The sequence below is a fragment of the Artibeus jamaicensis genome, unplaced genomic scaffold, assembly GCF_021234435.1.
Source record: "Artibeus jamaicensis isolate MK-2021 breed Jamaican fruit bat unplaced genomic scaffold, CSHL_Jam_final contig_867, whole genome shotgun sequence".
Classification (NCBI taxonomy): domain Eukaryota; kingdom Metazoa; phylum Chordata; class Mammalia; order Chiroptera; family Phyllostomidae; genus Artibeus; species Artibeus jamaicensis.
Window position 1 is genome coordinate 3901116 of NW_026521995.1, and position 72089 is coordinate 3973204.

Here is a 72089-nt window from a genome sequence, read left to right on the forward strand (position 1 = left end):
GTCATTCACTGTGAAAGGACTTTAAAGGTGAAAATCATCAATGGAGTTTTATTTCATTTTAAATCTCTGCTCTTTTTCCTTGTGTTTTTGATGTGCTACTCAGTTAATGAAAGAATTTGTCTTATGAAATAAGTCCAAAGTAATTACTAAAGCAAGCAAAGTGTTGCCAGATATATTCTTCAGAGTATTTGGACAAAACTAAGTTTGATTTCTAATCAACCTTGGTTCTAGAAAGACTGTGCAGTGTGTCTATAACCTAGGGTTCTTTTTTCTCATTGAGATTTTATTTCTTCTAAATAAAAAGAGCATACATGAAAACATTAGAATGTTTATTGGTTGTGAAAAGTCTCTTTATGTACCATCAAACCCTGCACGTTTGAACCATTACATCTTACAACTATTTAAAATGAATTTTGATACTTTTCCTCTTTGAATAGTGCCTGTAGTAGTAGAAATATAGATTACTGCTTTTGCCAATTGTAGAATTGGAGCAAGTTAAGGTGGCTGTTTTAGTTATAAAATATAAGAATCATGTTTTACAGCATATTAGAATACCAGGCCACTCTTAGGTTGTTTAAGAGGTCTTTTGAAATAAGCTAATAAAAGTTCCAAGTAAATTATTTTTAAACTGCTTAGCTAAATAAAATAAACTTCTCTGAAGCAGATATTTTTATAAGTAAAGTGGTGGTAAAGTTTAAAATAATACCTTGTAATATATTACATGTAACCTATAGTAAAACAGTGAACACTGACAAATCAGTAGGTATGTATATTTTCAGAAGAGTAGTATAAAGTAGTTTGCATAACACTTTAAATATGCATCTGTATGAAGCTGATTTGCAAGTTGAGTCAATTTAATGGGTTCAGAACTCAAGAAAATAAGTAATATATGTTGACAGAAAATTATCATAAATTACATGTGTCTGGGGCAGGGTTAAAATCTTCAGATTAATTCACTCATAGCCCTTCAATTTGCTATGAGAATGAAAAGCCTGTGGTAAGCATTTATGATGTATTTAAAACACATGTGGTAGGTAAATGTATCATGATTCTCTTACAAAAACTACTGTTCAATAGGATAAAGATAATTACTGGAGCAACTTCAAAAGACCTAATGAATTATACTATTTAAACTTGCTGCATTTTGTCAATATAAAAGAAGTCATCATTATAAATATATGATAAATCAAAGCACTGACTTTTTTTAAAAAGATAGGGATAGAGGTTTTTCACATATGTTAAAGTGGAAAATATTCTAGGGAAGTATAAAAATTCTAAAAATGTAGCCTCTAACAATATGTCCTAAAAACAAGATTATTCAGAATTTTGTGTTCTAAACCACTGTTCCTACATGAACATTTATTTATTTTGTTATATAAGCATTGGTACATACATAGAAAATAATATAGTGAGGGCTGTGCCTCATTGTTTTCTTAGGAAAAACTGGATGATTAGGAAAAAAATAAAACCCAAGCTATCAATCATCCTGTAAGAATGGGGCTTAGAAATGGCAAATGGTGTGGGTTGAATTTAAATGTTACATGTTAAATGTTTTTGAAAGGTTATTTAAATATTTTTAAATTTCACTTTACATTTTAATGTTTCTTTATAGCCTTTGTTCCTATGACTAGAACCTTTTCCTATACTTCTTTGCCTAATTAATTTATACTCATTCTTTATGGCTCTGTTTAGATATTGATTTTTCAGGGAAAACTTCCTTGGGCCCTCATAGTAGGTTAAGCCTCCTGATTTATGCTTTTCTTGCTTCTAATATTTCTCTTTCATAACACTTATTCTAGTTGCAATGATTTAGTTCCTGTTTTCTCCATGGTGAATTCCATGCCTAGCATAATGCTTAACATAAAATAGATATTTAACATGTTTAAATAGAATGAAGAAATAATTATTTTTGTGTTTTCACATCTCTTAAAAATCAGGTTTTTGTAACAGCTGAGGTAGGTAGAGTAGTGATATTCTACAGTGTGGATACTTAAGCCCAACAAGGTTGAATAATTACCCTCATCACAAAGTGAATTAGTGGCCAAAGTGAGACTAAGACGTGTTTCTTAATTGCTGCTGACCTTGTGCTCTTTCTGCTTGTAGGAATTAATAAACTATTTCTAAATGGTTCTAGGAATTTCTAATAAACCTCAGTGTTAACTGTTAAAACAAGTTGTTTGTTTAGGCCTTTGGATACCAAGGCTGTCTAGTAATTGTGTGTATAATTGCTTTTTGAGGTTTCCTTGAGAATCATTATGGGAACTTGAGTGGAGGCCAGATGCAGAGGACTAACTTTAATAAATACCTGGAGGTTTGAGGGAAAAGGAGTCGTATTAGGGTTAAACTGGCCTCAGAGCTCTAGAGGACTTTCTGGCTTCCTGTAGCTTCTAAGGAAAAGCCATATCAAACCAGAATCTCGTTTAAAGCACCTAAGGAAAAGTGTGTACTCCACTGGGAACTGAGACCCAACAGAGTACTTCAGAGTTGTTGGACTGAGACCCTGCTGGGATCAGGGAAGGTGCACAGGAGACTTCATCAGAGCCCGTGGCCCTGTGATTGATTGCCTTTTCTCCTGGGCTTTTTGATAACTCGTGAGGTAGAGCACAATGAAGGGGGAGGCACTTGATAAATGTTGGTTACTTGAATGTATACTTAATATTTCCCTTTGTTTCTGATTTAACCATACTTTATATGAAGGATTTTTCTCCCATGTTTTTTGGGTGCAGAACTTTGGGATTTCTATTGAAGTAGATGTACTAACGCTAGGAGAAATCCAGGGCCACACCTTGAGAAAAAATTTGGCCCGGCCTTGCAGCGCATGGGCTGGCCCATCAGAACACAAGTCAGGCTTACCTAATTTTCAACGTGAATAATGATTTGGTTTTGCTATTTGCCCCCATGCTCTCTATCATTAGGGTAGCTTATTTAAAAGATTTGTTATTATTTAAGTTCTGTTAAAAGTCTAGGTTAAATCAATAACATTTGTTTTTGTGTGTATGTGTGCATGTGTCTCCTAAGGAAGTGATTTCTACTTTTCCATATATTCTGTCTCTGTGTCAAGTCAGAATCACTATTAAATTATGTAATTTACTAGATTATATTAGTTTTCCACAGAAATGTCTTTGTAGACTTAGTCTAATAATATGCCTTCTATTTAATTTTAAAATCAAGGGCTTATTTTAAAAATAGACAATTTTCCATAGCTTCTTTAAATCTGCCATTTAAGATATTGTCAATTTTGTTATTAAATGTTTTTAATATAAAGATACATACACTCTTTTATTTAACTGTCTTAACTATTATATGTCAAACTAACCCCTGGTATGGAATTTTCCAAAAAGAAATGCTCCTACTTTATTTTATTTCATGAAGCATTTCCCTTTTTACTTTTGCTAACATGAAACTCTGTGTTTTGTTTAGACCTCAACTGAAGCAACTATCCCTAACCTATATTTCTAATAAAATTGTCAATCCATGTCTTCACTACATGGCTCTTAATGATTATCCTTGTATACATGTATTTTAGAGTAAATTATCTATAAAGAATTTAGGTAGAGTATGAATAAAATAAAAATTAATTCTATCTGAAGATATATTTTTGAACTAACTACCTTCCAAAATTTTCCTCTTCAAATATCACTCATGAAAGCTCTTGGAGCAGACAGTCCTTTCAGAACTGTCCTCTATATTCATTTTCACTATTTGTTCATTCATCATTCAATAAACATTTATTGAGTGTCCATGTGCCAGATGATTGCTTAGATGGTGATCATACAAAAATAGAAAGCCCTTAAGGGGCTTATTTGCTAATGGAGAGATATATAAATAAATAAAATACTGCTTGATAAGTGTCTAAAGATAGACATATGGAGCACATATGGAAGGTACTTAACTCAGGCTTTGGGAGTGAAGGGTGCTGTTTATAGGAGATTTCTAGGAGGAATTCCTAGGAGTTAGCCAGATGAAGGAGGGAAGGAGAAACTGCATTCAGGAAGAGGGAAATTATGTGGAAAGGCACAGAGACAAGAAAAAATGTGGTATATACTTGATAGAAAAGACAATGTTTAGGTATAGCTGGAGCTTCTTGGGGGTAATAAAACAAAGGAGAGAAAAGTCATTGTCTAGAGAGGAAATAAACCTAATTATGAAGAACCTCTTCTGATGTTTGGATTTATCCCGAAATTGATAGTCATTGAAGAGTTTTAATTAGAGGAACATTGGGATCCATTTTGTGTTTTAGAAAATGATTTTCCCAGTAGAGAACAAATTAGAAGGGATTAAAAAAGGATCAAGAAGACCAGGTATCCATTTTTGCTGTAGCACTCACACTGGATACGAGATATGCAAGACTTACAACTTAGTAGAAGGGGTGGGTAAGGAGAGATGAATTTAAGATGAGTCACAGGCTTTTGGTTGTATAGGCACATTGACATCATTCATTAATAAAGAAAGAGGGTACAAAAGGCAGAGGCAATGGTGATTTCACTTTAACAGTGTTGAGGTGGTAGTGTGTCTGAGATAGCTATATGGCAGTGACTATGTTAAACTATTTGGATATATAGGGCTCTGGAGCTTAGGAAGGGTACCTTAGCTGGGAATAAAGGTTTAGAGATGTGCAACTTACATATTTATTTGAAAATTATAGTAAAAGATTATTTTTACATTTCTTTATGTAATTATAAACATGTAAGTTTCAATCATTTTATCTAAAGTATACATAAACTGAACTTGCCATAACTTGTATCTTCTACATGCTCATTCAATTCAAATCTCACATATATAGACAGTGATGGCTGTGACATAGTGGAGAGTCAGACATACTGGAAAAAATTAATGGAATTTCAATTTAATAAAGTAATAATGACAGCTACAGTAATGTTGGTGTAGAATAATGTCAATCCAGCAGGTTTACCCTTTGTTATGCATTCTAAACCTGGCAATAGGCCAGTTTTAATTGGTAAGTGGTACATGCTATATATCATTAAATTAGTAAATAAATGTATACCCTGCTTCCTTGCCCTCTTAGAAGAGTTGCTAGCTTGTTCAGTGAGTCAGTGGTCTCAGGCCCATATTCCTCTCACCTCTCCCTACCCAAAGGTGACATATCAGATGTGGTAGCCCTTCACTCATAAACAATTGAGTTAATAGTGAACCACCAAACAAAATTCAGAAGATACTAACTATAGTATTAACTATAATGAGAATAATTTTAAAGGAGAAAACAGATGATTTTTTATAATAATGTAAATAGACTATACATATATTTTGTGATTCATTCTGAACCTTTAAATAAATTACAAGACTCTTTGTGTATTGTAAGGGATATAACATCTAAACACATAACTGAGAGATTACTGGTCAACACGTAGGCATAGGTAGACATGCTTCACATCCTCGTACAGCCATAAGAAGGATCACAACTAACTTCAAAACAAAAAACACCCAGAACTACCAGAAAATCGAACTGTATGGAAGTCCTACAAGCAAGAATTTAAAGAGGCCATATGCATCCAGATGGGTAGGAAGGGCAGAGAATGGGGAGCAAGGGTGGAGAGCATATGGTATGGTGGTGGCAAGGTGGCAGTGGTGGCTGGAGAAATGGGTGGTCCCATATTCACATGTGGTGGATAAAAATTGAGAAGGGAATGAGTGATTCTAGCCCCAGGCCAGACTGTGCAGCCCAGGGTTCCAGTGCCAGAAAATTAAAGCCTTATAACTTATAGCTGTAAAACCAGTGGGGGGTTGGGGTGGTGGAAGAAACTGAAGCTCTCACAGGAAAGTCTGTTTAAAGGGCCCAAATAGTCTTAGAACTTATGCAAACCCACCCACTCTGGGAACCAATGCCAGGGTGGCAGCTAGAGGGGCACCACTCACATTCGGGAATTAGGTGCATGATTAGAAACAGGGAAAGTGCCAAGCAAGCCTCTAGCATCCAGGCTGGGGCATTGTTTCCTTTCTAACTCCTCCCCAACATACAGAGCCATGAAGTGGTGAAGGGGCTCCACCCAGTACAACTTAACAGGTGTGCTAAGACAGGGAGTCAAAGCAGCTCTAACACACAGAAACAAACACAGGGAGGCCGCCAAATTGAGGAAACAAAGAAATATGGTCCAAATGAAAGAACAGGATAAAACCCCAGAAAAAGTTCTAAGCAAAATGTAAATAGGCAACTTATCAGATGCAGAATTCAAAACACTGGTGATAAGGATGCTCAGGGAACTCAATGAATACAGCAAAAGCATAAGGGAAGAAATAAAGGCTACACTGAGTTAAATAAAGAAGTTAAAATAAAGGGAACCAAGAGTGGAGGGGATGAAACTTAGGATTACATCAACAATTTGGAACATAAGGAAGAAATAAACAGTCAGCTAGAACAGACCAGAAGAAATAAGAATTAAAAAAAAGAGGTGAGTATAGGAAGACTCTGGGTCATCTCCAAAAAGGGCCAACATCTGAAACAGACATGCTAGAAGGAGAAGAGGAAGAGCAACAAATTGAAAACTTATTTGAAAAAATGATGAAAGAAAACTTCCCTAATTTGGTGAAGGAAATAGACTAACAAGTCCAGGAAGCACAGAGAATCCCAAACAAGTTGTACCCAAAGAGGACCACATCAGGAAACATCATATTTAAAATACCAAAGGTTAAAGATAAAGAGAGCATCTTAAAAGCAGCAGTTGAAAAGCAAATAGAAACTTACAAAAGAGTTCCCATAAGTCTGTCAGCTGATTTCGCTAAAGAAACTGCAGGCTAGTAGGGACTGGCAAGGAGTATTCAAAGGGATAAAAAGCAAGGACCTATAACCAATACTAGTCTACCCAGGAAAGCTATCATGTAGAATTCAAGGGCAGAAAAAGTGCTTCCCAGGCAAGGTAAAGTTAAAGTAGTTCATCATCACCAAGCCCTTATTATATGAAGTATTAAAGGGATTAATACAAGAAAAAGAAGAGGATCAAAACTATGAACACTAAAATGACAATAAACTCACAATTGTCAACAACTGAATCTAAAAAACAAAAACAGAAAATAAGCAAACAGCTAGAACAGGAATAAAATCATAGATATGGAGATCACTTGGAGGGTTATCAGTGGGCAGGAATAAGGGAAAGAATGGGGGAAAGGTACAGAGATTAAGTATAACTGGTAGGTAATAAATAGATGGGGATATTAGGAATAGTATAGGAAATGGAAAAGCGAAAGAACTTATATGCATGACATATGGATATGAACTAAGGGAAAGAGATTGCTGGGGGAAGGCAGGTACCGGGTGGAGGAGGGGAAGGGGGAAAAATTGGGACAACTGTAACAGCATAATCAATCAAATATACTTAAAAAATAAAATCATAATTGACTGAATAGTTATGAGTGTGAAAGAGCATTTTACAGAAAACAAAACAACTAGACAAAAACAAAACAAAATTTATGATTTTTAAAAAGATTTTATTTATTTATTTTTAGACAGAGAGGATGGGAGGGAGAAAGAAAGAGAGGGAAACATTAATGTGTGGTTCACTTGAGTGCACTTCCTGCGAGGGACCTGGCCTGAAACCCAGGCATGTGCCCTGACCAGGAATTGAACTGGTGACCCTTTGGTTCACAGGCTGGTGCTCAATCAACTGAGCCACATCAGCCAGAGCAAATTTATAATTTCTTAATAAAGTGCTGGAACAGTGGCCTGAAGTACATAAAACTATAGAAGCTGGGAGAAACTAAATCAGGTCCTGAAAATTCTTACTCTTACAAAAAAGCAAGGGAGGAACACTTAAATATTTTCAAATAAGATATGACCAGTGAAGGAAAATGAGAACAAGTCCTAAAATTATCAGTGTCATGAAACTTGCTTCAGTAAAAGTATAACCATATAAATGTAATGTCTTATTAAAGAAATAAAAAATTAAATCTATTAAAGTTGATGAGTGTAATTGGTTAAACTCTTTGATAGGAGAACATATAGTGCTTAGAGTAGTAAAATCAATGTGAGTTGTGGTTTCTGGAGCCAAGAGCACAAGTTTTTCAAGAAGAGTTAGTTGTTCAATGTCTGGCACAAATAATGCCCCTTTTTAGTCACAAAATCTTTTATTACAAAATCATAAGCATGTAATTATGCAACAGAACACATTTTAGGTGAAATGTTTAAATTGCTGTCCATATCGTGTCAGACATTCATGTATCCTACCAGCCACTCAAGCAAGCTTTACTTCGCCAGAACCTTTATATTCAGAACTGTGCTAGGCACTTTGAGAAACAGAAGAGAAGTATAAAACATAATCTCCGCTCTAGAGATGTTTATTATTTTACTATGGAGATAGGACATTTTTCATATAAAACAAACCAGACAACCACATAACATGCTTTATCAACAATGGCTGCTGTGCTTTGCACAACTTTGAGGGTACCATTTATGTCATAATCTATATGAGTGGCATCCCCTGGATTTGTGCAGTACACAGCCTGCTCAGCCAGACTTTATGGACCTGGAAATTACTCAGTTTTCATTTTCATTTGTTTCCCTGAGTGTAAGTAATGTAAATAATAAAGCTTCCCATGGCTTCCCATTTCACCAGAATAACACCACAGAATCTTAATTTGGCCTATTGCTAAATCTGATCCAGCCCCAACCAAACTCTCTAGCTTTATCTCTTTCCACGTCACTCCTCCACTAGACAGTTCAGGCTGACTGAAGTTATCTCGGATTCTTCAACAATCTGCCACAATCATGCATCCCTTGTCCAAACCAGAAACCTGAAAGTATCACATTCCATCTTCTTCACATTAATCATTTTGCCTCCTAAGTATCTCCTTAGACCTTTAACTTTTCTCTTTCAATTTTGCTATTGCTGTTCACCTGGTGTTGGTTCCTACAGCAGTTTCCTAAGTGGTCTTCCTGTATTCAGACTTATCTATTTTCACCTTTTCCCACATGTGTAATCAGAGTGTACTTTGCAAAGTACAAATTTGATTGTGTCACATTACTGACATTAATGGTCAGATACAATTTAAAATACTTGCCCTGGCTGGTGTGGCTCAGTGGATTGGGTGCCGGCCTGCAAACCCAACAGTCACTGGTTTGATTCGCCATTGTGGGGTATGCCTGGGTTGCGGGCCAGCTCCCCAGTAGGGGGTGTGCGAGAGGCAACCACACATTGATGTTTCTTTCTCTTTCTCCTCTGTCCCCTGTCTCTCAAAAAATACATTGTAAACATCTTAAAAAAACCAAAATGCTTAAAAATACTTTATTGGACCCTTCAGGATTTTTGTTTCTGTCAATTTCTTAGCCTTCTTTCTTGAACATTCTCTCTCCCCTCTTGCACTTTAGTCATACTGCATTCTCAGTTTTGTCAATATATCAAACTGTTTTTGGTTCTGAACTACATAGTTCCTTTTCATTGAAGTACCCTCCAATCTATTTACCTCTCTACTCCAATTTGTTAGCAGTCAATCTGCTCAGAAGCCTTCAGATATAAATTTAGATGTTACTTCTCCTGAGTTGCCTTTTCTGTGTTCTTTAAAGCCTGAGTTAGATGTTCTACTGTATGTTTGTAGAGCATACTCTACTTCTCATTTAGTTGCATACATCATAATGTGTTACATTTGTTTATCTCTCACAGTGTCTTTATAAGTTTCTTGAGGCCAAAGACAACTGTGTTTCAGCACCTGTCTACTCTCTCTCTCCATATATATATGCATAATATATTAATGCACACATATAACATGTATATGCATATATATTTTTCAATTATAGTTTACATTTGATATTATTATGTATTAGTTTCCAATGTACAGCATAGTGCTTAAAAGATCAGATACTTTACACTGTGCTCCTCCTGATATTTCAAGTACCCACCTGGCCCCATACATAGTTATTATAATATTATTGACAATATTCCCTATGCTGTAATTTACATCCCCATGATTATTCTGTAGCTATCAATTGTACTTCTTAATTCCTTCACTTTTTCCACCCATCCCCTCAACCGCCTCCCCTCTGTCAACTGAAACTCTGTTTTTTGGGTCCATGAGTCTTTTTATTTTTTTATTTTGTTCTTAGATTCCCCATATAAGCGAAATCATGATATTTGTCTTTGTCTGTCTGACTTATTTCCCTTAGCTTAATACCCTCCAGCTCCATTCACGCTATCACAAAAGGTAATATTTCATTCATTTTCATGACTGAATAGTATTCCATTGTGTCTATGTACCACAGCTTTTTTACCCACCTGCCTATTGATGGGCATGTGTGTTCCTTCCATAGTTTTGCTATTGCAAATAATGCTGCAATGAACATAGAGATACATATATTCTTTCAAATTAGTGTTTTGGTTTTCTTTGGATATATTCCCAAAAGTGGAATCACTGGGTCGTAAGGCAATTTCATTTTTACTTTTTCGAGGAACTTCCACACTAATCAACATTTTCCCCAGCAGTGCATGAGGGTACCATTTTCTCCACATCCTTGACAACACCTGTTGTTTATTGTTTTATTGATGATAGAATTCTGACAGGTGTGATGTGTTATCTCATTGTGGTTTTGATTTACATTTCTCTGGTGATTAGTAATAGTGAGCAACTTTTCATATTTCTATTGGCCATCAGTATGTCTTCTTTGGACAAATATCTATTCAGGTCTTCTGCCTACTTTTTAATTAGATTGTTTGTTTTTCTGGGGTTGTGTTGTCTGAGTTCTTTATAAATTTTGGATATTAACCCTTATCAGATATATGGTTGGCAAGTATTTCTTCCACTCAGAAGATTGTCTTGATTTTGTTGATGGTTCCACTTGCTGTGCAGAAACTTTTTAGTTTGATGTAGTCCCATTTGTTTATTTCCCTTGCCCAAGAAGATATGTCAGAAAAAATATTGCTCAGAGAAATGTCAGAGATTTTACTGCCTATGTTTTCTTTCAGGAATTTATGGTTATAGGTCTTACATTTAAGTCTATAATCTATTTTGAGTTTATTCTTGATATAGTGTCATAAGGTGGTCTAGTTTCTTTTTCTGCATGTATCTGTCCATTTTTCCCACCACCATTTATTAAATAGACTTTCGTTGCTCAATTTTATGTTCTTGCTTCCTTTGTCATAAATTAACTGAACATATAGTCATGAAATTATTTCTGAACTCTCTGTTCTGTTTCATTGATACATGTGAGTTTTTATGCCAGTACCATGTTGTTTTGATTACTATAGCCTTGTAGTATAGTTTGATATTAGGTAATATGATACCCCCTACTGTGTTCTTTTCTCAAGATTTCTGTTGCTATTTGGAGTCTCTTGTGTTTTCATACAAATTTTTGGATTATTTATTCTAGTTCTGTGAAATATGGCAATGGTATTTTGATAGGAATTGTGTTGAATGATAACTGATACGTCTTGAATGAATTACTCATTCCATGGTAATTTCTAAAATATGTGGTAGAAAAGGCTCAATTTATGAGCCCATAATCTTAAATTTTTCTTCATCAGAATAGAAGGTATTAATTAATATACCCCAATAACAACAAAATGATGAAAAAAACCTAAGTGCTTATTAGTGAATGAATGGATCAAAAACCTATGGAACATTTACACAATGGAATACTATGCAGCAGAAAGAAAGAAGGAGCTCCTACTCTTTGTAACAGCATGAATTGCTCTGGAGAGCATTATGCTAAGTGAAATAAGCCAGGTGGTAAAAGACAAATACCATGTGATCTCACCTATAAGAGGAACCTTATCAACAAAACAACCAAGCAAGCAAAATATAAACAGAGAGTTTGAAATTAAGAACAAACTGACAGTAACCATAGGGGAGGTGAAAGGGGATAATGGGGGGTGGGAAGGGAGGAAGAGATTTCAGAACAATTACAAAGGACACATGGACAAAGCCTAACAGGGATAGGATCAAGGGTGGGAAGTGGGGATGGCTGGAATTGGCGGTGGGGGTGGGGCATGGTGGGCAGAAAATGGAGACAATTGTACTTGAACAACAATTAAATTAAAAAAAAAGAAAGAAAACCATAATAAATATCACTGAAGTGCATATTCTAAAATTCAAACAGTTAACAGCTAATGATAGAGGTAAAACTACCTTTAAAAAGCTCTTTATGTATTAAGCTATGCATAATTATTTCCATTATAACAAATAACACTATAACAAGACTACTGCTATTGATTTCTACTCAAGTAGCAAATTAGTCTGTCAAAATAGACTTAGTATTTTGTCTAGTTGAATATTATAACTGCATTCAGATACCTTATGCCTGCTTCAGGAAATGGTAAAGATGGGGTTTTCAATAAAAATACACAAGTATTTTAAATACTTAAATGCAAATGTGTTAGTAATATCCATATTAGTAACCATTGTCAACTAAACATTTTAATTATTTTTTTAATTTTAAAGATTTTATTTATTTATCTTTAGAGGGGAAGGGAAGGAGAGAGAGAGAGAAATATCAATGTATGGTTGCCTCTTGTGGATCCTCTGCTGGGAACTGGCCTGCAACCCAGTTATGTGCCCTGACTGGGAATCGAACTGCGATTGTCTGGTTCACAAGCCACACTCAATCCACTGAGCTACACCAGCTAGGGCTAACATTTTAATTATTTTGATACAAATAATACAAAATATGTTTGTTTACTATAATCAAATTAGAAATAAAATGTCAGAGAAATAAAAGTGATTCCTTAGTGCATCTACTAAATTGGATTTTGTGGGTAAAGTTTTTATAAAAATATATTTTAATATTTCAGTTTAGTTTGAAATCAAGAACTATGTGTGCATTTTTAAGTTCTACATTTTTATGTATATTAAACTTGATAAAATGGAAAAAATCAAAATGTTGCAGGATTTTTTTTTGTATATAACAGCTGTTGAGCTTTATTATATTAATGTTATCTTTACAAAGGTTTTGGTCTATTTTAACTTTTTGTTATGTAAGTGTTCAACTCACTTTGAGTTTTGTCTCTTTTATCTGTTTTATCCTTGTAGCATTTCTACAGGAAAGCAGCTGCCTTTGTATTACAAGTAGTTGGTAAACATTCTCCTTAACTAGCTCAGGCAATAGTTGATTGTGAAACTCTGAATATGCTAGTGATATGCCTGGAAGATTTTTACCCTGGAGTCAAAGAGGCTGCAGCTTGGGCACTTGGATGTATAGCAAGACATAATGCAGGTATTGGAGCATGTTTTAAAATAGGATTATTTTAAAAGCCTAGGTGAGTTTTAGTAAAGCCTAGGTGAGTTTTTAATGATGTTTCTATATGTTATGAGAGATAAGCTCCAAATGATGCCCAGGTTGTTTGGGTTATAAATCTGTAAAAACATCTATACATTCCAGTCTTAGTTAGCAGAAGAGAAATCTGTAGATGGAAAGAGATGGTGGGGCAGGAATTGAGTGAATGACATATTAATTCTTGAAGTCCTTGGCAAATTGGTTCAGTTAAAAATTATTGTAGTTTGTCAGCCCTCAGGGTACATTGAGTCTTCACTCTTACTTATAATATAGAGTATTCCAAATTAGTCAGGAGCCATGTCATATGAGTGAGTAGTGTTGAACACATATGGACATAACTTTCCAGGACATGTTTGTATTCAGCTCATATTGGGCAGGAAGGAAGGAGAAAAAGAAGGACCACCTTTGCTTATTAACTGACAGCTCAGTGCCAGGACCTTTTTTGTGAAGGTTATGCTGACACACCTGATCAGCAAAAAATACATAGGGAACAAAACTGCCCCCACAACTTTATAGAAGTTGCTAAATAATATTAACAAATAATACAACAAGGCTATGCAGTTTAACATATGTAAAAATGACCTACTTTGTTAGTAATCAAGAACTGCTTATGAAAACTTCATAACCCCCTTTTATTACTTGGAGGAAAAAAGAGTAAAGAAGAAACAGAGCCAAGTGGCCATGAGCATTGTGGTATTAGGATGAGTTTCAGTACAAGTTTTACCATTTATTTGCTATGTGACATTGAGTATGGCTTTTAACCTTTCTGAACCTTACTTCCTCATCTACAAAAAGAGGATAACTACTTCTGGGTTACTTCAGAGATTTATTGTACATGGTCAAAGTAGCTACCTTAGAGATTTGTTGTGAGAATGATGAGATAATATATGTAAAGCACTTAGAACAGTGCTTGACACATGGTAAATATTCAAAAAATGAAAGGTATTAGTATTAATACTGAGGGTTAGAGAGAACATGATAATGTTTATAACCATTGGTGGAAACACTACAAATTGTATAAACTTGTGGAAAGTTGTTTGGTAAAAATCTAAGTCACAAAAGAGTTTATGGTTACTCTAGAAAGCCTGATTTGGGAATTGCTTTTAAGGAAATAATTCCACAGAATGAAAAACTGTATTCATGCAAATGTTATTATAACATTATTTGTAATAGCAAACCCCCAAACATTTGGCAGGAATTTAGATGTTAAATTATGGTAGTTTACTTAATAGACTCTCATTCAACAAAAAGTGATTATAAAGTAAGAAAGAACAAAATTATATATTACAATTATAATAATTAAACTTACAATTATAATAATAAAACTTATTATAAATAAGTTTTTATGTGAACATAAATTACAAAAAATACATGTTTGTATTACTAGGGTGTTAGAACGAAGGATATTTTTCTTCATTTTTCACATTTTCTTTCTTTTCTTCTTTTTTTGAAGTCTAGCTTTTTCTAAAAATTTTGTATTATTGTATTTTTTCCATTACCACGTAGTCCCCGTATACCCCTCTCACTCCAGCAATCACCTCACTGCTATCCACTTTCAAGAGTCCTTTTTCTTTTTTGCTCAACCCCTCCACTCCCTAACTTCCCTTCCCTCCAGATGTCATCTGCTCTCCATCTATGAGTGCCTCTGTTTTGCTTGTTAGTTAAGTTTGTTTCATTAGATTCCACATATGAGTGAAATCATATGGTATTTGTTTTTCTGTGACTGGCTTATTTCAGTTAGTATAATGTTCTCCAGGTCCATCCATACTGTTGCAAAGGGTAAAATTTTCTTCTTTTTTATGGCTGAGTAGAATTCCATTGAGTAACTGTCACATAGTTGTTCTACCCACTTGTCTATTGGTGGATACTTGGGCTGCTTCTGTATCTTGGTGATTGTAAATAATGCTGCAGTGAACATAGGGGTGCTTATGTTCTTTTGAATTAGTCTTTTGAGTTCCTTAGTATTTATTCCTAGAAGAGGGATTGCTGGGTCAAAAGGCAGATCCATTTCACATTTTTCAAGGTATCTCCATAGTGCTTTCTACAGGTAGTAGCTGCACTAGTCTGCATTCCCCCCAACAGTCCAAAAGATTCCCCTTTTTCCACATCCTCACTAGCACTTCTTGTTTGTTGATTTATTGATAGCCATTCTGACAGGTGAGAGATGGTATCTCATTGTGGCTTTAATTTGCATTTCTCTGATGATTAGTGACATTGAACACCTTTTCATATGCCTATTGGCCATCTATATGTCCTCTTTTCATAAGTATCTATTCAGTTCCATTGCCCATTTTTTAATTGGGTTGTTTGTTTTTTTGGTGTTGAGTTTTGTAAGTACTTTATAAATTTTGGATATTAACCCCTTATCAGATGTGTTGGCAAATATGTTCTTCCATTCTGTGGATTGTCTTTTTATTTTGTTAATGATTTTCTTTGCTGTGCAAAAACTTTTTAGTTTAATGTGGCCCCATTTATTTATTTTTCTTTTCTTTTCTTTGCCTGGGGATATATATCTATAAAAAATTGATATGAGCAATATCAGAGATTTCACTGCCTATGTTTTCTTCTAGGATTTTTATGGTTTGGGGTCTAACATTTAAGAATTTGATCCATTTTGAATTTACTCTTGTGTGTAGTATAAGAAGGTGGTCTAGTTTCATTTTACTGCATGTATCTGACCAGTTTTCCCAACATCATTTATTGAAGAAACTATCTTTAGCCCATTGTATGTGCTTGCTCTCCTGTTGAATATTAATTAACTATAAAGGTGTGGTTTTATTCCTGAGCTCTCTATTCTGTTTCATTGATCTCTGTGGCAGTTTTGATGCCAGTGCCATGCTAGTTTGATTACTATGGCCTTGTAGTATAGTTTGACATTAGGTAGCGCGATTCCTTCAACTTTGTTCTTTTTTCTCAGTATCCCTGTTGCTAAGCGGGGCCTTTTGTGGTTCATTATAAATTTTTGAAATATTTGTTCTAGTTGTATGAAATATGTCATTGGAATCTTGATAGGAATTGCATTGGACCTATAGATTGCTTTGGGGAATAGAGACATTTAAATGATGTTAATTCTTCCTACCTGTGAACACAGTATGTGCCTCCACTTATTTGTATCTTCTTCAATTTCTTCCTTCAGTGTCTTGTAATTTTCTGAGTACAGGTCTTTTACATCCTTCATTAGGTTTATTCCTAGGTATTTTATTCTTTTTGAAGTAATTGTGAATGGGACTGTTTTCTTAATTTCCCTTTCTGTTAGTTTGTTATTGGCATATAAAAATGCAACTGATTTCTGGACATTAATTCCTAGAAACATTGTATGTTTCTAGGAATTCATGTATCCTGCTACTTTGCTGAATTCATTTATCAGCTCTAGTATCTTGGTGTGAAATGTTTGGTTTGGGGTTCTCTGCCTGGGTGTTTGTTTCTGTCTTCCAAAACACTAATTCGATCCTCTGTTTTATCTAACCTACTGATTATTCCTTCCAGTGTATTATTTATTACAGATAGTGCACAGTATCATGTCCTACAAATAAGGACAATTTCACTTCCTCCTTTCCAGTTTGAATGGTTTTTACTTTTCTTCTTGTTTGATTTCTGTATCTAGGACTTCCAGTCCTATGTTGAATAAAGAGGTGAAAGTGAACATCCCTGTCTTGTTCCTGATCTTAAGGGGAACACTTGTAGTTTTTGCTCATTGAATATGATGCTGGCAGTGGGTTTGTCATATTTGGCCTTTATTATGTCTAGGTATGTTTCCTCTATTCCCATTTTGCTAAGAGTTTTTATCATAAATGGGTTCTTGATTTCATCAAAATCTTTTTCTGCATTTATTGATATGATCATGTGGTTTTTATCCTTCATTTTGTTTATGTGGTGAGTTATATTTATTGATTTGCAAATGTTGTACCATTCTTGCAATCCTGGAATAAATCCTGCTTGATCTTTTTGATATATTATTGCTCTACTTGAATTGCTAATATTTCATTGAGGATTTAGCATCTATGTTTGTCAGGGATATTGGCCTATAACTCTGTTTATCTGGTTTTGGAATTAAGATAATGCTGGCTTTGTGAAATGAGTTTGGGGGCCTTCCCTCCTCTTGGATTTTATAAAATAGTTTGAGGAGAGCTGTTATGTCTTTTCAGAATGTTTGGTAAAATTCACCTGTGAAGACATCTGGTTCAGGGCTTTTGTTTGTTGGGAGTTTTTTGATTACTACTTTAATTTCGTTAGGTGTAATTCTGTCTATTCAAATTTCCCGATTCTTCATGATTTATTTTTGTAACATTGTATGTTTCTAGGAATTCATTCATTTCATCCAGGTTGTCCAGTTTGTTGGCATATAGTTGTTCATAATATTTTCTCACAGTCCTTTGTATTTCTTTGTTGTCAGTTGTTACTTCTCTTCTTTTACTTCTGATTTTATTTATTTGGGTCATTTCTTTTTTTCTTGTTGAGTCTGGTTAAAGGTTTGTCAATCTGGTTTATCTTTTCAAGAAACCAGCTCCTGGTTTCAATGACCTTTTATATTGTTTTTTAGACTCTAATTCATTTATTTCTACTCTGATCTTTATTATTTCTTCCTTTCTACTCACTTTGTGCTTCATTTGTTGTTCTTTTTCAAGTTCCTTTATGCGTAAAGTTAGATTGTTTATTTGAGCTTTTACTTGTTTTTTTGAGCTAGGCCTGTAATGCTATGAATTTTCCTCTATAATTGCTTTCCCAGTGTCCCACAGATTTTGGGTTGTTGTGTCCTCAATTTTGATTTGCTTCAAGGTATCTTTTGATTTCTTCCTTGATCTATTTTTGACCCCCTTGTAGTTTAATAACATGTTATTTAGTGTCCATGCCTTTGTATGTTTTTTCAGTGTTCTTCTTGTGATTGATTTCAGTTTTATAGCATTGAGGTCAGAGAAGGTGGTGGACATGATTTCAATCTTCTTAAATATATTGAGACTTGTTTTGTGTCCTAACATGTGGTTTGTCCTAGAAAACATTCCATGTACACTTGAAAAGTATGTATAGTCTGTTGCTTTGGGGTGAAATGCTTTGAAGATATCAAATAAATCCATTTGATCTAGTGCATAATTTAAGACCACTGTCTCCTTGTTGGTTTTCTGCCTGGAAGATCTATCCATTAAAGTCAATGGTGTGTTAAAAATCCCCAACCATGACTTTATTTCTGTTGATCTCTCCCTTTATGTCTATCAAGATTTGCTTTACATAGTTAGGTGCTCCTATGTTGGGTACATAAATGTTTACTAGAGTTATATTCTCTTGTTGCATTGTTCTCTTTATCATTATGTAGTGTCCTTCTTTGTCTCTTACTATAGCCTTGGTTTTAAAGTTTCTTTTGTCAGATATAAGTTTTTTTCTTCTCTATTTGCATGAAATATCTTTTTCCATCTCTTTACTTTTTGTCTGTGTGTATCTTTCAATCTGAAATGGGTCTCTTGGAGGCAGCATATATATGGGTATTGTTTTCTTGTCCATTCATCTACCTGATGTCTTTTGGTCAGAGCATTTAAGCCATTTACATTTAAGGTGATTATGGATAGATACATATGTAGTGCCATTTTATTATTAGACTGTTTTCCTCTGTTTTTTTTCTTTCTTTCTCTTTTTATTCTTCTTAAAGAAAGCCCTTTAACATTTGTTGCAGTACTGGTTTGGTGTTAACTCCTTTAGCTTTTTCTTGTCTGGGAAGTTTCTTATTTCTCCTTCAATTTTCAATGAGAGCCTTGCAGGGTAAAGTAGCCTTGGTCATAGGTCCTTGCTTTTCATCACCTTGAATATTTCAAGCCACTCCCTTATGGTCTGAAATATTTCTGTTGAGTATCAGATGCCAGTGTAATTAATGCTCCCTTGTTGGTTACTACCTGCTTTTCTCTTGTGGCTTTTAGGATTCTCTCCTTGTTTTTAAGTCTTGTCATTTTAATTATGATGTGTCTTGGTGTTAGCCTCTTCGGGTCCAATTTTTTTAGGAGTCTCTGAGCTTCCTAGACTTGTGTGACTTTTTCCTTCATCAGATTAGGGAAGTTTTTGGTCATTATTTCTTCAAATAGTTTCTTGATCCCTTTTTTTCTCTCTTCTCCTTCTGGTATTCCCATGATGTGGATGTTGTCATACCTCATGTTGTTCAAAAAATGTTTCTTAAGCTCTCTTCCTTTAAAAAAAATTTTTTCCTGCTCTGCCTGGGTGTTTGTTTCTGTCTTCCAAAACACTAATTCAATCCTCTGTTTTATCTAACCTACTGATTATTTCTTCCAGTGTATTATTTATTACAGATAGTGCATCTTTTATTTCTGACTGGTCCTTTTTATGGTTTCTATGTCTTTGTTTATGCTGTTGAGTATGAAAAATTATTATCATTATTCTAAACTCTATATCTGATAAATTGCTCACCCCTAATACTTCTAGTTCTTCTGGAGAATTCTCTTGTTTTTTTTTTTTATTTGTGGCCTCTTTCTTTATCTTCCCATTTTGGCTGCTTCTTTGTATTTTCTTAGTTGCTAAACTAATCAGCCATTAAACATGATTGGCTGCTAATCTAATGAAGCTGTAATCAGCAGTTGAGTTTAAGCACCACAGGATGGGGCAGAGTAATTCCTATGGGTGAAGCTATTGCTTCCCCTCAGGCTGATGCTATTTGGAAAGGAGTAGTCTGCCTGAGAAAGCCAGCTTATGCAGTATGGGGAATGACACAGCACATGGATCCTGGTAGCTGTTCCTTTAGTTCTCTCACCAGAGCCACCAGCCCTAGCCTTGCCTCAATGGTCTCTAGTCCCCTCTGCCCTCCTTCTGCTGGAGCCCAGGGTAACTGGCTACAAACAAAATTTTGTGCATTGGCCCTTTAAGAGGCTCTTTGCATCTCTAGCCATTTCTCCCTGGCAGACAGGAGCCCTGCTGCTTTTCACAGCTGGATGTTATCTGGGTTCCTTTCTGGCTCCAATGCTGTAGGTTGGGATGTCCTGCTTGGGGTTAGACTCCACAGTCTTTAGGGGGACCTCCCTGGCCACTGAACTATCCCTCCAGAACTACAGATGCCATCCTTTGGAGCCCAGCCAGCCCTCTCATGTCTCCATACTCCCTGCCAGTCATGTTATGGTGAACCATTTTTTTTTCTCTATGCATGGTTATAAGGCTTCTCTCCAGCTAGTGTTCAATTGGTTATTCAGAATGCTTTCTCTGCAATTCAGTTATAATTGCTGATTTGTCCTGGGAGGAGGTTAATGAAGCTTCCACTTATTTCTCCACCATCTTGGATTCTCCCAGATTTTTTATGTATATGTATGTATAAAATAATAGCTGCCATTTACTGAGTAATTAGTATATGCCTGGCTCTATACAGTGTGCTTTAGATACAGTATCTCATTTTGATTATGCTACTCTTATGGTAGGTATTACTCTCTGTGTTAAACAAAGGAAGAAAATGGAACTTAGAGAGGATACCTGAAATTATAATAAGGGCAGACATAGGATTTGAGGCTAAATCTGTCTGAATCCCAAGCCCATGTTAACCACTTTGCCATACAGCTTCACTAAACACTTCTTGAATGAGCATTAAAGAAGGAATTCAAACAGAAACAGTAAGAAGTTCTCTAATGGTTATGTTTCATTTGGCTCTAAAATGGTGACACTATTAGATACATAAAACGAATAAAATGATATAAAAGTATTGAGAAAGTACACTACTGTCATGCTTAGAATGATTCAGAATTAGTGTATTAGATTATTTCCTTAATATCTGGATTTTTGTTTTCTAGATAGGTTCTCCTTGGGACTATTGCTTAATACATGATGATTGAAAAAACTAATATAGTGTTTTAAATTGCAAGCTGGTTATCATGGAGAAATGACATGGAAAAAACTTAATTTTTTTAATGTCAGAGAATTTTATGGCAAACAAATTATACTGAGTTGTCTAAAAAGTCTATGTTTTTTTCTGTAAAATAAAAGACATGTTTTTCATTTTTACCAATAACTTTATTGATTTGGACAGTTTGAGTGTGTTGGTTATCTCCCACATGGTATAACATTGATTGTTATCTATTAATGTCTCAATTTGATTGCTATCAACTTTAACTGGTTTACTTAACTGTGGAGCATCATCCAGTGAGAGATTTCCAGTATGAAACTTTGCAAACCACTTTTGACATGTTTGATCAGTCACAGCACCTTCTCCATATGCTGCACAATTGAGTTTCAATTGTGTTTTTACCTTTCTTGAAATAATAAAGCATAATATGCCAAAATGTTGCTTATTTTCTTCCATCTTCACTATTAAATATCTACACAAAAATTCACCAATTTTGATGTTCTTTTAAATGCATGCTGATATAACAACTGTCGCAATACATTCTAACAAAATTGTTTTCAATGAAGTTAAAGACAATTAAAGGCTACTGAAGCCATTTATGGAAAAAAAACAAATGAACTTTTTGGGCAACCAGTGATATGAGTATTTCAAAGGGTGGTGCAAAAGAGCTTTGAGGGACAACTGTACAGGTACTTTCTCAGGCAGGTACCCATTGATATCCTTTCCATACCTCTTTTTTCTTCAGTTTAAGGCTAAATGAATGGTTTTTAAATAGAATGTTTTAGGGATTAGATTCCAATTTTTTGCTATAATCTGGTTTCCACATGGAATTCTCTCTGTAATTTCAGTATTTCATGGTACTTAAAGGCCTGGGACTCAGAAGCTCCCAGAAGAGATTACCGCATAGGTTTCTCTGAAAGAAGAGGAAATGTTATTAGTAAGAAATAAAACAAGTCATCATTCACATCCTGAACATCAGTGGAAATAGAAGATTTACCTCCAAATAACCTGGTTTGTTTCTTGACAAAAATGGAATAGATTGAGATTAATGGGAGGATATTCATTCAGTATTTTCTTCTTAGTGAGGAAATGTTTAAGAAGTTTAAGAAATATAAATTTCCAATAGAGATGCAAAAGAAAGTGTATCTTTAAAGGCATTAGAAGGAAAAGATTTTGTGTATAGGAAATAAAAATAAAGTAAGCAGCCCCAGCTCAGTGGATTGAACACTGGCTGAAAAACCAAAGGGTTACCAGTTTGATTCCTAGTTGGAGCACATGCCTGGGTTGTGGGCCAGGTCCCTAGTAGGGGAGGGGCAAGAGGTAACCACACACTGATGTTTCTCTTCCTCTCTTTTTCCCTCCCTTCCCCTCTCTCTAAAATTAAATAAATAAAAATCCTTTAAAAAATAAAGTAAGCATGCAGTTAGTAGAGGAGACAATGAATAGGAATCATCTGATTTTTCCTTCTTTGAAAAATACAATTTAAGTCTACACTTAGGTATAGCTTTTAAAGCATTTTACTGATAATCAAAGGGAACTGGGGGCTAACAACCAGAAATGACAGGTTTTAAAAAAATTCTGTGCAAATTGCATCATTAAATTTCCATGATTAAGCCACCAGTTATTAAACACAGTTCATAATATGTACCTCTTCCTTTGAAAATAAATAATTTCTTTGTGTTTTTCCTGCTCCTTAATAAATAAAGACTGAGGTAGAATTCTTTTCATGTTGGTTGTCTCTCTTTTTCCTTGTTTCTGTACTCTTTCACTCTATAGAATCATTCTAATCAATGTCAAATCTCTCAGTGTTTCTAAAGGTTAGTCGTGGTTTTTGGAGATACAAGTAGTGAGGCAAAGGGGATGGAAGTGTGAGAGGTAAGGCAGAAGGAACCATGGCTCTGTGGAGCCACAGTGCTTCCTCTGTGAGGGCCCCAGAAAGTTGCTTCACCCTACTCAAGGTCCTCCTTCTCTCCTCCCACCTGGCAACTTCTGTCTGCCTGCCTTGTTACTCTGGAGCACAACAGCTTTATGGAGGAGTAATTCCAATGAACTTGTGTTAAGAGTGTGGCAGCAATTAGAGTACTTAGTGAGGTGAGAGCAATAGCTTGACTGAAAGTGTGAGGAAGGAGGAACTATATAAGTGTGTTTTGTATTAACAATCTTTCACATTTGACCTCAAAAATAAGTTTTAAGTATTTATTTTGGGAGCTTTAGCTAAAAATCCTGTCTTTTGTCAACCTGGTCTCACAAATTTTGGCTGTTCTCAAGCCTGGCAAACAGTAATACATTTGATAAGGTGTTATAAAACATTTTAGTTATTGATATAATTGTTCTATATTATAGATGAGGAAACTGAAATAGAGAGGTTAAAGGATTTATTTTGGTCAGACAGCAATTAATGGTGGAACTGGTGGAACTCAAAACCTCTCAGAAATTTTTTCATTTTTATAGTGTAAGAAAGGAAAGTGTATGAGAGCTCATCATTCTTTGTTTTAATTTCCTTCTTGTATTTGAACGTCTTACCAGATACCTCTGTTTTAATCCCTGATGGCTGGTTTCCACATGTGTAACTATTCTTTCTCCTGTAGACCTGATTTATGCCCTTTGGACCTAAATCAAGTGAGAAATTTCCATGCCAGCTCAGTAGCAGTTCAGAGATGAGATCACAGCAGCCAAAGATGAGCAGCACTTCCAGGAAATGGATGGTTTGGACACTACAGAAACATGTAGTAAAGGGTATCCTATTTACTAAATAAGTAATGTAAGGAAGGAATCCAGACAGAGCTGGCCCGCCCATTTATTTTTATCTTGTATAGAATGATGAAATGATTAAAGGAGATAGCAATTTAAAAATTCAGAAGTTTTGCAAATATTCTTCTCATGCCATTCAGGGCACCTATATGTAAATACCAATATCCTAAATGGTGTGGAACAGATTTAGGAAGCAGTAATTAACTTTTTAAAAATCCACATGTTACTAAGAGATATCTGGATTAACATTGTAGTGCATGTCTTAGAGTAAGTAAGGATGTACTGGAGAAGGGGACAAGAGCCCTGCAATTAAAAATTATTTCAAAACCCTACAGACAACTTTCTTTATAGGTGCCTACAGATAGTGTTGATTTTTGTACCATCTTATTATTCTTATCAATATAACTTTTTTTTAATGAGGAAGGATTGAGAAACACAAGCATAGAAGCAAATGATGTTTATGGGATTACATATATTATACCTATTTTTATCCTAATATTTATTTCCAAAAATACTCTTCTGTTTACTCAGGACTTGGTGAAAAAGAGAAAGTGAATATAAATGTCCCTAATATGTTCTTTGGGCATAGAAGCCAAATGTGTTTAACAAAATAACATTTTAATTATAACTTTATTCAGTAGTTATCTAATTTGTTAGTCATTTTTGGGGTTAGTTTGTATGCTAGTAAAAAAATATGTTGTAAATCCTTCTGTATTTTCATTTATTGTAATTTGAGTATCTGAAACACTTAGCCCTCTACCCAAAACAGTGCTTCCTCTGCCTGATGGCCCCTAACATTCTTTCAGTCTGAGGCTTTGTTTCCTGTTTAGTGCAAATACCTATGTGAGAAATGTCACTAAATGTGTGTGTTGAGTGAATAGAGGGAAAAGTATTTGTATCCTAGTGGTTTCATAAACCAAGTTTGAAAGGTGCATTGTAACGTATTTTTAAAATTTGAACAAAATAGTTTCTCAAACTTTATTTTCCAGTCACCAGTGTTTAGATCCTCCTAATATCTTTTAAGTATTGAGGGGAAACACATTTTCGTGTATATTTTACATTAGAATTTCTAGAAATACATTGGGCATAGTATACTTGACTGAAATTTTAAAGTACTACAATTAAGCATTTCACAAACATCTACAAGAGACTAGCTATTAAAAGTTTAGGATTTTGTTAGCATAAGAATTATACTTTGACATTAGTCATGTTCATTATCTTATCTTGCCAAATTTTTGAGGTTTATGTCTAAAAGAAAATAGTTGCTGTATAATTACTATGTTATGTAATGAATTTGCACAGTTAATTTGGAGGGCTTACTTTGTCCTTATCTGTGGTTTCAGATGAATGAAGCAATTTGCTATAAAAATATAGTATAAGTTAATTGCATCATATCATTTTGATCCAGATAGAACCTCTGGCCTTGAAGAGGTATTAACTGTAAATGTTTAACCATTTGTGTCATTCTCTATCTCTCCTTTGATTTCACACCACAGTTTTACCAATATGGTAAACAGTAGTCACATATTACTTGAATTGTGACTAGAGTACCTAAGGAAGTTTTAAATTTTATTTACTTTTAATTAATATAAATTAAAAAATTGATGACCTGTTATTGGAACTTTTTTAGGTATTGATTGGAACAAAGGGTATGTGAACCTGCTTTTTAAACTAAACTTTTCGAAATCTAAATAGAGATTGAGTATTCCAATGAAAATATAGCAGATTAATTGAGATGTGCTGTAAGTACACAATACACATGGGATTTCTAAGGCTTGGCATGAAAATAATGTGCAATATCTCATTAAAATTTTAAAATATTATTTACATGTTAACATTATAATATTTTACATATCTTATGTTAAATAATGCATGTTATTAAAATTAATTTCATTTATTTCTTTTTACTTTTTAATAGTCACTAGAAAACTTTATATTATATATGTGGCTCATGTTCCTATTGTACAGCACTGACTTAGAATTACTGCAACTACACTTTGTAGTTTTTTGTCAAAAGGCAATATGGTAGTAATTCTGTGGTCTAAAAAGACACTTAATATTCATGTTTATTAATCAGTGTAATTCTATCACAGTTTTAACTCACTGTTGCAGACAGTAAGTCAAGGAATGTGGAACTGAAAATACCATTTGGGGAGAAGTAAATGATGATTCAACTTTAAGCAATTACTTACTGGACATAAGGGCTAAAATAAACTTTATAAGGTAAATGGCCAAACTGCCACATTCAAACATTGTCCGTTGGGACATATACTGATATGTGCCGTTTGGAAACAATATTGCAATGCACATTAAGTTGACCTATATGAAATTACCTATATTTGACTGGTTTTGACTTAACTGCAGTCTCATGTTAGTTTAATCTAAAAATATCAAGGACCTCAAAAAATGTCAATATTCTTCCCCTCAGTAATTTCACTTCAAGGCCTCTATCTTAAGTAAATACACACATACATACATAGGTATATTTGTATAACCTGTGGAGTTGTATATGTATGTATATCCCATGGTAGCCACCCTCCAAGATGCCCCTCAAAGATCCTGGGTCCTTGTATTCATATCCTTACACAGTCCTCTTCCAGGTTGAGCAGGATTGGTCTGTGTAACCACTAGAATACAGCAGAAGTGATGGTGTGTCACTTTTGAGATTAGACGACCAGATATAAACCAACAAGACTTCTGTCCTGGGATCTCCTTCTTTTCTGCCTCACTCTCTTGCTCTCTTACTCTACTCTCCACATCTCTTCACTTGCTTGGGGGAAAGCCAGCTACTAAGACATGAGGACACTCAGGCAGCCTATGAAAAGGTCCATGTGGTGAGGACCTAAGGTCTCCAACAACCAGCAAGAAATTCAGCTTTCCAACAATTACATGAGTGAGCTTGGGATCAGACCTTCCCCAAATTGTGCCTTCAAATGACTTGCAACCCCAGCTGACTGTGACATCAACTTCATGAGAAACTCTGAGCCACAACCATCCAGCAAGGCTGCTCCTGGATTCCTGACCCACAGGAAATGTGAGATAATAAATTATATTGTTTTAAGGTGTTGACTTTCGGTCATTTGTTACATAACAATGGATAACTAATGCATGATGCTAATGCACAAAGAGGTTCACTATATCATATTTTATAATGGCAATCCCAAAGCAAACCAAGCAATGACCTAGAGGAGGAGAATCACTAAGTATATTTATGGTATATTTACTCGGTGGAATATTATATAGTTATTAAAAATGTTGGGCTGGCTTCATCTTCAGAAATAAAAGTAGACAGTGGAAGCCCACAGGTAGTTTCAAGGAACTACTCAGAAGGAGTAGCACTAACAACTGCTGACCAGGGACCACTTTTGTAAAAATACCATGTAAACTTTCTAACTATCCAATATCTCATATCTGTCTCCCTTTTCTATTTCCTCTTTCTTTTGGGTGTTCTTGCAGAGAATCCCACCAGTAGCCCTTTGCTATTGAGCCTCCTCCATTAGCCTGAGTTACTTGAGGGCAGGGACTTCTCTGAAACTGGGCTCGGGCAAAATGTAAATGCCAGTGAAGTTTGAACAATAAAATATGAATTTTCCACTTAAGTTTTTGTTAAGCAGAACACAAAATTACAGGTAGGGTGAAAATACAACTATGATTGCAATGTCATGTCAGGCAAGCGAAAAACAAATGTAAAAATTTCTAGGTACAAAAAGTATATTTTATAAAGCTCTGATACCGAATAATTCATTTTCTTCACTAGAAGAGCACTCCAAACTCTCTACTTTTGTCTTATTCTATTCAGCTTAGTCTCAGCTATTAAGTAGTTATAAGTCAAAAATTGAAAATTGATAAAATTGGGGTTTTAAAAATTGCGTAAATCTTATGCTACCTATTATCTTCCAAGGCCATACTCAAGTCTTTATCTTTTCCTACCTTCTGTTTCTCTCATCTCCACTTCTTCGCATATTTTGAAGTTCTTTTATACTTGAGCCCTGTAACAGTGTGCCTTCCATTCCAGCTAATTGTAATTTCTTACAAAGGTCCCATTAATTTCAGATCAGTGGCTCATTTGACTTACTTGACTTTTTAAAAGAGCCAGAATTACTCAACCTTCAAAGCATATGTATGTATGTATGTATGTATGTATGTATATATGTATGTTAACCCTTAATCTCTCCAACGCTCAACCCATCCATGTATAAGGGTTAGAGCAGTGGCTCTGAAGACTGGGTGAAGAAAAGTGGTGTGGAAATGATGAGAATAGGAAAAAATGACATTTGCAAGGCTGGTGGGAAGAAGATAGATAAAAATTATATATTAGACTTTTTCATAATAATATGCAGATTTTCTCCAACCTTTGCTCCTTCCCATCTGAAATTGGAGATACCAATTTCTTAGCTCAGAATTATAGCTATAATGAGCATTATCTAGGGGAGGATGTTGCCTCTGTCAGATGTGCTGGTGAAAAATCAAAGGGTTATGGTAGCCAGTCTTCAGGATGGCCCTTCAGTGTTGCCTACTTCCTTTTATTCACATCCTTATGTAGTTTTCTCCTACACTGTACCAATGAAATATAGCAGAAATGATGGTATATCACTTCTGAGATTAGAGTATAAAAGACTGCAGCTTTTGCCTTGGTTTCTCTCTTCTGGATTATTCATTTTGGTGCAGGCTTGATCTTGAACAGCCTGTGGAAAGGCCCCCAAAATGAGAAGGAACTCAGAGGAGTGTGGTTGGGAGCAGGTATTCTAGAGTCCCAGTCAAGACTACAGCCCCATCTTGACTACAGCCTAGTGGGAGGTCACAGATCTAACCACCCAGCTAAGCTGCTCCCAGGTTCCTGACCTACAAGACACTATGAGATAATAAATGTTTCCTATTTTAGGCTGCTGAGTTTGGTGTCATTTGTTGCAGAGCAATAGATAACTAAACCAGTTGTAAACAGCTGGGTTAGACCAAAAACTAGACAAATTTCTTCTACTTTGGAAGTGACATTCCTAAAATCATATCGGAATGTGGTCAGTATATAAACAGGTTTGGCAATTGCAACAGCATATTTACTTTTACTACAATTTCATAAAATCATGAAAACTTTGGCTGAATAGGGTGACTGATTATTATAACATTAACATCATAAATGGTAGCCAAATTTTAAATGGTTTTTAGGACTGCTTTCTTTCACAAAGGTTTTGAAGCAATATAACTATGTGTTTTAAAGCTAGATGCAAAAACTAGCTTATTTTTAAAACTGATCAATAGGACCACCTAAGTGCAGAGAAATGATGATTTGTGACTTTCTTTTGCTTTTTAATGAAACAAAATATAACTTTGTAGGGTTTTGGAACAGTGAGTTAAAAGTAGTACTTGAAAAAATAAATTAAAAAGCAATAAAATTAATAGAAATTAAAATTCTTGAGGTGTTTGTTTGATTATTTTTGAATTTATGCTAAATACATACATAGATATACTGCCTTCCTTTATTCCTTCCTTTTGGAGAGTCTCTTCATTGTGAGTTCTTTTCATCATTTCTCATTTTGGATCAGTTAATTTTTCTTTAATTTTTTCCTGTGTCTTCCTTGTAAGGCAAAAAATTAGTTGAGATTAATATGTTTAGATTAATCCTTTTTTTAAAGGCCAAGTTTTGGGTTTTCCTCAATTTCTCCTGTGAATTTTCTTATATAACCAGTAGAGTGGTTCTTCCTTTATGACTCAAGAACATGACCACGAAAACAAGAATCAAAGGTAGCCCCTCCCACAGGCTGGTTTAGAAGGTGTGAGGTGTAAGCCTAAGTGTTTTATTTGGCCTGCACTATGCTCTTTAAAAAAAGGTGTTGGCAACACTTAAAAACCAGGCAATTTCACATTAAAAGTCAAATTTCTGGCTTGTCTTGAAAAATCAGAAAATCTGACAACAGTAGGCCTATATTCCTACATGGCCCCACAGGGCTGAAGCTGAGTAACTCCTATTCCTTGTAGCTGGTGCCTAAACTTTTCCAGTGTACTGCTGTTCCTCCAATGGATATTTTTCTTTTCTTTTTTATATTTATTGATTTTTAAAGAGAGAGGAAGGGGAAGAGAGAAAGAATTAGAGCGAGAAATATCAGCTTGTTGTTTCACTTATTTGTACATTTGAATCCGCAGCCTTGGTGTATTAGGATGAAGCTCTAACCAACTGAGCTACTGGGCCAGAGCTCCTAACTGGGTATTTTTCTTACACCCTCTGGCTTCTCTATTCTAGTTACTTACCTGGGTCTTGTGGACATTTTAGTTTACTGCTCTTAATCTTAACAAACAACTAGCCATTAATAACAGTTAAGAGGCAGGAATAAGGCCATTGTGAGAATCACTAAAGCAAAATTACTTTTGTCTGATTTATCTAGCTTTACCTGTTATAGTCATGCTTATTATACATCGATGGGCATTTCTGTCTGTGCTCTTCTCTTCTAGTCAGTATGAAATCATTTCTAACATCCCATTCATCTAGCTTTAGATAATACTAATTTTATAAATGTTGATTTTTAAAATCCTCTTTCATTTGTGTCTCCTTTTGTTTTAAAATTAAATCTAAAGTTATACTGATCTTTGTTGATTATTCTAAATTGAAGATTCTGATCTGTTTAAATGTAACACTTCACGCCTGTTAGTGAGTGACAACTGCAAGGTCACGTTTTTTTTCTAGAGGAGGGAAAAACCCTTGAAAACAAAACCCCATGTTCTGAGAGCAGCATAGAATAAAATTCTTAAGAAAAAAAGCAACTGTCTAAGAAGCAAAGAGTTGTTACCCCCCAAATTTCACATTATTAATATTTACAGAGTTTTATGCATATAAGCCTCATAAATGTCATTAGAAAGAACCATAGAAAAACCAAGACAGGACTGTAATAGATGACCCCACCACCATCTCTACCGCAGTCCTATGGAGGAGGCTGCCTCAGTTTCTTCACTCAACAATTCATGAGGTCCAATAGCACTAGTTATTTTTTACTGAAAATAGCTGACCATCAAATTGGAGAACTTGATAGTCAATTGTATACAATGTATGCTTTTAAAATTATTTTTAATTAGGAATGTGCTATTAGATATCTTATTCTCTCTGACAATTTACAATCTAAAAACATGAAAAATGATGAATAAACTTTAACATCTAACAATGTAATATTTTAACAAATGTAATAAAGACATGGATTAAGGCAAGAGGGAAAGTATGAAAAAGTAAATGGATAGTATTTTTAGTGTATGTTAGTAATTCTTTAAAAATAATTATATACTCTTTCCTAATGTTTTCTTTAAAGAACACATACATTCCCACCATTTTCTGCTATATTGAGAAATAAGCTAACATGTTTATTTGTCTTTTATAATAGTAATGTTAATATAGTTAGCCTTAGCAGTAGCTATACATGTGGACAGAAAAAGTTCATATTTCTTTTATTTTTTAAAAATATGTAATCACGCCCTGGCTGGTATAGCTCAGTGGATTGAGCGTGGGCCTGCGAACCACACGATCGCGGTTCGATTCCCAGTCAGGGCACATGCTTGGGTTGCAGGCCGGTTCCCTGCAGGCCAGTTCCCAGCAGGGGACGCAAGAAAGGCAACCATACATTGATGTTCCTCTCTCTCTTTCCTTCCCCCCTTCCCCTCTAAAGATAAATAAATAAAAAAATTAAAAAAAATGTAATCACATAGAAGACAATTTGGCAAATGGAGAAGAAAAATATATCACTAATAGTAACACCAACCCAGTATAATTTCCATAGACATCTTGGTGTAACATACAGCTTTTTACTCTGCATTTGTTTTTGCATAACTACTACTAGTCTTGCTTGTTATTAATAATATATAATTATGTCAGCTGTTATGCACAATAGAAGGTGTATTTTTAAAGAATAAATCTTCTTGAAGATTCACTTTGAATTTAAAATAAGACTAAGATATTTTCAGGCATAAAAGATAAATTATTGACTCATTGCTTTTTTTTTGTCAAATCTTTTCTGAACATCTGAATCTATATCAATCTTCAATTTCATAAGCATGATAATTAATTGAACCAAATTAGAGTTGAAAAATGAGCTCTGTGAAATTCCTCCTGTGGAAAGTTTATTCTTAAATGTTATGAGAATTTTGTATGTTTTGGTTACTACTGCTTTTGTTATATGGGGGAAAAGAGAGAAAGATGTAAGGTGGGAAGCATTGCCTGAAATGGCAAACCTGTATACAGTTTCTCCCGACACCTCACAAACTTGACTCCTAGCTCTGCTCCATACTTGTAATGGTCTGTTTGTATATTCACCCTGGGCAGAGTCTTCTAGAATAGAACAATGTTTTAGTCTATTATTCTGCTTCCCTAACATCTGGCCAAGTTTCCAGCATATAGTAAGTACTTAATGAACAGTCAGTGACTAAAGGGAGAGGAAGATATGTACATACACTGAGCACAAGAGAAGACAGAATTACATTAGGATGGTTTTGGCTGTAAGTTACAGAATATCAGCTGTAAGTGGCTCAAACAATAAGGACATTTTTTATTTCACACGACACCAAGTTCAGAGTCAGGGCAACTCCAAGACTGGTTATGCAGCTGAACAGTGTTGTGGAGGAACCAGATGTTTTTCATTTTTGTACTCAGCCATCCTCATCATATTGGTAATTTCTTTCATTATAGTTGCAAGATGGATATAGGAGTTCCAGATGTCATTTGCAGAAATGGCCATGTCCAGCAAAGAGGCAGTGTTTCCTCCTGTGTATCTCTGTTTATGACTGGGGAAAATGTTTCACAGATACTTTTAGCTGATTTTTACTCTGGCCCCATTGTCCAGGATTGGTTCACAAGCCCATGCCCTGGCTGACAAAGGCTTTTGTGTAGACACCAACAGTCACTGAAAGGCCAAGGGAGCAGCAATAGTAGGAAGAGGGGAAAGATATACCATAGGAGAACGAGTAGAGTGATAGGAGGCAGGCTGAAAGAACCTATATTTTGTAGAGTATAGTAAGGCGTGCATTATGCAGATGCCAGTCATAGAATCATACAAATTCAGAGATGTAAAACAAGGAAATCACAAGTACAAAATTACTAGGCCCAATCCAGGTCCTTGAATGCTTTATTACCTTTATGGAAAATCTTTCTCCAGTGCTATCCTCAGCCTTTAACATCACTACTCTAGAGAGAACAGAAAACAGCTTGGGTAATATATCAGAAGAATAGTTTGCTTTATCATTCACATTGTAGAGTTCATGGAAAAGAGAATATGACACTTTGTTTTTCAAGAAAAGGATAAAATGTGTGGGGGATTACAAAGATAATGGATTTTTTAAAAGAATCTTAAATTTTTATTAATAGTACTTTTAAACAGTTATAGTTTACTGTATATTTTTTACTCAGAAGCTATGTATAAAAGTTATCCAGGGGTGTCCAGCCTGCAACCCCCAGGCTGCATGTGGCCCCAGATGGCTGTGAATGAGGTCCAACACAAAATCATAAATTTACTTAAGACATTATGTGATTTATTTTTTGGATACATGTCACAATGTATTTAATGTGTGGTCCAAGACCATTCTTTTCATTCCAGTGTGTCCCAGAGACACCAAAAGGTTGGACATCCCTCTCTCAAAACAAAATGTTCAATCCCCACCCTGGCTGGTGTGGCTCAATGGATTGATTGCCTTCCCATGAACTGATAGGTCACTTGTTCAATTTCCAGACAGGGTATATGCCTGGGTTTTGGGCCAGGTCCCCAGTTGGGAGCATGCAAGAGGCAATCGAATGCTGACTCTCTCACATCAATGCTTCTCTCCCTCTTTCTCCCTCCCTTCCCCTCTCTCTAAAAATAAGTAAATAAAATATTTTTAATAGTATGGGAAATATAGAATCTAAAGAACTTGAGACACATGGTCATAAACTAAAGAGGGGTAATGGTGGGGACGGGGGGCTAGGGTGGAGGGGAATGAAAGGGGGAATAGAACAACTGTAACAGCATAATCAATTAAAAAATAAATTAAAAAATTAAAAATTAAAAATAATAAAAAAAAGTTCAGTCTAACACACACACACCCTAGGTGCCATTGAATATGTACATATAAAGTTGATATTTTTGTATAATACCTATATAATTTAAACTCAACTGAATTAACATATTAATAATTAACATAAAATATGAAAATTATATCTAGAAATTACATATAGTATCACACTTTTTGTTTCTTTCCATTTCCTCTGGGTGGGGTGGTATGGGAAAGAGAGAGAAATAGTGATCTCTTGTTTCACTGGTCTCGCTGGTCTTTAGGCAACTGCAGCAGAATCACAGAGATGTTTCTGAGGAATGTTACAGTGCTAGGTTGATATTTCAGTCCATTGTTGTTTTTGATTTTTTAATGAAGCATTTTTCTCTTATCTGCTTCTGGTTCTTGATTACATATTAACTTCCCATTGTATTTCATATTTCACACTAGATTTTTTAAATGGAAAGATATCTGCTAATCAATGTAGTGTTAATTTGTAGAAGTCTATCATCTGCACTAGAGTTGAAAGCATCTGGCACATAGTAACCTTCCATTAATACTTGTTTAATAAAAGAATGAGTGGTTTATACAATATTGAGGCTTCTAAGATAATTGTAATAACTTGAGGAAAGCAAATATTAGATGATAACCTGTACTTTCTAACATTGTTTCCTTTTAGAAAATGTGGTATTACCCATCTTTCAAAAAATTAAACACCACATTTTCTTTGGAAACTTCAAGTGATATGCTGATTGATAGCTTGGCTATTCAGACAAATTATCAGGGCATTACAAATGTGGAAAAATGCAAACATATTTTGAAAAAAAGAAATTATAGATACGGTAATATATTATTCCTTAATGGAGGCCAGGAATAAAATAAACATAGAATTTTGTAACTATGTATTATGCTTTATGTTTCTTAAAAACCATTGTTTCATATGCATGGGTCTGCCTGACTATCTTTCATATCTATAGTTTAAAATGTGTTATTTTTATAGCTGTTATTCTTGGATACACGAATCAGTGAATATTTAAAAAAATGTTTATTTCTGACAAGTTAAAAGATTCATTTATTTCTTAATCTAAACATTAACATAATGAAGGGGGAAATAGAACTGTAATGGCGTAATCAATAAAATATATTTAAAAAACCAAAAAAACAAAACAAACAAAAAGTATGCTGTTTAGTTATAAATCTTGTTTTGAAAATGTTTTTATGAGTACAATAAAATGCACATTTTTATTTTGTATAAAGTTTTTAAAAATCTTTAAAAAATACTATGTGATGAATGGAATTTAAAAATCAACATTGTTAGCACAAGACTCATGTTAATGTTTACTCATGTAAATAGTACAAAATACTGCCTAATTAACATGGTTGGTAAATTTTTGGTACTTTAATTTTCTCTGTTATTGTAAACCATGCATAAAATGCTTGCCTATTGAGAAGTGCAGAATTGTCAGAGCTTAAACAGCTGACATCTGCTTACTCTCTTAAAAAAAAAAAAAAGAATAACAAGCCATTTCAGCCTAATCTACCTCAAATGTGTTCATGTAAATGGAGGTCCATCTATTGACCTGTATTCTTTTCAGCTCAGGATTGGTCCACATGGTTTATGAAACCAGGAAGGCTGATTTGAAATGCAGATGTCGAGACAGTGAAGTACCCCCTCCCCTTTTTTCTTTGCTGTATCTGTCAGGGTGAAAAATGGCTTGCACAAGGGTCAGTCACCCATACTCACTTAATTACTTTTCTTGGACCCACAGAACTGTCACAAGCTGTGGTGGATGCGGGAGCAGTTCCTCTTTTACTACTCTGTATCCAGGAGCCAGAAATTGCTTTGAAAAGGTTGGCTGCTTCTATCCTCACTGATATTTCAAAGCATTCTCCAGAGTTAGCTCAGACAGTAGTGGATGCAGGAGCCATTGCTCACTTAGCCCAGACAATTCTGAACCCTGATGTTCAATTGAAGGTATTTAAAAATAAGTTAAAAAATAAACAGACTTTTGTTAATATGAGAAAATAAAAATGTGTATAGATAATATTATATTTTCAGAAGTAATTTATAAATTATCATAGAAAACAGGTGTGACTATATTATATATTTGGCCTTTTAATTATCCTGTAAAATTATCCTGTGAGGAATAGACAACAAAGACATGACTGGGAAACGTATGTGCAATGCTAAAAATTAGAAGTAGCATCAGTATTAACATTAATCACTAAAATAAGGAATCACATAATGATTGAATCTGAGGGCAGGAAAGGATCTAAACATTATTATATTTAAGTGTCTTATGAAAAATTTCATATTTGTTTGTATTTTATAGCTTTCTAAAGCCTGATCTTCAGTTAATAATCCCCAATTAATCATGTCCTATAAAATTTTTGAATTGTTAGTGTTAACTAAGCAATGGAAAGTTCTTTGAAATGTTATCATCATCATTCCAAAAATAAGATGTTAGTTCTGCCTGATCTTTTTTATGTGTTATATTACCACATGTATTGTAAATTAACAATTTAAGTATTACATAATTAAAAAAACAGTATTAATCCAAAGGTCATATTCTTTGCTCATCTGCAATAGAGATTTAAATATTCTATAGGACACTAAGACATTTAATTGGGAACTGAAGCAATTTAAGAAATTCAGTATTTGGGTATAAGACTAAGATGTAAATGTCTCAAGACCCAGAAATTTTAGGTTATGTTAGACATATAATTATTTTTTCTTTTTATAGAGAAATTTGACTATGTATAAATAGCTGTTTAAATTATATCTGAACTTTGCATTGGACCCTAAGTAATGCTTTATTTTGGTTTTTGCTTGACAGCATCAGTTCCTTTCAGCTCTCCGTCAGATTGCAAAACATTCTGTGGATTTGGCAGAAATGGTGGTTAAAGCAGAAATCATTCCAGTTGTACTTACTTGAATGAAGGACAAAGACGAATACATGAAGAAAGATAATTCCACTTTAATTGGAGAAACTGCAAAATATATACCTGAGGTTAAAAAAAAGCTTTAACTACAAAAACATTAGTTAGTTTTTGTTGTTAAGTAAAACGTCAATTTGTAAAAGGTCCAGGTGCTATGCTGCATGGTTTGGTTAGGTCAGTGCTTCTCATTCTAAGCACTATGGACATTTTGGACTAGATAACCATTTGTTGTGGGGAGCTGTCCTGTACACTGCAGGATGTATATTTAGGAGCATCTTTGGCCCCTTCTAGTAGCATCTCTTCCCATATCATGATACTTGAGATTGTCTCAGTATATTGCCAAATGCTTCCCAGGGGACAAAGGTGCCCCCTGTTGAGAACACCACTGGGTCATATCATTAAAGTTTGAAACAGAAATACCGGTTTTTATCACTTCCTGCTTTTCATGTAGACTTTTGCCATTTTTGTTATTTCAGGTCAGCTGAGAGTAGTGAGAGGTTGTACAGTTCCAGGGTGAGAGAAACCACCAGGCACCCAGCCCCATGTAACTGCTCTAGTAGCTACTCTTACATGGTGCTTCCTATTCTGAGTTCTTAGATGCCAAAGGCATAGAGATGAAGCAAGCCTGGGTGGATTCTGAAGTTGTATCTTTTTCTGTGTATATTTTGATTAACCAATTTCATTTTACTAAAGCTTAAAGTCCTCGTTCGTTATTTTGCCTAATATCTTTACTTGGTTGCAATTTTTTATGATTGAAGTGTAATCAGCTAGTAATCATTATTTGTGAAGAGGGGATAATGAGGCTAGAATAATTCAAGTCTGACAGTGTCGTTCAGCATTCAATGATTAATCTGCTTCTTACTCACACGTTGTGATTGGGGCTTTCAGTAGTTAGCTAGTTATGAACTAGCCCTAGGCTTAGTGTCTAGGTGAGGAATTTTGACAACCATTAGCATAGGGATAAAAGTTGTGCCATCTATGCATGAAAAATTGAAGCACAGGATAAGCTCCACACAGTGAGTATATTTGTACATTCAAAATAGGATTATTGTACTTGTATATTTTTAATAAGTATGTAATTTCACTAAATCATATTTCAAATTTCACCAGGTGTTACTAGGTCCCAGGTAAAAAATGTTTGGCAATACTTAAGTAATATTTAAAGATTATCTTATGCTTTTTGGTCACAATTACCTAGCTCTCCTTCCTTTCCCCTAGCGTTCACAGTTGATAGTTAACACAGGAGGAGTTGCTCCCGTGACTGATTGCACTGGGTCTTACAAAGGAAACGTAAACCTGCCTGGCATCATGATGCTTGGTTATGTGGGATCTCACTCTGAGAATCTGGCAATGACAGTGATCATTTCCAAGATTTGTTCTTGCTTTATTTTCTCTAGTTATTGTAGTGATTCTAAGACAGAACCATAGTAATACTCTCCTACAGATTATAAAATATAACTGACCACAGTGAAAGAAACCTGAAGGATTCTTCAGCTTGTTTTCAAAGATTATTAGGAAGTTTCTGAAAACAATGCTTGAAGTAAGGTTTACTTTGTAGATAGTTAAAAGTTTCACTCAGGATTCAGTATATATAAATAGCAATACCTCTGAGTATTAATATTATATCAATTGAAATACAGCATTCAGTGTATTTGTATCCTGAAGGATTGACTGTACATATTTACAAACATGTAAAACATACTTTGATTAAAGACAACTATTTTTAAGTTACTTGCTCAGTAGTCATTCTCCCCTTTTCTGTCATTTGAATAGGAGATGACAATGGCTAAGACACCTCTTCTTATCTACTTTCCAACAGGTTTCATGAACTCATTTCTCTTTTTAGAGGGGGGCAATTCAGAGCACATGTCAGACAGCAGTTTTTTGTGTCCTTGCTGTAGAAATTTGGCCTCATCTCAATAGTAACCCACCATAGAGTGTAGCCCTGATACATAGTAGGTGTTCAAAAATATTGATTGAATGAATAAATATCGATCTCCTGAAGGATGCTTCAGTGGCTGTGTGCTTATAGTGTCTTTGGCAACCCTCTGGGGTGTAGGTTTCTTATCGGCATAGAAAACCTGCTGCTGTATGTTAAACAGAACTGTGGATTTTTTTTTTATCCCTTGCTAATCCTCAGAATAAAAAGGAGCCTCAGATCTTTATTTTCTACCTATTCCTTGATAATTCTTTGCTTTGCTCACTTTTTATCCTACACGTTTCTTTTTGTTCTTCTATTACCAAAGACTATAACAGAGACTAGAAGAGTAGTGCTGCTTTCTGAAGGGTCGCTGCGGGGATATTACTGGGATTTTTGATATTGGTTCTTTTTCAGATCGTCAGAAAGCTTACACGTAGGAAGAATGATGAAAGAAGCAGCGATTGCTTTTGCTTCCTTTATTTCCTCCCCAAACTAACCAGGAGGTGCTTCCCTCCTTTGGTCTAGGGTTGCTGCTGGCCTCTCCTACCTAGCTGTCTCTCAGTTAGTTGAAGATCAATGTGGCAGCAGCAGTTTTAGGCAAACTCACCTGTGTCACTTTTTCTTTTTTTCTAGATAGTACTGTAAGGACTTAATAACAACACTTCACATTTAAATAATACTTTATAATTTTTAAAGCACAGTCATGTTACTTATTTGCTGTTCATTACAACTGAGACCAGTTCAGTCAGAGTTTGGAGGGTGAAGTGGAGAAGGCTGACTTCCTTTCCTCCTTTTTCAGTCTTGATGTGCCCAAGAGTATGGACTTTCTGGAAAGTTGTCTCATTCTGAAGACAGGTCTGACCTTTTGTATTGGCAGACAAACATTTTTAGTTGGAAAAAAAGAATCCAATGAAGAAATATGGCAGGTCTCTTCAGGAAATTGGTCTTAATAGCCAAATTTAAATGTACAGGGGGAAAAAGTATATATGATCATTTGGCCTTTGCTATGGTAGCATGACAATGTGACATTGACTTTTGTGGTACTGCATTTAAGGTGCCCAAGCCCTTATTATATGAAATATAAAAAGGGACTTACCTAAGAAAAAAAAGTTCAAAACTATGAACAGTAAAATGACAACAAATTCACAATTATCAACCATTGAACCTAAAAAACAAAAACAAAACCAAACCAACTAGAGCAGGAACAGAATCACAGAAATAGATATCACATGGAGGGTTATCAGTGGGGAGGGAGAGGGGAAGAATTGGGGGAAAAGGTACGGGGAATAAGAAGCATAATTGGTAGGCACATAGCAGACAGGGGGAGGTTAAGAATAGTATAGGAAATGGAGATGCCAAAGAACTTACATGTACGACCATGGTCATGAACCAAGAGTGGAACATTGTTGAAGGGAAGGGAGTTGCAGGGCAGAGAGGGATAAAGTGGAGAAAAAATGGGACAACTGTAACAGCATACTGAATAAAATATACTTCAAAATAAAATAAATAAATTTAACATGATAATTATTATAGTCTCAAATTAGTTAGAAAGTTATTCCTGTAGAAACTGGAACAGACTCTGGAATTATCATTTGATTTGGCTATTTGATTCTTCCTTAGATATAGAAACTGTGATGTATTTGAGGTCCTTTACTTAATTTTGTTATGATTATTTAGATAAAACTGAAGCCTAAATTGCAAAATATAATCAAATGCTATCTGTGTAACAAAAATAATCATTTCTACTTTGACATTTGATCATGTTCAAATGGGCAAAACTGTCACTTAAAAGTTGGCCAAAATTAATTAAAATTTACTTACTATTTCAGGAAAGGTTTTAGTGAATATATTTAATCTAAAAATTACTTATCTGCCTTGGCTGGTGTGGCTCAGTTGATTGAGTACTGGCCAAAGTGTCACTGGTTTGATTCCTGGTCAAGGCACATGCCTGGGTTGCAGGCCAGGTCCCCAGTGGGGGCACATGAAAGGCAACCACACATTGATGTTTCTTTCCCTCTCTCTTTTTCCTTTCCCTTCTCTCTAAAAATAAAAAAAACTAAAAATTAAAAAATATAAATAAATAAGTAAAGTCTTTAAAAAATAAAAATTACTTAAATAGAATTCTGGCTCACATTATTCATTGCATTTCAAATCTATAGTAGTTACTTTGTTGTCAGATTTATTATGCTTAGTGAAAATCAGGTTTAAAAGATTCGAAATTAACTTTTTTTAACAAAGGAAAATAAAGGGTTTTAAAATCTAAGCATTTTAAAGCTGTCACAGTAGAATCTGTTTTTTTGCCTATGTACTAATCTATGGCATCTGTTGTTTGGTTAAATGCTTCTCTATTTGGGGAGTAAATGCTAGCAGAGATTGTCTTGGTTTAGTTGAATTGTAACAGATAATTAAGGTAAATTAGTTCTACTCATTTTATTGACTTGAAAAAATGACAGCCCCCGTGATGCACTCACTTATTGAGCCATCTAGGGGAAAAAGGATTAAGACTAAAATGATTTATTCTAATGTTTGAGAGACATGGAAGACTCTTTAGTCCTGCTCTAGATTTATAACACTTGCTCTTTTGATCGGCGCTGCAGGGTGTGCCCCAGTTGTCAGTCTGCTTGTCAGAAGAACCAGATCATATTAAGGCTATTACTGCTTGGACCTTAGGACAGATAGGGAGACTCACCCCAGAGCAGGCACAGGCTGTCAGTCACAAACACTTGGCAACTTCTGTTTTCTTTGTACATGTCAACAGAAAGGTCTGAGGGTCTTCAAGTAAAAGTATGTATTTATTGATGATAGCCATTCTAACAGGTATAAGATGATATCTCATTGAGGTTTTAATTTGCATTTCTTCTATGATTAGTGATATTGAGCATTTTCTTGTATGTTTGCAGGCCATCTGCATATTCTCTTTGTAGAAGTGTATATTCAGCCCTGGCTGGTGTGTCTCAGTGGATTGAGTGCTGGCCTGTGAACCACAGGGTCTCTGGTTTGATCTTCAGTCAGGGCATATGCTTGGGTTGCAGGCCAGGTCCCCAGTAGGGGGTGTGTGAGAGGCAACCACACATTGTTTATTTCCTGCTTTGTTTCCAGTGCCTTAGGAGATATGTTGATAAAAGTATTTCTACATTGAACATCTGAGATATTATTACCTCTCTCTTCTTCTAGCATTTTTATGGATTCGTGACTTACATTTAAGTCTTTTATCCAATTTGAGTCTTTTTTGTCTATGGTATAAGTTGGTGGTCTAGTTTCATTTTTTTTCATGTACCTGCCCAGTTCTCCCAACACCATTTATGGAAGAGACTGTCGTTGTTCCATTGTATGTACTTGCCTCCTTTGTCAAATATCGATTGCTCATACAGATGTGGGTTTCTTCCTGGGTGGTCCGTTCTTTTCCATTGATCTATATGTCTGTTTTTGTGCCAGTACCATGAATTTTTTGTTACAGTGGCCTTATAGTATAATTTAATATCAGGAGTTGTCATATCTCCAGCTTTGTTCTTTTGCAAAATTGCTGAGTCTATTTGGGGTCTTTTTTTTGGTTCTATATAAATTTTTGGAGTATTTGTTCTAATTCTGTTAAATATGCCATTAGTATCCTAATAGGACCTTATAGATTGCTTTGGGTAGAATGACCATTTTACTGATGTTTTTAAAAAAGTAAGTCTTAATTATTACTGTTTTGTGAAGATTTGTTAGATTGTGATTCATTCTTTAAAAATATGTAATTTAAAATGTTTTGATTTTCATTATGGACAATATTGCTTTCAGAGGTCAAGAAATATAAATTTATCAAAACTGAGGAAACTCTTCTTTGAAAATGGATTACCCCGTCTCTAAAAATCTGTGATACATTTTAAAGAAAGTTTTCTGCAGGAGCAAAGTTGTTTGTAAAATGAATATTTGGTTGTTGCCTTCTATATTCCTGCTGACTTTTTTTTTTTTATAGAATAAGAATTGAGGAGTAGTAGAATTTTGGAGTTAAAATTAGGTGGAAAGAACTTTAGTCCATCTTATATTAACAAATTTAGTGTAAATAAACTTAAGGTGTTTTCAAATGTACAATGTAACTAGGCAGGAGGTGTTCCTGAAGCCATGATCTACCTCTCCTAACTCCAAGTTTGCCAGGTCTTTTAATTATATGTCTTAAATTTGTTCCTTAAAATAAAAATGTCTATACTATGAACAAAATTAAACATTTTAAAATATGCATTTTTAAAAATTCAGCTTTCTAAAAAATGTTACTAGCTACTAAAATTCTTCACAAAACATGAATATAAAGTAGGATAGATTGCTTTATAATTATAGAGTTTCAAAGAAAGAAAATATTTCTCAACATACTATCTTATTAGGAAAACATGTAACTTTTTGAAAACAGCTTTTAGAATTGACTTGGATTAAAGGAAGTGCAAAGAAAAGACAATGATTCAAAGGAAAGTTAACAACAGTAAGTTAAATTATATTTACATTTTAATTAAAACAATAATGCCCTGGCTGGCATAGCTCAGTGGATTGAGCGTGGGCTGTGAACCAAAGTATCGCTGGTTTGATTCCCAGTCAGGGCACATGCCTGGGTTGTAGGCCGGGTCCCCAGAAGGGGGCATTTGAGAAGCAACCACACATTGATATTTCTCTCCTTCCTTTCCTCTCTCTGTAAATATAAATAAAAATAAAATCTTTTAAAAAATAATAAATACATTTTAATTAAAACAATAAATTAACATATAAGAAAACACACTTGCTGGAATAACTTTAGGTGATACAATGAGGCAGGAAGTTAATGAGAACTGCATAGTTCAGGGGCTCTGAAAGTTGTTTATGGTGAATTATTTATTTAATTACCAATTTATGTATTTATAAATTGAAATTTTTATAATTTATAAATTTTATAAAATTAAAATATATTTGGTTGTGTTCACACATTATTTCTCTGCAAATTCATTGAGTGAAGTTGATTTTTAAGACTAATTTTTTCCATTTTTTATAAGACTTTCTAAATCAAAGCAACGATTTGATAGCTTTGGGGCTTCCCTTATATTTCTCTGATGTTAACTGCATTCCTTGGCAATTCTTGGTAGGACAAGTAAGATTGACAATGTGCTAAGGCCTTTTGCCATTTAAGAATTCTGTGTTTTTTTGACTTTCTGGTTGAGAAATCACAACCTTATTTTCAGTTTTGAATTGCTCAGGACAGTTTACTTACATATATAATTTTAATCTATACGTGTAGTTCTCTTTTGGCCTTAAATTTCTTTAACCCATTATCATTATTGTCTTTTCTTCCTCCCATGTCCTTCCTTTAACCCCCAAATTTCTTGTCTTTCCTCTTCCTTCTTTCTCACTTTTCATCCACCTGCCCCTTACTTCTAGTGATCCAGTGGCATGGCTCCTCTGCAGGATTTCTATAGACATAAGCTGTGCTGCCCAGGCTACAATAATAATTATGTTCAACTGCTAGGTTATCAACAAATACATAATCAAATACTCTATCACTTTCAGATTCCTGCACTTAACAACTTTTATTTTCCTGTAAGTTTTGGGAAAAAGGAATGTGTGAGCTACAGCATGAAAAATTAATAGTGGGGAGTCAATAGTAATTATAGCTGAGAAACCCTTGCAAATAGTCTCTTAGCACATACAGGAATGGGCAAAAGTAGATTTACAGTTGTAATATAAATAAATAATACAATAATTAATACATGATAATACAAGAATAAAATTCTGTGTTTCACATACGTACAACTATAAACCTACTTTTGCCCATTACATATACTTTTCAATACTACCAAGTTTATATAACTTGGTTTTTAATGAATTATTATGATATTATAATGTATAAATATCAGTGGAATAAATGCAAGATAATTTTTATTGCATTTTATTTTGACAAAGGTGGTTTTAGTAAAACATTTAGGTTTTCTAATAGAAGTTAAAGTTCCTTCTGTCTGTATTTGATAAAATATTTACTTTCAGGAAACACACTGGTTATTTAATTAAAAAGTAGGATCTTTATTATTCATTGTTCCATTAGCAATCTTCCAAAGTTCCAAATTCATCCAAATATTTTTTAATGTAGGGACTTTATTATTTTTTTCTTCTTCAAGATCTTTTGGATTGTATCAGTTATTGGATGGAAGTTCAAGTTTGATTGATTTGACACTATCTCAGTGGGGAAAGACGCAACCAAGAGCTTCAGGAACTGTTTAATGGCATTTCTTATTTGTTAATGCATGGCAGCTTTCAAATTATAAGGCTAGTTTAAGTTTATTTTGTCCCAAAAGCATGTCAGCTTCTGTTAGCATTCTGTAATTTGTTCCAATTCAAGAGAACCAAAGACAGCCCCTTAGAATTTCTTGTGTATTTTCACACAGATTTATTATCTGCCTGTATCTGTACTATTTCAAATACCTTATTAAAAATGGAAAAATACATCTTTTATTTAAGAAGCTTATCTACATATATTTTAAAATATTCAGGCATTTGCATTTTCAATTGTTTTGATTTAGAGCCATCCTATGTTTCATGTTACTTTTGGCATTTGAATAACTTCATTATATTACCTTAGTTATAAAACTATTTCTAAGATAATTATTTGACTTATTGTGTTCTTATCATGAATGTTTGTTCCCTTTAACTTTCTGAGCAGCTTTATTGAAATATAATTTATATACCATATAATTTACCCATTTAGAGCATACAATTCATTGGCATTTAGTATATTCAGAATTGTGCAGCCACACTATAATCTAATTTTAAAACAATTTTATTCCCCCATTAGCCATCACTTCATATCTTCCCTACCTAGCCCTGGGAGACCATTAATTTACTTTCTCTCTTTGTCTCTTCTGGACATTTCATTTAAATAGAATTGTACAATATATGTGTCTCTTTGTTCCTGGCTTCTTTCACTTAGCATAAATTTCAAGGCTCACTCTCGTATGGCACATATTAATATTTTGTTCCTTTTTATTGCCAAATGCTATTCTGTTATATTGATATACCACGTTTTGTTTGTCCATTTACCAATTGGGTTGTTTCTACCCTGACTGTTATGAATAATGCTGCTATGAACACTATTATACAAGTTTTTGTGTGGACTTTCATTTCTCTTGGGTAGATACTTAGTAGTATAATCACTAGCGAGGACAATTACTCTGTTTAACATTTTGAAGAACTACTAAGCTGTGTTCCAATGTGAGCACCATTTTGTATTCCCATCAGCAGCATATGTGGATTCCAATTTTCCACATCCTTGCCAACACTTATTATCTTTATTTTTTATTATAGCCCAATGTTTTTCATTATGGCCCAATTCAGACCCATTCTAGTGGGTCTGAATTGGAATCCACATCTCATTGTGGTTTGGATCTGTATTTCCATGATGGTTAATGACATTCATAATCTATTTATTTACGTATTATTTATTCATATATCTTCTCTGGAGACAAGTCCAATTGGACTCTTTGCCCATTTAGAAATTATGCTATTCTTGAGTTGTAAGGGTTCTCTGTATATTCTGGGTACAAATATTTATCAAATGTATGGTTTATAAGTATTTTCTCCCAATCTGTACATTGCCTTATCACTTTCTTGATGGTATTATTTGTAGCACACTTTTAAATTTTAATGAAATTTAATTTATGTATTTTTTTCTTTTATTGCTTATGCAGTTAGAGCCATACCTAAAAGGACTTTGCTTAACCCAAAGTCACAAAATGTATTCCAATGTTCTCCTTTCATTATAGCTCTTTGGACTAGAATGCTTTCAGAAGAAAATTAACTTTTGAGTAAGAAACACCCTTAAAATTTTTTGAACAGTTAAAAAAAGTAATCCATTAAGCAAAGCAATAATGAATATTTTTTTATTTCTCTCATTTTTTTGGTGAAACACAACTGAAATGGTATCAAGTGTTTGTACTGATACTTTTATTTTGTTAATTAGTATTCTTATGTATGTCATTAAGACATATACTGTAGTGTTGCTAGTCACCTACTGTGGTTTTTATAACAGCTTTGATCAGTGTGGATGGAGTCAATTTTTAGAAATGACAGAAAAATAAATGAATATAGAACTATAGATGCCATGCTAGTTCATAGTAAACCAGGCTCAAACTGAAGTTGCCCTAAATAGATAGATAGCACCTGACTCCTCTGACATCATCATGCTTATGCATGTCTAAGGATAAACAGTAACTACTAAATGCAGTGATAACTAGCAAAATTCATAATCTGTTATTCATAAGTTCAAAGTAAGATATTGATCTACTGAGTTAACTAAATAAAAATGCCTTTTTGAGCTCAAATAATTTCTTTCCGATCACAGTATGAAGTTGTAGAACTATTTTATTTTGATAACATAGGCACGTTTACTAAAGACTATCAAATTTTACATTCAACATATGACATGATCTTGTATGTGGAAAGCCCTATAAAATACACACATACATACACACAAATGCTAGAACTAATAAGAATTCAACAACATTATAGGATATAAGATCAAAATATAAAAATAAATTTTTATATTTTGCTAATAATGATCAATTCAGATATGAAATTAAGAAAATAGTTTTATTCACAATAGCATCAAAAATGTTATTTAAAAATAAATTTAACAAAAGAAGTATAATACTTGTACACTGAAAACTACAAACATTGCTGAAAAAATTTAAAGAATATCTGAATAGAGTGACAGTCTATATTCATGGATTGAGGGATTCAATATTGTTAAGATGACAATATTCTCCAAATTAATCTATATATTCAATGCAGTATCTATCAGAAATCCCAGCTGGCTTCCCTTCATTACCTTCAAAAGCTGATTCTAAAATTCACATGGAAATACAAAGGGCCTGACTATCCAAAACAATCTTGAAAAAGAAGGACTTAAACTGTCTAATTTCAAATTGTACTCAAAGCTACAGGGATAAGGATAGTGTGGTACTTATTTACAGAAAGATATATATCAGTGTGATTTAATTCAGAATCTGAAATAGACTCTTTTTTGGTCAGTTGATCTTTCACAAAGATGCCAAGGCAATTTAATGTGAAAAGGATAGTATTTTTAGCAGATGGTACTTTGACAAACACCAAATTAGATTCTAACATGACAGAGTTTTTTATTTCTGCTGGTGCTCTGTAAAATAATCCTAGACAGGAGTAGAAAGAAGACTTTTATTCAGGAAAGAACTTTACCATTGGTTAATTCTAATAGGTCATTCCATTTGAGGGGTTATTTTGTTTGCTCTCTCCCTCCCAATTTTCCTTATATTAGAAAATTGTATTGAAAGTTATTTTAACCTTATATAAAATAGTATTCTTCCTAAAGGGATGTATAAGTATCTAAAAATTAACTTTACTTTCTTTTCTTGAGAAAAGATGTTTAAATTTCCGTCATTAAGTGATTTCACGCATATTTTATATATTTTATAAACTGGAATATCATTGTATTTGTAAATTGTATGTAGTAGATATATACTTTGTGATATACTGTTGCTTTGGTATATTTTGTATGTATTAGTATTTTCAAAGCTAACTTACTGAAACTCTTTTGGTTAAGAAGTTCTCATAAACTTCCTAAAAGTGCAGAAACTTATGCCTTTGGAAAGAATTTACTTGCAGAATATAGAAAACAAATTTGAATCTTAAATAAAATTATTTTTGCCCACTCCTGTACATACAAACAGATGTGGATTTATATGGGAAAACAGCTGTAGATAAGCCCAATTGTGAAGCCTTCCAAAGTGAAGGGGGTAGGCTTTAGCACAAACAAACAGAATTACAACCAGCCATGCCCTTAGAGCTTGCTGCAGGAATGTGCTGCAGTCACATCAGAGCCCTTCTTCAGCTATACTTTTGGCAGGGGGGCAGCACCATATGGTGTCACCATGAAATACAGAGTGCTGGGGAAGAGTGGGGAAGGTGCCTGTGGGTGCCTATTCTTTTGCTCATGGGTGATGCACTCCCTGGTTTTGAGCTTTACTCTGCAATTGAGTAGATTCTGTTTTGCTTCTGTCTGTGAGTGTTGTGATTTCTACCTGTGATCTGTAGCAGTGCATCTGCAAATGCTCATTCAATAATGCACACAGTAGAATATTTCTGACTACATATCTATAAGCCAGGAAGCCTTTTGGAGAACATAGAATGACTGATACTGGCTTTCTACAGTAAACTATTTTCTCATTGTTATCTCACAGTTTCATATGCACAAATTTTACACTAATAAAATGTAATACATATTAATTTACAGGCTATAGCTTTATGATTTATAATTTTAATTTCCTCATAGATATTTTAAGAGCTCAACAATACACCATATAGACTAAAATTTGACACAAAAGCAACTGGCAAAGTATTCTATGATGAAACCAATAAAAGATATAAGGAATTTTTCTGACAAGTATTTTAAAAATGAAACAACTGCAGCTTAGACCAGGAAATTGATTTCATTTTTAAATTCCGGGAACATGAAACATGAATTTTTGTCAAGCTTTCATTGATTGCTTACTTAATTATGCACTCTGCTTTGTATTTCAGTAGAGTAAAAAAGCCATAATACCTTACAAAAATGCACCTATTACCAGCCCTTCAGCCATTTCTATATGATGCTCCTCCCAATATTCTGAAGCATGGGCTTGAACAGTGCAGTAAGGTAAGAAGTGCTCTTAGCCTGGAGGTGGTGGCAGAAAATGAAAATGAATTAACTTGTTTTTTTTTCTGTTGGATCAATGTTTTCTTCTGCGAGATGGAGGCAGGGTCCTACTACTTTACTGTCATTGATTGTATTGACAGGGATGGTGATGTAGATCAATGAAATTCACACATATAATTCACACTTCCTTCTTCCTCACAGTTTCTGTACTGTTCTGTTTAGTGTTCTTGGGAAGTAAATAGTATGTAAACACATAAAAACCTCATAATTCATATAGATAATTTATATTGGTAAGTAACTTTTAGTAACTTTTCTGGTGTCTGTTTCACTCATTTGGGAACACTGCAAAGATCTTTGAAAGGAAAGGAGAAAGGTTTCTGAGCCACTGAAATATTTTCCACAAAGTTCATGCCCTTACTGGAGATACTCTCAGATAGTCACTTGTAGTTTGTTGACTTATTTTATGAACAATTTTAACAAATATAAGAGTTAAAAATAGATTATTGCAGATTAAAAGTAGTAAGGTAGGAAGGTCAAGCTTCTAGCAGTGGGCAGCAGCCAGCAGAACTGACAATTGATAGCAAAGGCTGAGAGAGTGACTGTGTTGCCAAGCCATTGGCAGCCATGTGGTAACCCTATGCCATAAAGGATTGGTTAAATTGTGCTCATGGGATTTGATTTAAAAAAACAGGGTCTGTGGAGATAATATCCTATAATGGCTTTGAGATCAGGCTGTGGAGTTGGGGTACCTGGATTTACGTTTACCAGCTCTAATATCTTTAGCAACATCTTAATCTCTGTAAACCTTAGTATGATTACCCATAAAATGGGAATAAGAGCATCTCTTTCATAGGGTCATTGCAAAGTTAAGTGAGATGTTCTATGAAAAGAGTTTAGCTCAATCCCAAGCATATCTTAAGCCCACACACAGACACAGACACACACACACACAGTTGTTTCTAAGATACAGAACATGAAAGTAAAGCTAATTTAAAATTAATAAAAATGGAGGCCAAATTTATTTGAATAGTCAACTACAATACTGGATGAAGGAGGTACTCTTTTTCTGCAAATAATGAACAAATCTGTATATTATTATAACTTGTAAACTATTCCCTACAGTTAATTAGGTCTAGTTTAAGTACTCATCTGAAAGATACTAATAGCCTCCATTGCTCTGAACTCTGTTCATGATCTCCAACAATTTGGCTGATCCTCAAGCACTGTAGCCAGTGGACAATACATTTTATATTGCTGAAGTTACTCCAGCTCTGACCCCTGCTGGGAGCCAAGTAAGAAACTGACCAGCTAAAGTGGGAGTCAGGGGGCACTAAGGAGCTGAGTGGGTCATCTACAGACAGAGAAGATCCAGTTCTTGAAAAGGAGTAATAGACCCTACTTCTGAAAATTTCGTTTTATAGTCTAATCTTCCAGGCTACTGAGATATTCTAGTTTTCTTGAACTTGCTATAAAAATGAACACTAGCCCAAACTGTTAAAAATCAGTCACTAAATAAATAAAAATGAATTAGTGAGATTTGTGGAAGGTTAAATAGCTACAATAAAATAAAGAGAATACCTTACATTATGTAATCTTATAAATGTGCCTTCAGGAATATTTACTTCAGGCAAAATTTTATGTTTTCTTAATCTAAGGATACTAGAGCACTAAAAAGAGATGGGAAAGCAAGACAGTAGGTAAGAAGATGGTAGGTAAGAAGATAGTAATTTAATGTGGCTGGGGACAGGCATAAAAGGTATAAAAACTCTCCAGGTCAAAACATATTTAAAATGTATGTATATGTAGACCATTCCATTTACAAAAATCCTCACATGTGTTTATTGATTTTAGAAAAAGAGGAAGGGAGAGAAAGAGAGAGAAACATTGATTGGTTGCCTCTTGTACACGCCCTGACTGGGGACTGAAAAATGGAATGGACTCCATTCCATTTTTTTTGGTCCAGGTAATATGTATTAACATTCTATTAACTATATCATTTTGTAGTTTTAAGTATTTGTTAAATGTCTACCTGTACCCTGTATAGCTTTGAGGGATAGACAAAAAAGAGTAAGACAAAGTTCTTCTTCAAGGAATTTTATAATCTAGTTGGGGAGAGCAGAAGAAACAGTCGAAAATACTTTAATCTGATAATAAACTTTTATTTTTTAATTTAATTTTAATTTTTTATCCTCACCTGAAGACATGCTTTTTTATTTTAGAGAGAGTGGAAGGGAGAGAGAGAAAGAGGGAGAGAAATATTGATGTGAGAGAGAAACGATGATTGTTTGCCTCTTGCATGTGCTCCAACTGGTGGGCCAAACCTGCAAGCTAGGCATGTGCCCTGACTGGGAATAGAGTCTGCCACCCCTTTGCTTTCTGGGATGATACTCTACCCAACTGAGCCACACTGGCCAGGGCCATAATAAATTTTTTAAAAAGAAGAAATAAGTTAATGTAGTCTGAGGTATTCAGGAGGGGTTCAATGGAGGTAGTACAAGTGAAAAAAGCTGGTTTTGAAGGAAAAGTAGGAATGGTAGGGGAAAGAAAGTGTGTTTCTGTCAGAGGAAATAGTAGTAATGACCAAGAAAAAGAGTGGGAATTCCCACATTGTGAATCCCTTCTCCAGGACCTTCCTTATCTGGTCATTTGTCACACATCATTAATTCTTCCTCAGCACTGGCTCTTGCCTCCCAACACACAAGCATCCACTGTCAAATCCAGGGACTTTCTTTGGTTTTCATTAATTTCTTCTTAAAATCTTCTCTTGGATTTGTTGATTCTTTACTTACTGATTCTTCTTCTGTCTCTTTAACATCTTAATTTCCTTTCTCTGCCTACTCCCTAGTATGTTCATTCATCTGTTAAACAATAATTGAGCATGTATTGGGCACCAGGCACTAGAAAAATAAATGAACGAATAAATGTATGGTTTCTGCCTCCATGACATTTGTGACAGATACAAACTGATCATGAAAATATTATGTAGCAAGTGCACCAACTGGGTTTAACAAAATGCTAGGAGAGAAGAAAAGTACCTAACTTATCCTGGGATAAGAGAGAAAGGGAGTCCCAGAGAAAGTTTCTTAAAGGAGGTAACCACTGAGCTGAATATTAGAAGATAAGCAAGAGTTGTCCAGGCCAATTGGGTGGTGGGGGTGGAGTGGGGGGCCTGTGTGGAAGGTGGAAGGGCATTGTAGGAGAGGAAACAGCATGGGGAAAGGCAAGAAACAACCTGGGATGTACATTTGGGATAGAGATTGGTGGGAAAGGAAGCTGGAGAGGTATTTAGTTGCTGGGTCACAGAAAGCCTTCTGGGCCTGGTTAAGGAGGTTGCCTTTAATTTTGTAGGTAGTGGAAATATGTTAAATGGGTGTCAGCAAAGGAGGGACACCACTTTCTGTTTTATGTATGTGAGTAGATCTTCATTGCCTTTGCTCATGTTTATTGCCATTATTCTATCTGCACAACAAAAAAGGTCTGTACATTTCTAAAAAGGCTGAATTTTACTACTAATCATCAGCAATTTTAGGCTCATTATGTTACAGGTATATTGGACATAAATTCTCTTTTACACTTCCTTGGATATATTGTTGCTTTTTCAGTAGTGATAAAACAAATTGGAGAAGAAAAGCTGACACTTTAATGTGCTCACTTTTGAAGGTGCTGCCGCACAATAGCAAAGCTAAAAGCTGGACCACTTTTTGTAACAAGTGGTGAGCTTAAAAAGTTTCAAGAGATAAAAGCAGAACCTGGATCTCTTTTACAAGAATATATCAACGGTATAAACAACTGCCACCCAGAGGAAACTGTAATGTGGGAAAAATAGACTTTGAGAAGTTCAAAATTATAATGTGATTTTTCTGTTTTCAAATGTAATTTTATATCCCATGTGTCAAAATGTGGACTTTGAAATACTGTATACATTGTTTTTTAAATCCTCACCTGAGGAGGAGGAAGGAGAGAGAGAGAGAGAGAGAAGAAGAGAGAGATTGATGTGAGAGAAACATTGATTGATTATCTCTTGTATGCACCCCAAATGAGGATGGACCTGAAACCTAGGTATGTGCCCTGACCAGGGATCAAATCTGCATCCTCTTGGTATGTGGAATAACGCTTCAACCAACATAGCCGCTTGGCCAGGGTAAGATCAATGTATACCTTCATTTTTGGTCTTGCTTGCTTTTTTATTTTTATTTTTTACCTCAAGTTAGTGTTCTGATTGACACATGCATTTCCAAGTCAAACTGGAATGCCATTTGAGACATTTCTGTACTAATTTAAGACATGTGTTACTAAAAAATACCCAAATACAATGTTCAAATTAAATTAACCTTTAATATAAACCTGATTTAGAAAGGGCCTATAGATTTTGATTTTCATAGTTCACTGCATATTATTATTTTTAAGCTCACCATTATATTAATGGGAGTATTACAGATAGAAAAGAAATGTTGAGTGTCAAAAATAAAGGTACAAGTTATATTTGAAAAATTATGTAAATAATATTGTTCATGATATGCAGGTGCTTCGTAGTAATGTAGCAGGAAGCTACTTTTAAGATTAATTTTTTAAAATGATTTGAAGATTATCAAACCTAAGGCTCAGATCTTGTAAGCATAAAAGAGAACCATACCACTAAACCTAAAATAAATGAAATGAAAGATACCTCCTTGGTAACATTTTTTATTATATGAAAAATGCCTACAACACACACACAATTAAATTTGCATTCTAATTGTCTTGAGAATAATCTCTAGGACAGTTAGAATGCAGAAGTTGATTATTGTGTTGTCTAACATGAAAAAATCTATTAGCTATGATCACTATAGCAACATTAGTCACTTGACATAAGTCACTTTAATAAGATACCTTCACTGTATTTAAATATCTTACTTTGCAAATATCCTCTGCCACTATATTGATATCCCTTAAATGTTTGTTATTTATCTAGCACAGTCTTGTGAGTTGGTGTTCTCTTTCTTGATGGTCTCTAACCTTGTTCACAAAGCATTACTAGACCATAATTATTCAGAAGTTTCATTTATAGAATCATTCCAGATAAAAATATTATGTTGAATCTTTTGTGCCTACTGTGCTGAATCTTATCACCAGTAATAAAAATTTTTATTTTTCAGATATTATTCTCCTAGATAGTTAGATCCACTTTTACAGAGAGTAGACAGCTATCAACCACTTTCTAACTAAGCAAAGTTATGTTTTTCTACTCAAATTCACATCAGAGTAGTTATGAATAAAAGTTGTTAAATATATTTCTAAATATTTCAACTAAGTACATTCTAGATTTATTCAATATGAAATACTGTTAGATAACATTTTCTAAATTTATGTAATAATTTAAAAATTAGTGGCTTGAATATATGAGAAATTATTTATAGTAATTTACAGAAGATTAACTCTAGAAATAGATTTAAAAAGACATTAAAGAATTTTAAAACATTTAGTATTGTTCTATTAAAAACCATACATACATACACCCCTCCAACTAGACAGATGAAAGATGGTATTCAAAAACTCATAGCTATTTTGGCCAATTCTTTACAGGCATAGGCAAGGAAAACTAGCCTTGCAAATTCCATAGTAGGTTATAGAAGGGAAATGTTGAAAGAGGATTCTGATGACAGAAGTACAGAAAAGAAAATATCGATGTACAGAGACTCTAATGCTTATCACATAAAGGTATTAACCAAATACATAGATTTTATGGATAACCTGTCATAGATAAGTGTAAGAACCAAGGAAACTCTCCTTTTCATCCCAAGTTTTCTAAGCTCTTTTTTACTCTACCTAAACTTTTGTTTCTTACCTTTCATGGAGCTGGAGAGGGCAGAAGTCAACATTAAGTATTATACAACTGCAGACATGCTTTCGACTTTCACTGAAAGGTTTCTTAGTCTAGCTCTGCTCACAGACAAACAAGGAAGCAGGCATGTAAAATGGGTCATCGGAACTCTCTTGCCCTAGCTTTACTTTCCTAATTTTGAAAAGTCACATTTTCAGAGATTTAAGACATAATTCCAAAAGAACACAACCAGGCTCAGAATTTACATGTGTCTTCATTCACTTAGGGGGCTAAAATGGGGTGAGAGCCAGTTTCAATAAAGTTTTAAATAAAAGCAACATCAGAATAGTCCTTTTCATCCTTCCTGTCTAGTGTGTTGTGGCCTTGGGGAAGATGTGACTAAATTTAGGAATCTTGGTTAGTTGGCATGTATATGTCTTTTGACCTAAAGGGACAGTCTTTAGAGTGACCTCCCCTGGAAGACTGGAGAGGAGGTGAATGATAACCAGGGAGCCCCTACACCTTAGTGCTTCCTGTCTGTCTGGCTTACAGGTTTACTTCTCAGGCTTTTTATTCCTTCTCAAGAGGAACCTACCCATTTATTTCGGTATTTTCTGGATATATCTCTGTCATTATTTTCTAACAGTACATAGATTTTTAGTATCTTTTTAAACATTATTATACACAAGATTGTCTGTTTTTGCCTTGTATCAGCCAAGGAGTTCTCACATTTTGACTTTTTAATACTTCCTTGGACCAGTTTGCTTTCTTGCAGTAATTCCTTTGACGTATTGCATAACAAAACATAATTTTTATTCCCAGTTTTATAGCCTTCATTCCTCTTTCCTGTCTTCCTGCTTCCTATGAACCTATTAAGAATCTGAGAAAATAAAGGTAGTTTTCATCTTTCTTGCATCAAGACCTTTTTTTTAATATGACTATGTTGGTAATGAAGAAACCAGTCTATGTAGGATGAAACCTCCTCTAATGTTATGGGAATGGCAAATTTCCAATTATGTATTTCTTGCCATTATATGCTGAACTTGAAATCTTTCACTTCACACATCACTTCATACTTATCATATAGAGTTAAACTAATAAAGTAATAAATATTTAATAGTGCATGCATGGGTGCTACAATTTGATCATGTGCAATTTGGAAAATTTATACTACAAGGGGGGACCCAAAAAACATGAAATTATCTTCTCAAGGGCAGGCCCCCTGTAGTACAGGCATCCCTGCTAGGTGAGTGTTCTAGGAACCCATCTGTATCAGTGTATCACATAGTGTTGTGAGAGGCTGCATTCAGCTTCAGTGAATCTTTTTTTGAAGACTCTTTAACACATTTGTTCATTTCACCATGGGTGATTTATGAGAGCACCTGCCCACACTACGCTGAGTGTTCAGCAGTTTTTGACTAAAAATGGTGTGACCACTGTGCCCCCCATTCACCCAATCTCCCCCAACCAACTTTTTTTTGTTGTTTCTCCAGATGAAAAAGTCCTCCAAGAGAAACATTTTGTTGATGTGGAAAAGGTAAAACAAAAAATGGCAGAAGCACTAAAAGGCATCAAAATTGAAGAGATGAAAAACTGTTTTAAGCAGTGGAAAAAATGTCTCAGATGGTGTATTTCATCAAATGGAGAGTACTTTGAAGGTGATTTTATTTATTTATCTTTAGAGGGGAAGGGAAGGAGACAGGAAGAGAAATATCAATGTGTGGTTGCCTCTCATGTGTTCCCTGCTGGGAACTGGCCTGCAACCCAGGCACGTGCCCTGACTGGGAATCGAACTGTGATCCTCATGGTCGCAGGCCTGCACTCAATCCACTGAGCTACACCAGCCAGAGCTACACCAGCCAGAGCTAATTTCTTATAATATAATTTTTTATAAATAAATTCTGGTTTTTTTGGGGGGGTTTCCTCTCATATGAAATATTCCCTGACATAAAACACTTTTAAAGCAAATAAAACTTTATTTTTTGAAAAGTCTATTATAAGACCTTTTAAAACATAAAAAAAATATTTTCTGTTTGTATAGTGTTTCTCATTGATGGTGTTCTTGGATATTTTCACCCTGATTTGAAGTGTGTCAATTCCAATTCTCTGGGCAGACCAACCTCTGTCCCCACTGTTTCCCCTCCCCCTTTGCAGTTTATTTAAAATTCATCTATTATTAGGGTATCTCACTTAGCTGAACAGTTTATTTTTAGGACTTCAGTTCAGGAATAGAATTGGTTGAATCTTATTATTGGTTGACCTGTTCATTTAATTCACCTGTTGTTGAAATATAGATTGCCTATCAGTAGTGCCTGAAAGAAATGTTGAAAATCTGGGTTCTAGTCATATCTGTTAAGAAGTAAGAGTGATAATACTTGTTCAACCTACAAATAAGATGCTTGTGAAAATAACCTGCAGTGATGTGTGTAACAATTTTGTAAACTGTTTCATTCTGTGCAAGACAATATGTGATTTATGGGCAATGACAGTCCATGACGGATTACACGTTTCAGCCCCAAATCACGCAATTGGGCAGACTCTTAGATATAAATTATTTACAATAAAAAAGCTACATTTTCTGTCCTCATGGAGTTTCCTAATATAAACACATTTACCTGGGCATAGGGAGTAAAATAGGCACAACATACTAAACACAAAACAGGTATATTTCATTTAGTATAAAAAACAAATGACAACCTTATATTTACAGGACATTGCCCTGTTTTTCTAACCTTTTCCTCTCAAACTACCCCTTAAACTTTCTTTAAGAAATAATTAAAGATTTACTTGTTTCTAAACTTGATTTGAGGTCCCGCTTAATGTAAACCCTGATCTTAAACTCTTGGGATCTTAAATATCCAAGATGTCAAGTTTAAAAATTAACCTTGAAAGAATGAAGAATTTGTTGTGTTTTCAAATCATCAATGCTTTCCTTAAGTTCACAAACACTGACCTTAAATTCCTGGGTAAGGCTATTCCCAATCCCAGATGTCAAGTTTAGAAACTGACCTTGAAACATTGAAAGATTTATCTGTTGTATTTTCAAATGCCAACCCTCTGATTAAGTTAGGTGCTAGCAAATGTTGAGGCTTGTGTACACTCTGGTTTATTTTGCCACAAAATTCATTGTCTAGAAAATACTGATTTGTAGCTAATCTCTTTCAGAGATTAAACAGATCAAATTACAGTCTTAACTATAACTGTTGCTTTTACCAGCTGTTTAAGGGACTTTGGACTTTTAAAATTTGATTTGTCTAAAGAATTATTTTTGTAGTAATATAAATACTTACATTCTGCTTTTAAGGGGTCTTGGTAGGCAATAGAATTAGATACACATTCAGTGATAATTGCTTTAAAGAATGGTGAGTTTTATTGTTTGTAAAAATCAGTAAGGTTTTTTTTTTAGTTTTAAAATTTAAGATATACAAAATAAATAAAAAGGCAAAAACAGCACACCAAACTTCACAACTCAGAAAATAATTGTCATTAACAAGTTAATATAATTCCAAGCCCTTCTTTGAGTCTTTGTGCAGATAGAAAACCATTCAGAAAAGTGTATTCATGCTAAAGTGCTACTTTATTTTTTATTTTATTTTTTAAATATATTTTATTGATTATGCTATTACAGTTGTTCTATTCCCCCCTTCATTCCCCTCCACCCTGCACACCCCTCCCCCACCATTCCCCCCTTTAGTTTATGACCATGTGTCTCAAGTTCTTTAGATTCTATATTTCCCATACTATTCTTGCCCTCCCCCCTATCTATTTTCTACCTACCGTCTATGCTACTTATTCTCTGTACCTTCTCCCCACTTCTCCTCCTCCCACTTCCCTGTTGCTAACCCTCCGTGTGAACAACCAAGATTGATCTATCTAGCAAAGCTTTCATTTAGAATGGAATGGAAGGGCAGATAAAGTGCTTCTCAGATAAGATCAAATTCAAGGAGTTCATCATCACCAAGCCCTTATTATATGAAATGTTAAAGGGACTTCTCTAAGAAAAAGAAGATAAAAAAGATGAACAGTGAAAGGACAGCAAACTCACAGTTATTAACAACCACACCTAAAACAAATATAAGTGCTATTTTAAAATAAAAAGCAAAGGTTATAGCAGTTTGCTTTTTTCACAGAAGGTGGAGTTTTTACTTTTTGTTTATTTTAGTGGTTTTAGGGAAAAGGTTTCCTCAATGACAAATTAGGGATCTATATAAAATATGTATAAATGGCTTGCTTTTATTAATGATTAACTAGCATTTGCTATGGAGATTTTAAACTGAGTCCTATTTATGGCTAATCAGTTTTACAACATTGGATCAAGATATCTCATTCTATAAGATAATTTGATACACATATTGGTACATTTCAAAAACTTTTCCCATGCATATAGAATTTGTGGTAATTCAGTCTTGCTAACATTTGTATTAAAGTGTAAAACTTATAAATCACTGATTGTATTTACTTAGTGTATTTATGATATAAAGAATTTCAATTCTTTGAGAACTAGTGTAACCTATATTAGGTTCTCTGTATTTTTGAATTTCTGTAGCATGTATGGTTTAAATCATACAAATGTAATTAAAAGGCCTAAGAGAATGGCAATCATTCTCCCATTTTTTCCTTTACTAACTCAAGTATGAACTTGTGGGATGAGTGATATGTACCCTGCTCCTCTGTCCCTAATGGCACCCAGCCCTGCAGTAAGCACACAGTAGAATAGGTGGCAGGCTGGACTGAGCATCTGGGCAACAGGCTCTTCACAGTTAAGTCTCTTTAAATCCCCAAGCTGTAGTTTTTCTGAAATATAATTGCTTAGTGCAAAAGAGGACAGATTCTAGAGTCAGGACCCATATTAGAATCTCAAAACTACTTCAACCTTACTATCTTTCTGCAAGTTACTCATAACACCCATTTCATAGGATCCTGAGGATTAAGCCATGGTGAGTGAGCATAGGCCTTGGCACATAGTGAGTAGTTCCACCACTAGTCTATATGATATCTTTATGTACATAGAAAAAGGTGCACAGTCCTCAAGACACTTTACTTCCATTTGGCAGAAATTTTTGTAATACCCTGATTTTATTTGAGCAAGACACTTTACTGCCATCTTCTGGAAAATTTTCTTTATAAATATACACATAATGATGTTTACAATGTGAGCCACACCCCCTCAATAGATTGCATTTGCTACTCTTCTTTTTCACTTTTATAAAGGGGGTTTGGAGGAGAATTCCAGATAATGCTATTATTGCATGAAGCAATTCATTTTATTTTAAAGTATATTTTATTGATTATGTTACTACAGTTGTCTCAATTTCCCCCCCCCCCTTTTCCCCTCTTCACCTGGTATGCCCCTTCCCTCCAGCAATGCCTGCCCTTAGTTCATGTCCATGGGTTGTACATATACATTTTTGGCTTCCTATACCATTCTTAACATCCCCATGTCTATTTTGTACCTACCAATTATGCTTCTTAATCTCTGCACCTTTCCCCCACCTTTCTTCCCCTTCCTCCTCCCAGATGATGACACTCCAAATGATCTCCATACCTATGAATCTGTTCCTGTTCTGGTTGTTTACTTATGTGTTTTTTTAAAGATTCAGTTGTTGATAGTTGTGAATTTGTTGCCTTTTTAATGTTTATAGTTTTGATTTTTCCTTTTTCTTAAATAAGTCCTTTTATCATTTCATGTAATAATGGCTTAGTGATGATGAACTCCTTTAGCCTTAACTTGTCTGGGAAATACTTTATCTGCCTTTCCATTCTAAACGAAGCTTTGCTAGATAGAGTAACCTAGGTTGTATATCCTTGCTTTTCCTCAGTTTGAGTATTTCTTGCCAGCTCCTTCTAGCCTGCAAAGTTTCATTTGAGAAATCAGTGAACAGTCTTATGGGACTCCTTTGTAAGTAACTGCTTTTCTTTCACTGTATTTAACTTTCTTCATCTTTAATCTTTGGCATTTTAATTATGATGTGTCGTGGTGTGGTCCTCTTTGGGCCCCAGTTGTTTGGGACTCTCTGTGCTTCCCAGACTTGTATGTATATTTCCCCCACTAAATTAGAGAACATTTCTTTCATTATTTTTTCAAATAGTTTTCAATTTCTTACTCTTCCTCTTCTCCTTCTGGCATCCCTATGATGCAAATGTTGGCATGTTTGGGGATGTCCCAGAATCTTCTTATACTATCATTGTTTCTTTGAATTCTTATTTCTTCTTTATGTTCTGGTTGAATGTTTATTTCTTCCTCATGTTCCAAATCATTGATTTGAATCCTGGCTTCCTTCCTTTCACTGTTGGTTCCCTGTAGATTTTTCTTTATTTCTCTTAGTGTAGCCTTCATTTGTTCCTTTACGTTATTGCTATACTCGGTGGGTTCTTTGAGCATCTTGATCACCAGTGTTTTGAACTCTGCATCTGATAGGTTGGCTATCTCCATTTCATTTAGTTATTTTTTTGGGGGGGTGTTATTCTGTCCTTTCATTTTGGCCATATTTCTTTGTCTCCTCAATTTGGCAGCCCCCCTGTGTTTGTTTCTGTGTATTAGGTAGAGCTGCTTTGACTCCCTGTTTTAGTAGCATGACCAAATGTAGAAAAGGCACCTGTAAATTGTGTGGGGAAGAGCATTAATTAATTGCCAAGGTGAGGCAACCCACTTCACTACTTTGTGGCTTTGTGTGGGGGGAGGAATTGGAGAGGGGACTATGCTGCTGCCTAGCTACTGGAGATTCGCCTGGTACTTACCCATTCCTAGTCACTTCACCCACTCCTTGTATGTGACTGGCACTCTTATGGCTGTTGCCCTAGTGTTGAATCCCAGAGTGGGTGGGTTTACATATGTTTTAAGACTATGCAGGCCCTTAAAGCAGAGTTTTCTGAAAATCCTGCAGTTTCTCTTGCTGCCCTAACCCCAGTTGTTTTTCACAGCCAGGAGTTATGGGGATTTATCTTCCCAGCTCTGGAACCCTGGGCTGTGTGGTCTAGGCTAGGGCTGGAAATGCTTGCTTCCAAGGTGTCCCTTCCAATTTTTATACACCATACGTGAATATGGGACCGCTCATGCCCATTCCACCACTAACACCTTTCTGCTTCATACTGTGTCTCCTCACATCTTTGCCCCTCCTACCTATCTGGATGAATGTGGCTTCTTTAAATCCTTGGTTGTCAGACTTCCATACAGTTTGATTTTCTGACAGGTCTGATTGTTATTTGTTTTGAGATTTAGTTGTAATTCTTTTTGTGGTTGCATGAGGAGGTGAAGCATGTCTTAATTACACCTCCATTTTGACCCTGCAACCTGGCCTGCAGCAATTCACTTTAAAACGAATCAGAATTTTATTACAAATCCTGGAACCATTTGAGCTCACTGCTTCCCTTACTTCCCATTTTCCCTGCAGAAAAGTATGTTGTACAATAAAATCTGCAGTTTAAATTAGTAGAGATACTAAAATTAAGACATTACTCTTGTATTTATAAATTTGAATGTAAGACCAAATCAGGAAACATATTTTATGTATGCAAAAGCAAATCACATTTTGGAATAATCCATATAGCCTTTTAATCTTGATTTTTAAGATTGGATCAAATATATTATCATTTCAGGATAGCAGATCTTGGAAAGCAACTCTGCTGGGGATCCATTCACCTTTGTTCACCCTGAAACATGAGCTAGGATAGTCCTTATTCAGAGAACATTTTGGTACCTTTTGTTTTGCATACAGAATGGAAAAATTCAGCTCAAACATAGCAGTATAATCTGTGTACTGAATTTGGATTAGGGAGAATTTATTGATAATGGGAACACTTCCAAGAGCAAGATTTATCACCCTAAGAAGGACCCCCCAGGTGCAAGAATGACTCATAGAAGTTTAGAGAAATCAACAGCCCACATTAAATGAAAAAGAAATGCCAAAACTGTTTGGACGACTGAAAAAAGATATCAAGTGGCTCACAGGGGTGGTATGTACTTCAGCATGTGGGGATGGAAAAACCACCAGCTGACTGTGTTCAAAGTTCCAGAGTAGACACCATTTACCAAAGTTATAAGGAATGCATTGTTAAGGGGGTAAGAGTTATTGAGAATTTCAGTGGTGGTATTCTTCTGTTTGCCAGGGTTGACTGGAGGAGACACTGTTATGGAACTGGCTCCTTAATAAGGATGTGAGGATCCAGACAAAACAGAGTCCAAGTGACAGTACATAACTATCAGAAGCAAAGTTGAAATGATGGCAATGAGTTGCAAAATTGGTGCGGCATCCAGCATCCCAATCTGTAGAGAGTTATAATGATGGTTAGTAGAACTCAATATTCTTAGAGGCAAAATAGATAGGCAGTAATAAGGGTATCAATTTATGAAATAAAATCAAGAATGGGTGGTCAGCAGGCTAACGGCAGCTGCCCCAATAAAAAGTCACAGTCACTGTGGTTAGTTGTGAAGCAATATTGGTTTCCAAACCTGTCTTCTCAGATCTAGAACCCACTGACTAAAGAGAAGCTGGTCCTTATGAGAATGGAACCTGAAAGACCTCCATAAATTGTGTTTAGTGATTATTTCCCATGCACTTTAGAGTACTGTTTCAATGCTTACAGCAGGTGACAGAGTTTGTAAAAGACTGGCTCTGCAGCAGGCTAGGCACCAGTACAAGCAGCCCTGCCATATCATTCAGCAGACTCTGTGCTGTTAAAGGTTATTTGTGTTGGGAAAAGATGCCATGTAGAGTTACCAGTGAGCCCACTAGGAGAACCACAACACAGATTCCTAGGATTCTGAAGCAAGGTCATACCATCCCTGGTAAAGACCTACACACCATTCAAATAGATGTTTTTACAGTCTAATGACCCTTGATTGAGATGGAGTATCTTACCATGGGACATAACATAACTTTGCAGCCATAGAAAATATCATGAGCTGGGTTCTGTCAGATCCAACAAGTCATAAGAAGGGTGGGCCCAGCAGCAATCCACCACAAAATGAAAGTAGCATATAGAAGACTGGATGTAAATAGGGCCAAAGGACATCAGTTCTATCAGCTGATGGCCCAGGTCCCCATGCTATCTTGTGCTGGGTTCACAACTATGGTGTTCATATCTATGGTATAATCTGCCTACACCAGCATGGGTACTAGCTGAAGCTGAGGCAAATGTACAATGGGCGATGGAGAAGGGAATAAAGTATGTTACTTTAGGCTTGAGATCCATTGTAGCTGCAGCAACTGTAGTTTTCCTACTAACTTTCTTGTGTTTCCTCAGTAATAAAGGCCAACCGGAGTCCTGGAGTTGCTGGTGACTAGATAGCAGAACTTACTGTAAGAAGCAAGTGGATCTGAGTACCACAAAGGGTGAACCATGATAGACACTCTAATGCTCCACCAATGCACATGTCTTCTTCAGGGCCAAAGACCAATGCACCCATCCTCCAGCTGCTGCTGTTTTCTAGTCACACCTTTAATAGCTTTACCACAGATTTAAGTCCTCAACCCACAACTAGAATGGGGCTTAATAATTTGCTAAACCTCCAAATTAACACCTTAGAATGAACCAAAATAATTAAGAACTCTTAGGCAACTAATTCAAATTGGAATCAAACCAAGCCAGAACATCAAATTTTCTTAGATTTAGGCCCAAACCAAAGTTCCAGACACTTCGCACATATTGTCATGGGTAGATTCTCCAAGGCATTAGCAGCTCTTGCTAAATTCAAGCTCCTGACTTTACTCTGGCAGCTTAGTGGATATCTTCCAAAGTGTGCTCCACTGAGGCTAGAGAAAATGACTAGAATTTAAAAAATTAAGTTGCAGTAAGTTATCTATGTGGCTCAGTTGGGGAAGAAAACATATTTTTTTTAAAGTAAGTCTATACTACCCAGCACCATAACCATCAAGACACATCATAAAAATAAGTGACACCTGGCTGTGGTTGATTGCAAACCAATCTCAGTTCTCATTTGATGTTGCCTGATTCCCTGAATACAAGCGGTAAAATCTAAGCGTCATTAACAATGAGATTGCGTCACAGCTCAGACAAAATCCTTGGGCTTCTTATCCAAGAGGGTGGGAGATGGAGTTAAAAAAAAAACAGTATTTATGTGAAAATTTATTCTTAGAAGCTCTTACATTGGTGCTCACATGAGAGATACAGATCCGGGTTTAAGCACCATGAGGGCAAGAACCATGCTTCTTTGTGTCCAGCACATCACTTAGCATAGTAGTCTGGCACTCAATGGGTAATCAGTAAAAAATGATTGAATGAATGAGGCTGCAGAGGTCCACAAACCAGCCTAGTTGTTGGCCCCTTTGAAGGGACTTTGGCCAGGACATTTCAAAAGTGTAGCTCAACCAAGCAAGAACAGGCTCTTTTCAAGCTCCATTCTGTCAAGACTGCTGCCACTTTGTTCACACTTGGCATTGAAATCTTGCTGTGCTGTCTGCCACATCCATTCAACTCAAGTTAGCAGTGCTTGAAATAGTTCTTAGGATTTTAAAGTGATAGCAAAATTAACCAGTTTCAAAGGAATGAACCCACAGTGTAGGATGATTTTCAGAGTTTATTAAACAGTGTGAGCTTGAATACACACAGTGAGAGACAGAGAGAGGAAGGGAGGGAATTAAAGGAGGGGGGAAGAGAGATAGAGAGAGAGAGAGAGTGAGAGGTATATATAGAGAGATATATATATGAAGAGCCAGTGATTAGAAGTTGGTAGCTAAGTTGTTAATGGCAGCTATTTGGAAAAATTAATGGTTTTCAGCTTCTGAGGTCCTGAGAACTGCCATGGTCCAGTTCTCTCTGAGGAAGGCTTGGTTGTTCATGTCTCTTGGGTTCCATGAGATAAGGGAGTATTTGCCAAGCAATTTTACTTTTACTTAAGGTCTCTCTAGTTGGTTCCTTTATTTGCAAAGAGCAGGAAAGCAGTTTAGAGGAAACCATGTACTTTAGAGGGAACAATGTATCTAAGTTGTTCTCTGGAAGAATGGTGGTGTTGCTGAAGGAAGTGGTGAGATGTGGGAAGGAAAGCTACACAAAAAGCTGAAGTGAAGGCTCTTAAAGGAATTACTTTTCTACTGAGAGTCAGCTGTGGACACAAGAAGCTGCCAGCTGTTAACTGGAGCTAAGCACAGGGCTGCCAGGGGCAACACTGAGTAAAATTGGTTTTAAAATATTTATTCCAAAAGATGAATGCTTTCTCTTTATCTTCTCTACTTGGGAATCTCTTCTATACTTCCTGGCCCACTGACTTGTTTTGAGTTTCCCTCCCTCAGCTTTTCTCTACCTTCAAAGCTGTTGATTGGCCCAGGAGAGGGCTACATGGTCTTCTCTTTGATTCCAAGAGATTTCTCTGAACTATTAGCTTTTTCATTGAGCCCAAGGAATGAACTCAAATAGTGACTTAATCTTTGCCCGTTTCTTACATCTTCCTAAGTACGTTTCTCACTGTGAGAATGTGGAAGGCAAATTCTGTCCCTGGTTCAAGCTGTCTATTTAGATGGAATTTATTGGATGCCACTGGGAAAGAAAAGCTAAACTAGGAAAAGGAAGATTGTGAATCTAAGAAAACTACACCAAACTATGAGGAAGGAGGGCAGGAAAAGAGGAGGAATTTGAACATTTATTTGCAGCATGTCTTACTGTCAGTTAAAAACAGTGATTTGCTCTGTTTTCTGTGCTTGCCGGTTATTTAATTAAATTCATGACCTAGGATGCTAACCAGCCCCACATCTAAAATAATTGCTTCTCTGTTGGTGAGCTGTAAAGCTGGGATTGATTTTCCCCTGGCCGATAGCTCCCCTTTCTGAGTCATGAATGTCATCTTCACTCTCCTCCCCACGTAATTTTATCTCTCTGTATTTGATCACTGTTTAGTAGTACACTTCCCTAAACAGATGTCTCAGTAATTAAAATCCCACATGGGCACACTCATCAATGAGTTACATCTATTTAATAATCAGCTTAGAAAACTTTTCACCCTTGCCTCTTCTCCTGTCCTGGTGTCATATATCACTGGCCTTTAGCAGGCTTTAAATATTAGAGTTCAAACTTATGTTTGTTTTCCTGCATTCATAGAAGCTCTCTCTTCATTTTCTAACCACATTTTCCACACAAGCCCCTGATCTCTTTCTCTTTCACCTGCATTTTCTGTACAGTTTTCCAGCAGCACTCAAATTCTCATCGGATGAATCATCCTATCTTTCATCCATGCCAGCACCAGTGTTGGCAATTAAAAAAAAATCAGAACAGTGTTGTTAAAACCATGGATTAAGAGTATCTTTTTTTTTCCCTTTAGGCATAACCAAATATTTCAATCTGAACGATTCCCATATTTTTTTCTTTTTAACTATTTGAGATCAAATACAGGAAACCTGTTTGGTTACCACAGGTCACTGGAGGATTTTGATGACAAAAAATTATAGAAAAAAAGAATATGTGTTTGGGACATGGAGGGGAAGTTAGAAAGGGCTTAGTGCATGGAATTTACTCACTTTTGAGAGAGGATTTAGATAAAAATTCATGAAAATATTTACACCTGAAGAGAGAATGTTATTATGATAAATCTTGTGGTACTGATAGTACATTACATAAAACTTGAGGTTAATGCTGTAATTTCCAGTAGGCAAAAAGGATTTCCCTTGCAGTTGAATATGCATCTTGATTTTAAGAAGATTTTGAAATAAGTAGAGAATATATGTATCTTTTCTGATACTTATCAATTCAGACTTGAACAAAAATCACATAAATGGGCAACAGTCATATAGCAAGAGCATTCTTTATTTTTTTACTTTTAAATGAATAGAAGTCCACTGTATTAATATAGATTGTTTTATGCAAGTTTGTCAGAACCTGTGTGTTTCTTATGAAGTTCCTTTGAATTCACAATATTATGGAATTAAAAAATAATGTGATTTTAAAAAGCAAGCAACAAGTTCAGTTAACTAATACTGTTTTGATTCTATGGAAGTAAATTCTAAAAGTATTTATATAAACTTTATTATCATGATTGTATTTAAAAACTAGGTGAAAATCCTACTGTGCAATAGACCTAAATTTTGGTAGTTTTGACACTTCTAGACTTGTTATCTAAGCAAACAAAGGCCATGTAAACAAACAGAGATATAAAGTTAACAACAGGATTCTTAGGCAAACAAGGACAAGGAAAAGGAGGGAATATTTCAAGAAGGTAGCTTCTGAGTTCAACACGATGGGAATGCTGGGAATGATTTTTTTCACTGTTCGTCATCCAGCTTCATTAAAGACCTTATGGCTTTTGAGCTGGAATAATTCTCATTCTCACCATGCTCAGGACAACCTCCTCTTGTCTGTTAGAAGCTCTCTTCACCTCCATGCAGCTTATGTTTAATCCACTTAAAGTTCAGGGCACTTCTTTCTCTAAGTGGTTAAGCCTTGTTTTCCCTCCAGTCATTCCTTACCACATGTCCATTCCATGCTCTGCTGTCAGCTTCTTTCAGATCATTGAAGAATATATACTAATTCTAATAACTCATTTCTGGCTTCCCACTGCCTTAGTGTAAATTGGGGAGAGTATTTCCTGACCTTCACACAAAATCGTGAAGGTCGAAGGAGCTCTTGTGGATGAAAGGGCTTTCTTTGTACATGGTTAATATGTGGCCAAGGAGCTTGGGCTCCAACTCCAACTACCTGGCTCCAATACAGCTTTTAACATTTTTCCAGCTGTGTGTACTTCAGCAAACTATGTAATTTCAGTGCTCCAGTTTCCTAATGTGGAAAATGGAGATCTTAAAACCACCTACATCCAGGGTTTGTTTGGTGATGGTAACCCGAGACAATTCATGCATATTACAAGGTCAGAACACTCTTAAAACAGTCCCCATTTTAAGCCCCAATAAGTACTAGCACAAGTGCAGGAATCAGATGGTATTTCCCATTGAGGTCAGCCAACTTCCTCACATCCTCATGTCTCTCCCACTAGAGGCGTCTGGGACCTGTCCTCATTTGGACACATTGGACAGCTAGGCTACATCCCTAGGTATGGTCTGTGACAGATAAGGATGGGATTGGGGTATAAGAATGCCAGCTGAACACTGTATTTGAGGATTGGCAGGTACTTTTTAACAGTTGCCTCTCTTTCTCCAAATTGTGTTCACTCACTGGGCTTAGCTTCTTTTCTGATGATGACTTCATTTCAAATACTTTATGTCAACATTTCAGTTCGCTACCTATTTGTATTTAAAGTCACAAAGATACATCCTTCCTAATCTAGAGAATGGGGAGCGTAAGACTACCTGCCCCAGGGCTTGTAATGAGCTAAATCAAATGAACGTCTTCCAGAAGATCTAGGACAGCACAATATTGTAGGGTTGCTTTTGAAAAGAAACTGGAAAAAAAAGGAAATTATAATCTAAACATCACCTTCTACACATGAAATGAGGTGGAAACAAACCAAACAAAACATGCAAACAGACAACAAAATCCTAGCATTCTGAAAATGGGACAAATAATTCTTCTAAATTAACTCTCTTCCTCAAAGTGGTTCCTTCTGAGTTTGTGTCCATAATACAATGCTATTGCTGCCCAAAAGGTGTTGCAATGTCTTTTTTGAACAAACTTTTAAGGACCTTCATGCAAATAGTAACTCTGCCATTTTATGATATTTGTGACAAATATCTTTCAACTTTACAACTTATAATTCAATATTATTTATAATTTCTTGGCATATAGATGCTTATATAGATACATCTGTATGTGATTCCTTTCATTGTTTTGTGGTTACTTCTTTCCTATCCAAGAATTACTTAAATATTCATTTATATATTTTTTAGTTCTTTTACAGTTAAACTTTCACATTTGCATCTTTACTTCATCTGGAATGTATTTCAATAGCATGATGTGAGCAACTAATCTGCTTTCTTTCCCTCCGAAATGATTGGCTGATTTTCCTAGTACTAGTTATTGAATAATCTATATCCTTCTAATTGGTCATGCTTCATTTACTTGTATATTGAACTTTATGTCAAAGCCATCTGTTTTGAAATATTAATCGATGTATCAATCTTAGTACTCCAAAATCATTGTAATTATTGTGGGTTTATAGTATGTATTAACATTTGGTACAGTGAATCTCCTGTTACTACTCTTTCTTTTCCTAAGAGATCTGGCTACTCTCTTCTGTTTTTTTTTTCCACAAAGTGGAAATTAATTTTTTCAACTTCAAAAAAATGTCATTGGAATTTTGGTTAAAATCACAAATTAAAAAATAGATAAATGTATCTCAGAGCATAACAGATTTCTCAATTCATTAAAATCTTTTTGTTCTTGTGTTTCCTCTCTCTCTCTTTTGTATAGATCTCTTTCAGGTCTTGCCAATATTATTTTTACGTGAATAGGATCTTTATATATTTTCCAACAAGTTATTATAATAGCTTTTCAATCAGGTCTCTTAAGTTTTTTAGGAAAATGTATCATCTACAAATATAAGTTTTCTTCAGCTTTCCAATAGTTTAGTTATTATTTCTGTTTCTTGTTTCATTACAAAATTATTTCAGCATAGTTTTAAGAGAATAGCAAGCCATATATGAGGAAAAATAGCAGGCATCTTTATACCTGATTTTAATAATGACTCTGTTGTTGTATCATTAAGTATGGAAATTTAAAACTATAACCTAAAGTAAGATGAACTTTTATGTACCCATCATCTGGCCTCAAAAATTATCAAAAATTTTGCATGTACTTTTAGAGGAATTATTAATTAATCTAACCTTTTATGTGCTAATTTGAAAATATCTATTCAAAAATAGATCTAGGATTCCATTGCTAGACATTAATCCTATAAGTACATCACCACCAATATGCAATGATATTTAAGACTGATTGCTGTAATGTATACAATTGTAGAAAACTAGAAAATAGCCTAAAGTCTCCCATTGCTTAGTGAAAAATGGTACATTCATATACTGGTACTCAGCTGTTATGAAAAGTTTTGTTAGATTAATGTACTGATGAGGAAAGATGTCCAAGTTAGTTTATACGATGGAAAAGACAAGTGTAGAACAATATGTATAGCATAATTCTATTTGTTTTGTTTTTTTAAAGGAAATAGTCATATGCTTTTATGTACATGGAAAATTTCTGGAAGGATATGTAAGAAACTGTTCATAGAAGTTACCTCTGGGAGGGAGAATGAAGAGTGGTGATAGGGAGTTGAGGAATTAACTTTATGGTTTCTCCTCTTCCTTACAGTTTGGCTGTCTTACCATTAGCATTGTTTTTTAAATAAAATTGTACTAAAATATAGGATGTTGCCTATTAATTTAATATTTACTAAGAGTTGATTTTTCAAAAATTTAGTTGTTTTAATCAGGAGGCAGTGTTAGATTTTTATCATGTATTGAGATGACAGCATTTTTATATATGACCTAAATGTATGATTTATTTCAATTGTTTTAGTATTATAAAAATATTCTGGTATTTCAAGGATGAAATCTACCTGATCATGTTAAAAATGACTTACTTCATTGAATTTAATTTATTGGTAATTTTATGGGACATTCTGGTATTGGTTTTCTTATACAAGTTTATATTTTTTGAGTGTTTTTATGCCATTCTGGTAGATTTCATAATAATTACATTTGATTCATAGAAATAAATTAAATTTAATATCTATACATTTAGAGAGGGAATTATATGTCCTTCAAATTTTGTCAGACTTTGCCCATATAATCTCTAGAGCTGACTGAGAGACTTTTTTTATTTTTCCTCTGATTTTAACCTACTTCACTTTTTACTTTTTCTTGTTTCAATTTGCATGGCTTATGTTTTTCCAGAAACAAATGTTTTAGCATATAATTAACTACACATAGTATCTTATATGATTAAAAAATAAGCCCAAACTTCTCCATATCTCTTATGTCTCATTTATAATTTTTTAATATTCTGTTTCTTTCCTTAATTTATTGATTTTAAGAGGGGAAAAAGAGAGAGAAAAAAGGAGAAGAGAGAGAGAGAAGAGAAAGAAACATCAATTTGCTGTTCCAC

General features: G+C 34.9%; 1 protein-coding gene across 1 annotated transcript; it reads left to right on the forward strand.

Annotated features, from left to right (window-relative positions):
• The first annotated feature begins 12047 nt into the window (after window positions 1-12047).
• SPAG6 (sperm associated antigen 6) lies at window positions 12048-54499 on the forward strand. The gene is given in 12 exon segments (XM_053673504.1): window positions 12048-12056; window positions 12967-13150; window positions 35543-35748; window positions 36611-36784; window positions 37932-38082; window positions 41230-41344; window positions 41346-41418; window positions 49183-49196; window positions 49198-49294; window positions 52955-52984; window positions 52986-53107; window positions 54430-54499. Coding segments are annotated over 12 exon segments (1245 nt in total).
• Window positions 54500-72089: the final 17590 nt, after the last annotated feature.